At 47.0% G+C, this 72,089-nt stretch overlaps 1 pseudogene; it reads right to left on the bottom strand.

Moving 5' to 3' along the window:
- Positions 1 to 6,959: 6,959 nt before the first annotated feature.
- LOC138293970 (ribonucleoside-diphosphate reductase subunit M2-like) lies at positions 6,960 to 36,684 on the bottom strand (annotated as a pseudogene).
- Positions 36,685 to 72,089: the final 35,405 nt, after the last annotated feature.

Raw genomic sequence — 72,089 nt, forward strand, 5'->3', positions numbered from 1 at the left:
ATCCCACTGTCCGTCAGAAACTGTCCCTCTGTCAAATTGACCTGTTTGCCCCACCCCCCCTCCAGTTCATCAGTCCCATCATAGCGCCTCAGCCAAAAAGCCTACAGTGCCAGTGGTGCGTGTTCCAGGTTTTTGGAGTGCACCGTCCACCAGGGCAGGCAGTAGGACCCGGAGCCAAGGCACTGGCAGCCCACCCCCTGTAAAGGCTCTGAAATTGGAGAGTGGACGACGGGACCGTGTCAAGACTCCTGGTGGGACAACAACTGAAATGGGATTGAAGGCGATTGGGGAGTCAGCTGTAACTCCAAAGAAGGTGGGGAAGGTCCCGAGGAAGTCTGCCCAGCCTGTTGTGAGTGTCACGGCGGAGAAGTGCGCCATCATTTCCGGTGGTCGAGACACAACCGCCAACACCGTCGTTACTGGTCAGGAGACCACCGCCAGAGTCACAGCCCAGGAGGGCCCAAGTATCATTACTGGTCAGGAGACCACCGCCAGAGTCACAGCCCAGGAGGGCCCAAGTATTGTTACTGGTCAGGAGACCACCGCCAGAGTCACAGCCCAGGAGGGCCCAAGTATCGTTACTGGTCAGGAGACCACGCCAGAGTCACAGCCCAGGAGGGCCCAAGTATCGTTACTGGTCAGGAGACCACCGCCAGAGTCACAGCCCAGGAGGGACCAGGATCCCACAGCCCCGCTGGGCAATGATGGAACGTCAAGCCACACACCAATGTCCAGTGTGGAGATCGTCATGCCACACACCAATGTCCAGTCTGGAGTTCGTCATGCCACACACCAATGTCCAGTGTAGAGATCGTCATGCCACACACGAATGTCCAGTGTAGAGATCGTCATGCCACACACCAATGTCCAGTGTGGAGTTCGTCATGCCACACACCAATGTCCAGTGTAGAGATCGTCATGCCACACACGAATGTCCAGTGTAGAGATCGTCATGCCACACACCAATGTCCAGTGTGGAGATCGTCATGCCACACACCAATGTCAGTATCCGAACCGCCATGTCAGAGCACCGCTGAACAGGGCAAAGACCGCCATGGTGAAGACCGCTGAACAGGGCAAAGACCGCCATGGTGAAGACCGCTGAACAGGGCAAAGACCGCCATGGCTAAGCACCGCTGAACAGGGCCAAGACCGCCATGGCTAAGCACCGCTGAACAGGGCAAAGACCGCCATGGTGAAGAGCGCTGAACAGGGCAAAGACTGCCATGGTGAAGACCGCTGAACAAGGCAAACACCGTGTGGGTAAGAATAGGCCGCCACATCAGGCATCCGTATCCCATGTGCAGCTGGGACAGTGACAGGACATGAACTTTTACGGGGAGACTCATCCTGTCTGGGCACCAGTCCCACCCAGTACCAGTAGAGACCTGCAGATACTAGCGAAAATGTGGGTTTGCACTCCCCAGGATGTAACAGTGGGCAACCCACCCACTGTAGAGACTTGTGAGACTGTGGCTTTGCACTCCCCAGGATGTAACAGTGGGCAAACCACCCACTGTAAAGACTTGTGAGACTGTGGCTTTGCACTCCCCAGGATACATCAATGGGCATGGAGCCCCGTCGTGGATCTAGCTTCGCATTCATCTGGCTGAGGTGCCCCCCCTTCCCTTCCCCCTGAGGTGCCTGTAGTGTTTCTATCTGATTCCCCGGCAGTGTTCTCTCCGATTTTGGTCAGGTATCTATTGTGGGCCTCGCCCATGCATTTTTGGACTGTTGGTGCACGGACATTGATGTGTACATATCTGCACTACTTCTTGTATTGTACATATAATTATGACAGATTTCGAGATATATATCAGTATGTTTTTGTATGACATGTATATTGGCACATTACAATGTTTGACCGCAATTCGCTTTGTCTTTGCATTCTTCCGGGGGGATTGTGGGTTGTTCATGTGATATTTTTTACTGCATTGGTGTGTATGTTGTGATATGCGAGGGTGGGGGTGTTTGGTGGGTGTCCCCCTAACTTTTGCCTCCCCCCTCCCCCGTGCCGTAGATGCAGTACTCACTGGTATCTTCTGTGCCTACGTCGCTGTTGGTCGTAGAGGAGCAGAAAGACAAAGGCAGGTAGGATTTGGAGTTCCAGCTCCATGGAGTCGTCGTTCCTCGTGGAGTGTGTTAGGGTGAGCGTTTTCCCATAGCAAAAGCTGTTTCCGCCGTGTTTTTATCCACGGAGAATCCGCACCGGAAAAGGTGGCGGATTGGCCTGTCATAATAGTGTGGGCGGTACATTGTCTCCCGCCTGTCTGTTGGTGGTGACCGCCGCACTGTTTGTCTGTACCGCCGTGGCGGGCGATGTGTTAAAGTGGCTGTCTTTGTTGGCGGTTTCCGCCAGGGTCGTAATTCCCTTTTTTTGTCCGCCGGCCCGTTTGCGGTATTTCCGCAGCCTTAACACCGTCCGCCAGGGTTGTAATGGCCACCTATGTTCCTTTAATTTCGTCCACATAAAAGCACACAAATAAAAAATAAAGCTAAATAATACATCTATGTCACTAATAAATGAATTGCTGTTTATACTCAATAACAATCATTAGCATGAATAATAAGGTAATTTTCCTACTGCAACGCCTTTCAAAAATCTAAAAAAGATAATCACCGCCACGTGAAGTGAAAGTGATTTTTTTTTCTGCACCATTGTCAGGAATTTGTGCTTGGTTCAGATATATAATATCATCACCGTTCACAAATACCTATTTAATCGTAAGTCGTAGGTAACAAACTTGACAACATGTATACAAGCTATCCCTTTGACCTTTTACCTGTTAAGGAAAAAGGTCACGTTAGTCAAAACAATACATTATATTACATCATTTCACATTTACTAAACCTGTCTTGATCTGTGTCCTCTCCTCCCCATTCGCCTTTCAGGTCCTGCAGTGAAGAGAAAAGAGAGACAACAGGTTAGTAGTTAGTCCAGGGTCCCCGAAGGGGGGGGGCCTTCAGGTTTCATCGTCGCTGTTGTCGTCTGATCCATCCAGTGCTGCGTCATCACGAAGGAGGCTGTGGATCATAATCCGGCAGCCCAGGGTCAATGTCTCCTTCTTCCCTACTACCAGGTGGCTTTTGGAAAATAGAAGAACATCATTAAAACAGCACAGGAGCCTCCAGTAGCCCTGGAGGTCTCTGAGTGCGTGTGAACCGGGGAACCAACCATACATTACAGAGTCTGCGGTGATGCATGATGTTCGTATCCAGGCCACAAGCTCCATGCTTAGGGCCTTCAGCAGGTCTTCGGTGTAGGTACATTCCCAGTAGAGATGGTAGGACGCCTCATCTGCAGTGCATCCTCTCGGGCAGGACTTGTATCAGATGAGCCCTCTTGTGTGCATGAAAGCTCTCACTGGCAGGCCTCCCTGGATGGCCATCCACACAATGTCTGGTTGGGCAGGTACTTGGAGGTGATGTTTTTCCATACATTGTCGGCTGCGGTGGAGGAGAGTGTGCTGATCGGTTCGCTGATATCCCTCGCAAGGATTTGGCATTGGATGGTCTTTGGAGTCCACTGGGTCAGGGCGGTAGCCACCAGACCAAACTCCTTGATGAACTTCTTTACTTCCTTGTAAAGCCATGGGGTTTCCCATTTGTAGAGGATGGCCCTCTCCCATTCTGCCCATCCAAGGTATCTCCATGTTGGCATCAGGAAGAAGCGTGCCATCAGGAAGCCGACATGGTTTTCGTCTTCTGTCCTCAGAGTGTTCCTCATGCAGTAGCATATGAAGGTTTCCCTCAGGATGATGGTAATGTCCAGCAGTGCTTTGCCTCCCTTGTCGTCGGTCTTGAACATCACCTCTCTCTTCACTCTATCCATCTTGGAGTTCCAGATGAAGTAGAAGATCATTCTTCTGATGGCTTTGGCTGTTCGAGGCTGCACTGGCCACACTTGTGCAACATACTGGAGCACTTGCAGGGTCTTGTTCCACAGGACCAATGACTTCCCTTTGATTGTCAGCTTCCTGAGGCTCCAGAGTTCAAGCTTCTGCTTCGTATTTGCCAGTCTTTCTTCCCATGACTTCTCCGCAGCGCCTTCTCTGCCAAACCAGACTCCAAGGATCTTCAGGAAGTCCTGCTTGATGAAGAATGGCAGTTGGTCTCTGGTGGGGGTCCACTGGCCGAGAAGTAAGGTTTCTGACTTTGTGCTGTTGATCTTTGTTCCTGACACCTTTCCAAACTCAATACAAGTCTTCTCCAGTTCTTTTATGGAGCGCCCGTCCGCACAGAATACTGAGACGTTGACCATGTAGAGGGAGCACTTCACTTTGCCCTTCCCTTTGCTTCCTGGCACTGTCACTCCTGTGATGACCCTGTTCTGTCTGATGCATTCGACAAGGAGCTCTATAACACAAATGAACAGAAGGGGTGAGAGTGGATAGCCCTGCCTAACCCCTCACAGGATGGGGAAGAGGTTGGTTTTCCATCCATTGACCAACGCTGTGCTAGAGGTGTCTCTATACATTGTGGTCACCACATCAGAGAAGAAGTCGCCCATTCCCAGCGCTCGGAGTGTCCAGGCCATGAACTCATGGGAGATGTAGTCAAACGCCTTTTCCAGGTCTAGACTAACCACGGCCACCTGAACCTTTCTGCTCTTGACGTACTCGATTGTGTCCCAAACCAGGGGCAGGCTGGTCAACCCAGTATCCCACAGGTCTGGTCAGGGTGGCCTATCTTCGCTATTACTTTCTTTAGGTGGTTGACCATTGCCTTCTCTAGGATTTTGTAGTCCACATTGAGGAGAGAGATGGGCCTCCAGTTCTTGAGGTCCTCCTTCTCTCCCTTCTGCTTGTACAAAAGCACTATCATGCCTTCCCACAGGGCTTGTGGCATGCTGTCCTTGCCCACCATTTCCTCGTAGAGGTCCAGCAAGTCTGGCCCGATCAGGTCCCACAGTTCGACATAAAGTTCCACTGGGAGACCAACACTTCTGGGGGTCTTGCCTCTCTTGGAGGTCATAGAGGCCAAGTGCAGCTCTTGGAGGGTGAGGGGGGCATTTAGGCTCTCTCTCTCTTCCAGACTCAGGGGCATATTTATACTTGTTTTGCGCCAAATTTGCATCATTGTTTTTACACACATTCGGTGCAAAAGTAACTCCATATTTATACTTTGGCGCTAGACCCGTCTAGCACCAAATTTATGAAGTTTAAGTCATTTTTTGGAGGTGGGAACCTACTTTGCGTCAATGAGATGCAAAGTAGGTGTTCCAGTGGAAAAAAAGACTCTATGGCCTATTTATCCCCTGTGCTAAAATCATGCACGGGAGGGAGGAGGGGTCAAAAAATTGTGCAAAGCTTGCTATGCGCCATTTTTAACGCTTGGGTCAGGACAGGCGTTAGGGGACATGTGGGCCTATTTTCATGGTGGAACACCATGGAATAAGCCCACAGATGCCCTCCTCAAGCCCCAGGGACACCCCCACCCACACCAGAGGGACAGTGGAGGATGGTGGACCCCATCCCAGGTAAGTATAGGTAAGTACAGGTAAGTATTTTTTTTTTTTGTAAAGTGCCATTGGTTGCCCTGAAATGGGACCCCTACATGGCACTGGGTGCAATGGCCATTGGGGTGGTGGGCATGACTGTCTTTTCTAAGACCGGAGTCCTGTGGTATGGATGGTTTTGCGTCAGAAAATGACTCTAGGCAGGTTAGAGTAATTTTTTTGTACTCTAACCTGCCTAAAGTCATATTTTGGTGCAAAACTCCCTTTTTCCATACTGCCAGCCCCAACCGACTAACGTCATTTTTTACACTAGCTTACCCTTTGCACCAGCTTGCACCATTCCATAATATGGTGCCCGGCTGGTACACAGAAATGGTGCAAGCCGGTGCTAAAGGTTTTGGTGCAAAACTGCGTTAGTGCAGTTTTGCACCAAAGAGTATAAATCAGGGCCTCAGTGTCTTCAAGATGCCCTTTAGGAAACTGTCCGCCTGGGATCTCTCTGTCGACTTCAGTGAGTAAAGCTCGCCATAAAAGTTGGTAACGACTCTCATGACGTGCTCGGCAGACCCTGAAGCAGAGATCTGTCTCAAGACCAGGGTTCAAGTCCCGCTTCGGCAGGTCTTGGGCTCAATTCCCCTTGACCAGATAATTCTCGCCTCGGTGCCTAATCTAATTCATGGGTCCCACTCTGCAACTCCGGGCAATAGCTTGCTTAATCTCCACAACGGCCCCAACAGCGCTTGGATGCCTGGCTTCACCCTGGGGGTGCTCAGGAGTGGGCGCCTCACAGGGAAAAGCCAGGAGGGGTTCCATAGCGGTATGAGTACAGCGCCTTGAGACCCTAACGGGTGAGTAGTGCGCTATACAAGTGCTAATTTACATTTTACATTTACTCAGGAGGTTGCCCTCCGAGTCCCGAAGCTCTACCAGCAAGGTGTGGGCAGAGTGAAGTTTCTTGAAGAAGAACGACTTGCATTTCTCGTCCTTCTCGAGGTTCTCGGTTCTGGTCCGGAAGATGATTTTTCTGGATTCCTCCCTGAAGTGCTCTGTGAGCCCTTTTTGGGTTTCCCCCAGTTGGTCATCCATGTCCCATCCCCTGATCTTGAGTTTGAACAGGTACTGCAGTTTGCTTTGCAGCCGCCTGAACTCACTCTTCTTTTCCTGTGCAGCAGTTCTGCCTGCATCCTGGAAGAAGATCCGGAACCTGTCTTTCACCCATTCCCACCACTCACCGGCAGAGTGAAAGATGTCCCTCATGTTCCTCCACTCTACATACGCGACTCTGAGGTTCACCACTAACTCCTCATTTTCCAGCAACTAGCAGTTCAGTTGTGATATCCCAATTAGAAAGATGGAAAACTACATTGGTGAATATTATGATGACAGCATCAAGGGAATGCCTAACATACCAAAAATTATAAAGACCTACTAATATTAGTGCAAGTTCTTCAATGTGTACCGGGATAAAAACACTTAAGAAGCATTATTACACACCAAACTTTCAAAGAATTTTTAATTCCTATGAGATTGAAAAAGAAATGTCGATAACGGACTGTATGCAGATATTTCTCAAAATATTGTGGAGAAGCTGATGTAGGTTCTGCGTCGCCGTTGTCACGTTTTTGGCCGAGATGTACTAAATTCTCAACAGTGTAGTGTAGCAACCAAACATTTTGCTGCGTTGTGTAACAGGGAGAGAGCTGGACAGCACCATATTTACAGAAATATGGCACTTTTCTCCCCTCTCCCTAGCGCCGGAGCAGAATTTTGCTGCTACGTGCTATGCACACACCATTGCACCATATAGCTAGGGTGTGTGTGTAAGTTTAGCATAGGTTTTGTACGGGAAGTGTAACCTTCATGTACAAAATGCCATGCCTAGATGAGTGGAAATGCTTTTTCTAATTTATATGTGTGCTGTACGGTGCAGCACCCATGCATCATCGGAAAAGCAGGGAGAAATGAAAACAGTTCTCTGTTTAACACCTGCTTTTCAGCAGCGTTAATTTTTGGCACTAAACCCTTTCTACTGATGTTTCAGAATATGGTTTAGCACCAAAAACCATGGGTGTAGTACGGGTACGCCCATGTACCACCCATGTAAAGCTCCCTTAAAGCAAAGTAATGCAAACCAGTGCCTCACGCTGCTTTGCATTACTTTGCCACATAAACCAACGCAAATACCAATTTGCGTTAGGTTGTGAATACCCAAAAAAGTTTAGCATTGGTTTGGCGTTAGACAAGTAATGCTAACCTGAAGCTAAACCTTTGAAAATCTGAGCCTGGGGCCCACATTTATGGGCTTTTGGCACATGGCAGCACAGCAATTCACCCTGCTGTGCTGCCCTGTGTCATGGGGAAAGGGCGGGAATGTGCTATATCTATGGCATGCAGCACATTCATATCCGTTCCCACTGCGCTGGAGCCGTTTTGGCAGCCTAGCGCCAATGTAGGCACCCTTACACCATGGAATAAGGATACCTGTGTTGCAGGCAGAATTGTTTCTGTATAGGAAGGGGCGCCTTCCTGCATAGAAACAATCCATAGAGGTGTTTTCCTCTTTCTATGTGTGCTGCAAGGAAAAGGTGGAAAAAACGAGGAGAAATAAAGATAATTTTAGGTTTTGGCGCATCCCCAAGTTTACAAGATCTTGTAACTCTGGAGATGCGTCAGAATAGCTGGGAGTTGTTTGGGAACACCTACTGCAACGCCCATGGAATGCCTACTACTTGCATCACGCATGTGCCACTTTGTGTGGTGCAAACATGATGCACGGCCCTCACAAATATGCCCCTTAATGTCCCTAAGCATGTCCAACATCTATTCTAAATGGCTCTCCTAGGGCAAAGAGGGGGGTGGCTTTTGTGTGGGATAGGAGCCAGGTGTGGTGTCCCGCAGCCCCCAGGATTATTAAATAAACACACTGAAGCGAAGCTGTAGAGCTGTGAGTTAGAAATGATGGAACCCTTTTGGTTCCCGATGGACTCCGTAGGACTGTGATGTATGTGTGTTAGCACCGAATTATGCAGTTGCACGTAGCTAAATAAAGACATGCATTAACCAGTTTGGAAGGAGGCTACAACTGGTAATGAAATAGGGGAAAAGTAGCCTGAAGATTAACAGTGCTGTCCCAGAGAGTTTGCTGCGGTCCAAGCAGACTGCTGGTGCATGCCACATGTGCCTTCGTCGAAGTACTGAGTCGATGGAAGCCTCTTACCTGGCAGTACAGATGCAATGCTTTACCCAATGGCTGCGGAGCAGGCTTGACCGGATGCCAGAGACAGGGTCATTGTTCCCAAGCTCCCGCTGTTATACAATCTGCTTGTGGTCCTCCGACACCGTACTGGAGAGTGTCTGGAGGAATTTAAAGTACTAAAGCACTACTGGCAGAGATCTCCCCAAAAAGCCCACACCCAGTGCCCTTATTCTCTGGAGGTGTTGGTATAGGTCTTAAAAGGATGACAATCTGCACACATGAAGGCATATTTAAGAAGCCCGCAGTGCCACCTTGCGTCACACTTGCATAATTTTTTGATGCATTGATGCGAATGTGGCGTTAAGGTGGGATTTCCCCATGCTATATTTAAAAAGTGGCGCAATGCTTGCATTGCGCCTCTTTGTAAACCTTTGTGCCACATTATGTCTGCCCCAAGGATAATATATGCAAGGGGGCATTCTAGCGCTAGGAGGCCTTAACAAAATGGCACAGTGAAATTTAACAGATTTACTGCCCCATTTTTTCAGTCATTTTCAACGTTTGATCTGAGAAGGCGTTAAAATGATGCACCTATTAAAATCAATGGGCCTCCTTGCACTCTGTTACACTAGTATGAAAGGTTTTGACGCTAGTGTGGCAAAACGCCACAATAGCATAAAAAATGTTGATGCTATTGTTCTAACTGCCGCTATGGTGCGCAATATGTTTAATACGGAGCAACCATGGTTTCGTTAGGTGCTGGTAAGGGGTGCAGAAAAATGTGCGCATCAGAGCTGATGCACCACTTTTTCATAAATCTGGACCACGGTCTCTTGAAGCCACAACAGTATCTAGGAGAACAGTTTGGGCTGTAGGCGAAGCTCAAGTTGCTGAGTTATTGACTGGGCAGTTTTAACATGGTATGCAACACCCCTGCCTAGTTGAGACAATCCACCGTTGTGCTAATACGTCAAGGAGGAAATTTTGGGCATATTCTTTGCAGGTGCTCTGATTTGATGAAAGAGAGAAAATGACCTTTATTAGAAAAGGAATACACGTGTCCAAGGAGACAGCCTTGTGCTTATTGAGAAATTCTTGAAATTCATGTGATTAGCAGAAAGAAAACTGTAAATGCAAAATCTATAGTAATAGTGAAAAATCTACATTGGACTAAGTATCGTGATTGCCCAATGACCACTTTATGCTCGTTTACCATAAAGTTGATTGTTTAAATGGTTAATTTGCAGTTTTAGCTTTTTAAGTTGCTGCTGTGAATCCTTATTAAGATGGTAGAGGCACTCATCATTCTTGAGGTAGTATTAAAACTAAATATGCTTGTGTGGACTACTGGGGACATGGATAATGGCCCAATGATTTGAGGCTAGATGGTCTTTATTGTGGGCACAACAGATGAGGTGGGTAAAGTTGCTTTAGCAGCTAGTATCTTGTTTGCGCAGTAAACACTTAGGGGGTCATTCTGACCCCGGCGGGTGGCGGGAGCCGCCCGCCTGGAGGGAACCGCCAGAATACCGCTGCGCGGTCAAAAGACCGCCACGGGTATTCTGGGTTTCCCACTGGGCTGGCGGGCGACCACCAAAAGGCCGCCCGCCAGCCCAGTGGGAAACACCCCTCCATGAGGATGCCGGCTCCGAATGGAGCCGGCGGAGTGGAGGATGTGCGATTCGCGAATTTCAGTGTCTGCTCAGCAGACACTGAAATTCAGGGTGGGGCCCTCTTACGGGGGCCCCTGCAGTGCCCATGCCATTAGCATGGGCACTGCAGGGGCCCCCAGGGGCCCCACGACACCCCATACCACCATCCTGTTCCTGGCGGCCGAAGCCGCCAGGAACAGGATGGCGGTATGGGGGTCAGAATCCCCATGGCGGCGCAGCAAGCTGCGCCGCCATGGAGGATTCTACAGGGCAGCGGAAAACCGGCGGGAGACCGCCGGTTTTCCCTTTCTGGCTGCGGCTGAACCGCCGCGGTCAGAATACCCTGGGGAGCACCGCCAGCCTGTTGGCGGTGCTCCCGCCGACCCCGGCCCCGGCGGTCCTTGACCGCCGGGGTCGGAATGACCCCCTTAATTTGGCAACCTTTATAGCCTATGGTTTATAAGGCTAATTTTCAATACATGTTTACAACTTGACGGCCTGGCTCTTTAATTCGCTGTATCCTTTTTTTAGGGGGCGAGGGGAGTATCTATACTTGAAGCAGTACCAGTATGAAATGGCTCACGTGGATGGCAGTGGAAGTGGACAATGGGCTTGATGATGCAATGATGAATTTTACTGTGGTTTTAATTGATAAGGTGGTTGACCATTCTGTTTTTTAATTGTAAGTTTTTATTAACTGATCAATAACATATTCATCCTCTCATTCATTCATGTATTCATTTGTTTGTTCATTCATTCAATCTTAGAAGTGCTGCCCTATGGAGGAGTTGGAGATGGCTTACAGCATGGGTGAAGACTGGCATCACCAGGATGGGAGCCTTGTTCTGAGGAGAGGTATTGATTTTATTTGAAGAACTGCAAGAGGAGTTTGTTATCCCTCAGGGATACTTTCTATTACAAAGATAAGTGATGGAGCCTTGAGGAAGCACTGGAAGGGCGTGTCTGTCATGACCAACCACATACAAGAGCTGTCATCTTATCTGTATGACATCTGGGGGCAGATTCATAGAAAGTGGCGCTGCACTGAGTGCAGTACCACTTTCCCTGCGCCCCTTAGCACTCCCCTACCGCTACCATGTGTGCGCCATATTTAAAATATGGCGCACCATGGCGCAGGGTAGGGGGAAATTGTGTCGTTATTCATGACACTACTGATGTACTCTGCAGGAGTAGCGTCAAAATGTTGGCACTACTCCTGCAGAGTACATAGGGGCCCATTCTAAAGAATGGAAGCCCCTTATAATGCCTGCTCTTGAGCAGGCGTTAAAAGTGCCGAAAAAGATGGCATAAGGAAATCTCATTGATTTCCTTATGCCATTTTTTCTGGCTCCCCTAACAGGGGAATGTCCCATATGCATACATTATGCCTGGTGCCAGCATAATGTAGCGGAAAGGATTACAGGGTGGCGCAATGCATGCATTGCATCACCCTATAAATAAGACCCTGGGATTTTGGTCTCTTTGGCCCACATTAACTTCAAAAACAATTACATTAATGTGGTGCAAGGTGGTGCTAGGGCACTATAAATATGCCCCCTGGTGTGTTTAAGGTGGTCTTCTGCTTCTACAGGCCCCTCTGCACCGATACAATGAAGTCCCTGGATAGGCTTTGTGAGCAGTGGGAAGAGGACTGAGAGCTCCAGATTCCAGAGAGTGACTGGGAGAAGATCCTGGAACATATCCTGAAGGTAACAAATTCTTCCCTGCAGGCAGCGGGACCAGCTAGCCCTAGGTGTGTATTAGTGGAAGCAGATGTCCACCATATGTTGTTGTCCTGCCCCTGCCCTGAATACTGGGTACAAACTATGTGGCCGACATCACTCAGAGGGAGGTCCTGTGCTCGTCTGGACTTGTCTGTTGCACTGGTTACCACACCCAGCCAAAACTAAAGTTAGTAATGGGTTCATTGATCTGGCCATGGTTCTGTTCCAGGAAACCAGGAGGGTCTGTGACTCCATAGAAGTGGCTCAAGCATGAAAGAGTTTGGTGGAATGTATGAGGGAGCCTGAACCTGATGAAACAGTGGCATCTCTGGAGGTGGGAAGTTAGGGTTGTGGAAGTCTGGGGATCTGAGGAGTCCTGAATGGGCAGGGATGCTCAACCCTGATGTTTCTGTGAGAGTGGGGGGTGTGTTCCCCTTCAGAAAACCCCTGAAGACCTGCCAGCCCTCACTCCCCAGACCAATCGAATACCCTACTGAATCATGAGATCAGTCCACAAGGCAGCTCAGGGAGGGTGAAGGGGGAAATATTAGGTTGTTGATGGTACCTCTATGTAATTAAATTGACTCAGCTGGTGTACTCTCTGCAATGTACTAGAAGAAGCAAACATTCTTCATCCTCGTTCCTTAGGAATTGAGAAATCCAATCCATTACCATGTTTGTCTTCCCTGGGATGTAGTCCGCTATCACCGGCATTTTGTGTTGGAGACAAAAATGATTGGCAATCTCCGCCAGGAGCGGGACCAGGTACCCCCCAATTTGTTGATGCATCTCACCAAGGGGACGTTGTCCATTTGCAGGAGAATACAACATTGAGACTTGTGAGGCTCTAACATCTTGAAAGTAAACAACCCCAGTGCCAGACCGTTGATATGTAGTTACAGTTCCATCAGTGACCAAGACCTTCTGCGGAAACCAATCTACATCTCGATTCCTAGCACCACCTGCTGGCTTTGGATTCCACAATAACATCCGTAATGCCAAACATGGCCCTGCCGTTCCAAGCATCCATCTGATCCAGCCACCAAGTCATCTCTACTTTGGCTTCCTCTGAAAGAGAGATCTGTTCCAAATATGCTAAGCCCCTTTGCAGATGGAAGCTTTTCAGACAGTGAAGGGACCAGTAAAAGAGGAGACCCGATGAGATCACCTGAACAAATGACGCTAAAAGCCCCACAATCCTGGCCAGAACCCTCAAACAGACCATCAAAGATGAGAGACATTGCCCCAGCTCCTTCTTGATCTATAAAATGCTATGGACAGGGAGTCTCAGAAGGGCTTCAACTGAATCTATCTGGAATCCCAGAAAGTCCAAAGGCTGGAAAGGGATCAGACATGATTTTAGAGCATTGATGATGAACCCTAAGTTTTGTGATAACTGAATCTTCCACTTTAAATGGAGCAGAACCTCTTCCTAATCTTAGACCATTATGATCAGATCGTCTAGATAAATTATCAGTCTTAATCCTTTGGGTCTGAGTGATGTCACAGCCACTCTCATCAATTTTGAGAAGCACCCAAGGGCCAAAGAGAGCCCAAAAGGAGAAGTGGCAAATCTGTACCAGTGAAGGTCCCAGTAGAATTGGAGAAAACACCTGTGCGGTGGAAGAATAGGTATCGTCAGATACGTATCTTTTAGGTTAAGCCTGACTAGCCAATCATTTTTTGAAGGAGGTCCGTAAATAAGTGAATGGCTTCCATTTTGAAGTGACTATAGATCACCCAAGCATTGAACTGTTTGAGGTTGAGAACCAATTTGCAACCACCCCTTTTCTTCTTCACCAGAAAGACTGTAATGACAAAGCCCCTGGGATGAGTCAATGCGCAAAAGTTCCAGGATCTCTGTGTCTACAGAGCACATTTCTTGCTGGGAAAAAGTTAGGTGTAGGGTGTCTTGCTGCCGTGATGTTCCATAGAACTCCAGTCTGATCCCTGCTCTGTCTCCAATACCCACAGGTCATATGTAATTTGTCACCAACAGGAGAGGAAATAACTAATCTTGCCCCCTGGATGGCCTTCAAAGAAGAAATAATGGGTACCTGAATATGCGGAGTCTGCATTCCCAGCTGCCCCACCTCAATAGTTAGCTCCGTGGAAAACGTCCTTGTCCCTGATGGTATCTGGAGAGATTGAAGTTGCCTTGGTTTGGGCTATTATTCTAACTTCTACTGCCTCTGGGATGGGAACCTCTGTATGAGGCCTTGCCGAATCCCGAGCCTGACGCTCGGCCTTTATAGAGTCTGGCCCTGGTAAAAAGGCTACTGTTGAAGTCCTTTTTAAGTGAGGACTGTGTCTTGTCTAGAGTTGAAAAAGTGGCCATATATTTATCCAAATCGTAACCATATAATTTCTAAACAACTGCCCATTAGCCAATGGGCCCGCTTCCGATGTCACTGGCTCTGCTAATTTGGGATCAATACGCATTAGAGTGGATCAACGTCTCTCTCATGAGATTGCGCAGTTGGTATTGCACAGCAAGCATATCGCTTGCTGAAATACATTGGAATTAAAGAAGAACCTGTCTCCTTAGTCTGAACCACCATCCCTAGGACCTTGGTTAGCCAGCTGGATAAACCAAGTACATTGTTTGGACAGCTGCGCCAGGCACGGTCAATGCCTTTTTTGGGATCCTTGGATCTCAGGCGTGTCATCAACCTTCCTAGGAAGGCAGGGATTAGGGCACTCCAAAAGCAGGTTCACTCTGACCCCTTTCTCAAAACCCTTGTGTAACCTGGAATGGACATAGTCCGCCACATCTGAAGAAGGACACCACTCCGTTGACCTCGGTGTATAACTTCCTCTGGGTTGAAATCCAGGAGTTTGTCCAGGTGGCCCTGTGGCTCAATGAAGTGGATTTTGCGCTTACATTTCTGCATTTGCAGGGGAGACTTATTCTGTGAGAGGTCTGATTTAGAGGATAGAGATAAAGCATCATCTTGAGGAGCATCAGAAAGTGCCAAAGTGCTAGAAGAACCCTGAGGGCCCAAGAGCCCATAGCCATGACCAAGCAAAGCGTCCTTTGCAATCTTGTTTAGGGCCTTGTTGTGTGGCTAAGATGGGTCAGCCATGTTAAAAGAGATGAGCTGGGTGAATTACTGAGATCCAAGGATCCTCACTCATTTCTCAGAGCTCATAGAGCTTTAAAAGATGTCTGACTGGTTGCGAAGTGAAAGCCAAAGCCTTAGTGACAGACTCCTGAACAGAGTTATCTGTTGCCTCCACAAGCTGCTCTTCCAGGTGGTATTCATTTGTGTCATCTCATCATACTGATCATAGCCCTCATATTCTCTTTGGAAATAACCTGCCATGACAGGAATATACTAGCACCAAACCGTGTGTCACTCAGGCAAACAGAGGAAGTAAGATGGGGCAGCCCCACACAGGCTTCAGTGCAGTACAAGTCTAGAGTGCATGCAGGCACTATAAACCATCCTTTTACAATTGGAAGGAGCAGCTTGTGACCCTTAGAGCCCAGCTCTAATTGTTTATTTCAGCCCCAGTAGGGTGTATGAGGAGACTGCAATCATGCGCTGGGTCGTTGCATCGCTTTACACTGAGCCGCGCTGCTTGAAAAGACACGGGTACTAGGCGTCCGCAATAGAATGAGAACTCTACACACTTAGGGCCAGCTTTATGAAAAGTGGCGCTACATTACATGTAGCACCACTTTTCTTGCAGCCTCTTGCGCCCTCTTACCACCACCATGTGTGCGCTGTATTTAATAGACGGCGCACCATGGTGCAGGGTAGGGGCAATAATGCTATTGTTGTACTGTTAAGGATTAGTACCAGCTAATTTGCCAGGTAAATGGAGGCACAATTTAGATTATGTGTGCCTCATAGATTCCACTGCACCATTTTTGCAGGACCCTAATGGGGGAACGCCCCCCTTGCATACATACTTTTAACAGATTAGGTCCCCAGCTTTGAGTAGTGACTCTGTGGGGGGTCCCGCATTTCAATAATGATTCAGTGGGGGTTCCTGGGTTCCAGTATTGATATAGTGGGGGTCCACAGAAGTTAAAAGGTTGGGAACCACTGACGTAGAAGTTTGAATCGAACATGAACAAATTTGGTATTCGGTATTTGGTATTCGCCCACTCGTTTCTCAAAAAAGTTAGTTTTTCCTTCAAGGGATTTATTCTCTATAAAGTGAAATCGATTTTCCGCTTTGAAGTCCTTGATAAAGCCTAGCTCTAACAGCAGTCGATCTGCTACAGATTCAGGCCCTCATTCTGACCTTGGCGGGCGGCGGAGGCCGCCCGCCAAAGTCCCGCCGTCAGGTTACCGTTCCGCGGTCGAAAGACCGCGGCGGTAATTCTGACTTTCCCGCTGGGCTGGCGGGCGGTCGCCTTCAGACCGCCAGCCAGCCCAGCGGGAAAGAGGCTTCCACGAGGAAGCCGGCTCGGAATCGAGCCGGCGGAGTGGAAGCTGTGCGACGGGTGCAGTTGCACCCGTCGCGTATTTCACTGTCTGCGCAGCAGACAGTGAAATACTTGTAGGGGCCCTCTTACGGGGGCCCCTGCAATGCCCATGCCAGTGGCATGGGCACTGCAGGGGCCCCCAGGGGCCCCGCGACCCCCCCTACCGCCATCCGGATCTCGGCGGTCCGACCGCCGGGATCTGGATGGCGGTAGGGGGGGTCGGAATCCCCGCGGCGGTGCAGCAAGGTGCGCCGCCGCGGATGATTCAATGGGGCCGCGGTACACTGGCGGGACCCCGCCAGTGGTGCCGGTCCGACCGCGGCTTTACCGCCGCGGTCGGAATCCCCATTGGAGCACCGCCGGCCTGTCGGCGGTGCTCCCGCGGTCCTCCGCCCTGGCGGTCAAAGACCGCCAGGGTCAGAATGACCACCTCAATGTATTGCTTCATGAAAGTGCAATTCATGAATCAGGTTTACAGACCAGGCCTCCGTCAAAAACTCCCGTTCTGTCCTGACAGCATTGGTGATGAGCTCCATCACTCGTATCTCCGATGGCTTCTTTAACAGGTGTTTGAATATGAGACATGCAAAATCAGTGCAAATCCTCATTTCTGCTGATCAGCTTGTTCGAAAATTTAACTCTTGAAATCAATCGCGTTTCTTGAGCCAGAATATAGGTGCAAATGAGCCGGAGAGGAATATTCCCTCTACTGCCGCGAATGCCACCACACTCTCACCATATGTAGCTGGTCTGTCTCCAATCCAGTGCATAGCCAGTCAGCCTTCTTTCTAACACAAGGTAGGGTTTCAATGGAATTGAAGAGAAACTCCCTTTCTTTGGAATTCTTAATGTATGTAACAATAAGGAGACTGTACATTTCGGAGTGAATCTTCTCCATGGCAATTTGGAAACCATAAAAGCATCAGCAAAGCCAATAAGACGTGCCTACACAAGAGCTATTGGCTTTGGCAATATGTTTTGCCATGTTGTACACCAGTGTAGCTGCTGTTCAGCATTGATAAAAGTTAGAGGCATGGAGTGTCAGAGTGGAGTGGAGGAGTAGAGTAGATTTGTTGGCATGTTATAAAGTGGAGTAGGAGGAGCATAGAGTCGAGTAGAGGGGAGAAGAGTTCAGTGGTTCAGTGGCAGAGATTGTTGTAGAGTGGAGTGGAATAGGGTGGAATGGTTGGAGTGGATTGAGGTAGTGGGTTGGATTGGATTGGGTTGGAGTAGAGTGGGGTAGATTGGATTGGGGATGAGTGGGGTGGATTGAGTAGGGTAGATTGATGTGTGGTGGATTGGATTGGAGTGTGGTGGATTGAAATGGGATGAGGTGGATGGGATTGGGGTGGATTGGAGTGGGGTGAATAGGAGCGGGGTGGGTGGATGGATGGAGTGGATTGGATTGGGTTTGAGGTGGACTGGATTAGAGTGGGGTGGGGTGGATTGGATTGGACCGGGTGGATTTGATTCAATGGACTGGAGTGGGTTGGATTGGACTGGAATGGGGTGGATAGAATTGGAGTGAGGTGGGTGGGGTGGATTGGAGGAGGGTGGGCTGGGTAAATTGGAGTGGGGTGGGATTGGATAGAGTGGATGGATTGGAGTAGAGTGTAGTAGACTGGAGTGAGTGGGGTAGATTGAAATGGGGTGGGGTGGGTTGGAGTGGGGTGTATTGAAATGAGGTGTGGTGTGTTGGATTTGATGTGGTGGATTGGAGTGGGGTGGTTTGCATTGGGGTGGGATCGATTGGAGTGCAGTGAGGTGGATGGAATGGATTGGAGTGGGGTGGAATGAACTGGGATGTGATGGGGTGGATTGGATTTGGGTGGGCTGGATTAGAGTAGGGTGGACTGGAGTGGAGTGGATTGGAGTGAGGTGGATTGGAATGGGGTAGGCTGGTTGCATTGGATTGGAGTGTGATGGATTAAACTGGGATGGAGTGGGCTAGATTAGAGTGCAGTAGGGTGCAACAGAGTGGGGTGGATTGGATTGGGTGGGTTGGATTGGGGTAAAGTTGATTGGACTTGGGTGGATTGCATTGAGGTGAGATGGATTCGATTGGTGTGGGGTGACTGGAGTGGTGTGGACCAGAGTGGGGAGGACTGGATTGGGGTAGACCAGATTGGGGAGGATCAGATTGGGGTATATCTGATTGGGGTGATGTGGAGTGGAGTGGAGTGAAGTGAGATGGATTGGATTGAGTGGGGTGGATTGGTTTGAATGTGGTGGATAGGTGTGGAATTAATAGGGTTTTGGTCTGGATTGCATTGGGGTGGGGTGGGGTGGATTGGATTGGATGAATTGGGGTAGGTGGATTGGGTTGTGGTGGATTGAAATGGAGTGGGTGGATTGGAGTGGATTGTGATGGATTGGACTAAAATGGAGTAGATAGGATTAGAGTTGGTTAGATTGGATTGGAGTCTGATGGATTGGATTGGGATAGTGTGGGGTGGGATGGACTGTAGTGTGGTGGGTTGGATTAGAGTGGGTTAGACTGGAGCAGGGTGGGTTGGATTGGGGTGGGATGGACTGGAGTGGAGTGGGGTGGGGTGGGATGGACTGGAGGAGGGTGGATTGGACTGGAGTGGGGTGAAGTGGACTGGATTGCGGTGAATTGGACTGGAGTGGGTGTAATGGACTGCAGTGGTTTGAAATGGATTGGACTGGAGTGGATGGGGATGGATTGGATTTTAATGGGGTGGATTGGATTGGATTGGGGTGAGGTGTGTTGGATTGGAGTGGGTGGATTGTGGTGGATTAGAGTGGGGTGAATTGGGTTTGAGTGTGGTGGACTGGATTGGGGTAAGGTGAGGTGGATTGGATTTGAGTGGGGCAGGTTGTTTTGGATTGGAGTGGGTTGTTTGGGATTGGGACAGGGGGAGAGGTGCAGGTTGGGGTGGCACAGGCTGTTTTGAATTAAAGTGGGGCAAATTGGACTGGGGCAGATTGAAATGGATTGGAGTGGGGCAGGTTGTTTTGGATTGAAGTGGGGTAGATTGATTGGAATTGGAGTGGGGCAGATTGGAGCGGGCAGATTGGAGCAGGACAGAGTGCTTTGGATTGAAATAGGGTGGATTGGAGTTGGACAGATTGTTTTGGAGTATAGTGGGACAGAATGGATTTGGGAGGATTCGAGTGTGGCCAGTTGGAGTGAAACAGATTGAGTGGGGCAGATTTGAGTAGGACAAATTGTTTTGGATTGAAGTGGGATAGATGGGAATGGGGCAGATGGGAGTGGGGCAGATTGTTTTGGATTAAAGTGGGCCAGATTGGAGTGAGGTGGACTAGAGTGGGGCGTATTGTTTGGATTGAAGTGGGGCAGATTTATTTGGGTTGCAGTGGGACAGATTGGAGTGGGTCAGATTGTTTTGTATTGGAGTGAGGCAGATTGTTTTGTATTGGAGTGGGGCATATTGAAGTGAGATGGTGCAGATTGCTTTAGATTAGAGTAGGGCGAATTGGAGTGGGGTAGATTAGACTGGAGTGGTTTGAAAGGATTTGACTGGGGTTGGTGGACTGGATTGGGGTTAGTGGTTTGGATTGGAGAGAGGTGGATTGGTGTGAGGTGAAGTGGGTGGATTTTGGTAGATTGTAGTGGGGTAGATTGGGGTCCACAGCACAATTATGTGTTAAAGAATCATTTCATAAATAACACATAATAAAAAAACAACATCGGATTGCAATATTTTGAGAAGAGCGCCCCACAAGCAAAAACAAAATAAAACATGAGTGGAACATGAGAAAAGACGAGTTGGCAAAATAAAAGAAAGTTAGGGAAAACTTTGCTGTTGTGTTTGTCCTGCTGGGAATGTTTTTGCCAGTCACAAGCTTCTGTTTTCAGGACACTAGAAGTTAAACAGAACAAAATAGTACCTTGATTACTTTGGGAGCAGTGGACAGGCACCGATTAAGTTAAATCAATCAGTGATTGTTGCCTATGCGACACAGAGGAACGGAAATGATGCTAGGCCTGAAGTGGATGCAGTGTGAGGTTGTAAAGAAGAGTGCCATGCAAGACAACAAATGGTAAGTGACAGGCTGGCTCCAAGCCCTTTATTGTACACAACAGAATCTCACAAGCGAGACACATACGTTAGTGCATGCACTCTGGTTTTTGGGCTGAAACTTTTTTTAGTTGGGCTGAATTTGAGCTTGAACTTGGACAGAATTGGACTTGAGATGGGTCTCAAAGGCCCATATTTATATGTTTTTTGCATCACATTTGCGTCATTTGTGTACTCAAAAGTGGCGCAAGCTCACAATATACAATTAAGCCCCTGATTTATACTTTTTGACGCAAAACTGCGCTATTGCAGTTTTACGTCAAAAAGGTTAGCACTGACTAGTGACATTTTTTAACGCCAATCGGGTGTCAAATTTATACTTTGATGCTGGGTGGCACAAAAAAATGTTTAGAGTGATTTTTTTACCACATTAACCATTGCGCCTTGTTCTAAGGCAAAATGACCATTAACAGAGGAAAAATGACTCTAACACAGTTGACGACATGTAAATATGTCGCAAAACGGAAATGCACCATTTTTGCCTGCAATAGCTTCAAAAAAAGACGCTAACAGAGCAAACAGTGCAAAGGAGCCCCAAAATGGACCCCACGAGCCTGAAGAGACCCCAGAAAGACCCCATTCAATCAGGAACCAGCCAGCAGGAAACAGACAAGACCCAGGGGAGGGAGAAGAAAAAGAGGAAGCGTCGTTTCAGCGCAGAGGAGCATGAAATACTGGCGAGAGAGGTGATGGAGCATCAATATCAACTCTTCGTCACCTCTAAATTGCCAATTGGAAGGAGAGAGGAAATCTGGCAGCAGATTGTGGATAACATCAACAGTGTGGCAGAGGTCAGGAGAACTGTGACTGAGTGCAAGAAACACTGGCATGATTGCAAGAGAAGGACCAAGGAAAAAATGGCATGGAACAGGAAGGCAGCACTACAAACAGGAGGTGGGAGTCCAGCACCGCAAGAGGACATGGATGAGATGGAGGAGATGGTTGCAGCGGTAATCCTGGAGGAAATCATCACAGGGATACAAGGATAGGACAGCGCAGAATACCAGAAGACACCACAAATGCAAGATGGGGGAAATATATGCTTAAATGTCAAGTGCAAGAAGGGGGAGGCATATAGGACTCACACAATGTATGTCAAAGGAGCACAGAGGGATACAATGCACATTAAGCAAGTTGCACCCTGCCAACGTAAGCTTACCCATGTACCTATGCTTTGGGAGTGCCATGCACCATTGACACATACACAACCTGGACATATTAAGAACACCAGGCCTAAATACCTACATACATAAATGCAGCACATGGGATGGATGGCATGTATAATCACTGTGCCACTGGTTGGGACATCACAAAATCCCTTGCATGTAGTCACATCAACATCACTAACTCGACCAAGACCTCAGAGACCAGGTAGTCAGTCAACACAATTCCAGGGGTTACTACATAGTGTTGTCCCTTGCTGTAACATTTTGCAACAGCCTTGCCTCATTGCCCGAAAGCATGTGTGTTGCATCTCACAGCATACTAGTCATTGCAACTGTACCAACAGTACCCAGGCATGTGGCCGTAGCACCACCACACCACACTTAGACAAGACATCCACATGAGGCAGCCATCCCTACATCACGCAGGCAGGGTGTCCCCTGGGTGCATGGAACTATTAACTCAACATGTGCTGGGGGAATAGCAGGCTGGAATGGTATCATTGGTAACATGCCACTACCATGACCAACTAAACTGAAGTTGTGTTCAACCACACATATTGATGCTGAACTGAAATGTGCCACTTCAGAAAATATGTACCATAAATAGCAAACAATAGGTCACAACAGTCAGAAGCTGAGCCAACAACTTTGTGGACACAACCATGTCAGACACATGGGACTGGGGAAATAAACACACACATACAACACATGGGATATGGCTGTCACATAATGGCGGTTAATTCCACATCAAAAGGTGGGGGATGGTACATGGGCAAGCCCGGTGTTGGAAAGCCTGCCAGTGCAGTGTATCCTTTGCATTTGGCAGTATGAGTCTCATGTTGGGATGGTGGCTGGTAATACGGCTGCACATGGTAGCTCTATGGGGCACTTACTAGACATTATAATTGGATCAAATAGAGACAGTGCCAGTTGTGGCCTGCATTGGGTGCAACAGGACACGCTGCACTCAGCCCTGCAAATCAGGCAGTGGAAAGGGTAAAGGGCCAAGGTATGGGACACCCTGCACTGCCCATGCCAAGTGCTAGGATGTGCAGGGGCCCCCAGGGGCCTACCACACCACTTCACCAACAACCATTTCATGGGGGTTACCCCGCCATGCAAAGGCTGGAGGAAAGGTGAAATCATACCTGGAGGGTAGTGTTGAACGTATCACTAGTCTGGTGTCACAAGACAGATGCCATAGCCAGTCTGAAAGCTGCTGGTAACATGCCGTGTCCAGGCCATTGGGCCATGGGGCATTACACATTGACAACAGTTGCCACGACCACCTGTGCTGCAGGGGGTGAACAATTACACAGTGGCAGTCAATTGCCCCTTGGACTGATGCACATGAAATATGAACTTGCCTCAGGCCCTGACCTGAGTACAACTCATGTGAATTGGCAATGTCCATAGACACATTTATCATCAGGCACTGTCACATACAGTATGATGTACACAGCAGAAATGTTATACACATATTGCCCATCTCTGGGTTCAACCCAGTGTTTTTGTCACATGAGCTGTACTGTCACCATGCTGCACTCATGTATCATTGTGCAAGGAGGGCTGCAATGATGGGGAGGACATAGGTGTTTAGTAAGATACACAACCTACACAGACAGGAGTTGAAACAGTACTCTGCCAGGGCCATGAGTGCAATGCAAAGTAGCACACAAACACAAATGACAACATGAGGAGACATCAATGGCAACAAGAGCACAGTGTCCTGACTATGGCACCCCTGGGGTGGTGCAAGGTCTCAGCACAGCATGGGTTTATGTGAAACATGTAAGACTGGGACATGTGAAAATTGGCATGTGTGGTGCTGTGGCATGAGCACAGCAACACACATTGCACGGCCTCACCATGCAAATTGATGCAAAGGGAGGATCGGACAAGATAGGAGGGCTTCAAGACACAATAACGATAGACAGTACACTTAGAAATATGACACAGCCAATAGTGGCAACTGGGCTTCCATTCATGCAACATGCAGGTGGGGCATAGGGCTGTAGACTGCAGCTATGATATACTAGAACAATCCTTTGGAACTAACGGGTGCATCATAGTTTCCTAGTGCCACTGGAGCGTCACTTTCAGTGATGCTCCTGTGGCGCTAAGCACTGCGCTGTATTGACATGGTAGCGTTAAGCCACTTTTTGTGACATTATTTCACCTTGTAAATACGTAGCCTCCTGATCATGACTGTGCGTGGAAGGTAGTGCAATGGGTGTTGCTGTGGGAGTGCCACAGCAACACACATTAAATTTAGATGCTACCTCAGATAAATGGAATATTGTAAACTTGAGGTAGGGCCAAACCTATTACGCCAGCCCTAGGGGTGGCATTAGCAGGGTGCAACGAGGAGGAATATATGAATACCTCCTTCATTTCTGATTTTACAATGTGTGCTGCATTCTGCAGCATGCATAGGAAGAGCAAAATGCCAGAAATGATTGTTTATGAGCGTGAAGGTGTTCCTTCATGCACTTAAACAATCATATGTAAATGACGATTTGGTTCTTCTGAGAGTGCTGCATTCCACAGCTCACACAGAAGTGCCAAAGCGCCATTGGTGATTCTTAATGCGCAGGAAGGGACACGTTCACGCACATAAACAGTCACACCCCTCAATCCTTGCACGATGATGCTGGCAGCTGAATTTTGCACCAGCATGGGGGAAAACACAGGCGTGGCCCGTATTCACTTACATACAGTGCATCCTTGTGTCACCAAAGTGAAGCTGTGCGGTGCTAAATATTTTTGCACAGAACAGTGCTGCACCACATTTACATCAACCTGGGCCTATTATGACAATGAGCCTGACTTGTCAACTGCCACAAAACAGATAGACTGATTTTACACCATCTCATTGCAGAGGGTGATGGCTTTCCTGCAGATCTGCCTGTCCTGGAGTACCCTGATGACATGGATGACTAGCTGGCAACTATCACCCAAGAGACCCTCCAAGAAGTGCTTGTGAACCTGCAGACACCACCTCTAGTCGCAAGGAGTATTGAAGTAGCAGACATCCCACAGACCCCAGTCAGCACCCCAATAGTACAACCTGCCAGCACCGACACAGCAGTGGACTCTGAGAACCTAGTCACCAGCTTTGAGAGGACAGTGGTAGGAGTCCAGCATGAGCTGGCCAAGGAGGTGTGGGTGGGGATGTAAACGATGGCAGCAACCCTTGAGGGGATGCGGACATGCATGGTCACAGCAACAGAACAGACTGCAGCCAACCGACGCACACAATCCCCAATGTGTGGAGTCCAGGAGTGTCTGAGGGACATAGCTGCTGCAATAAGGGGGAGGCCACAACAACTGCCCTCCCAAACTGGCAGCAGTGTGCCTGAGGCCAGTAAGGACTCCATGCACTGGGAAATGGTCTCCCTCAGGGCAGACTTGGCTGCCTACCACAGGGATGTTGCAGCATACTTAAAAGCCAGCAGCTTCTTCTTGCTGCAGTGATGCCATATATAGTGCCACAGATGGCAGCTGCCGGGAATTGGGAGTCCACATCTGCAACCATTGAGGTGTGTGTGGTCCCCTCTACCTCACCACTACCACCATCAAGGGTAGAGGAGGCACCACACACATCGGAGGATGAAGATATGGAACAGATCATCTTCACCCATAGGAGTTCCCGGTAGCACCAGCCCATGCCACATGGGCAGTGTTTTCCTTAGTCCTGTGCTTTACATCATGCCAGTGTTAGCACTCTGACAGATATGCACTCCTCCTCAACACATTGTTGAGGTTTCTGCTATTGACTGCTATTGTCCCTAACTTTCAATTTGGCAATTTATGTTCTCCTGCACTGAAAGACATTTTATCCAAACATGCCCCATGACATGTCCATCAGTCCTGGATTTGTGTTGTGTCCGAATTGGATGGATTTCACGAATGGGGTCACAGACCTTGTCATTGTATATACTTAGTATTGTTACACTTGTAAATAAACACCACCTACACAACCAGAATGTTTATGTGAGTTGTGACAATTCTACTATGCCTAGTGTTTGTGAAGTGTGTAACATGTCTTAAGTCACAGAGTGTCAGTACAAGAGTGCATGAATATGTGCACACATATCTATGCACCTGGTACCTACATGTTGTACATCGATATTGTCCTCATCCCCTACAAGCAATTAACTGAATATGTGATACAGGTTGAACACATGTATGCTACACCCACTACATACTGCAAGAATGGGTGTGAAACAGTAATCATGCAATATCGTCAGCTGGGAGTACCATAGAACACACTGGTGTGAAACAGAGGGACTCAGACTCAGCCATTATTGCCACTGGTCAGTTTAGCAAGATAGGAATGATATGTAGGCTGTTGAAAAATGTCACATAGTGCCCAACATTCCAAAACAAACTCATACAATGTCAGCTGAATTCCCACACCCATCCTGTCCTATACATGGTCAACATAGTCAGCTTGAATGGGGGGAACACTGGATGGCAGCTGCACATGTAAGTATATGTGATGTAGCTGCCAATGTGACAGCTCAGTCATAAGGAGATGTTGAACATGTCAAGAGAGGGATTTGGATGCAGGACAGAGTCCCCAGGACAATACACAATTTGCACTGTATACCTGTGGGAAGACCCTGAGACCCAAGCATATGACATATGAAGTAAGGGAGTACCCAATAATATTTATTATGATAGTGAAATAAGTAAAGAAAATACTTATTAACACCTATCCTAATCTAACCTATCCTAACTGTACATAACCCACAACAGACCCTAACTACTCTATGCTACACTTACCTAACACATTTATCGACACACTCTAAACATTCCACCCACCCTTTTTATATCACAGGACACATGCAGGACAACATACACTAAACTACACATTTACTAACTATGACTAAACAAATATATATTTTTGGGGTATTTTATTTTTTTATAAATTGTTTGTATTTTTATTTGTTCATAAACATATAATAGCCCCAACATCACAAGCCCCACCAACCCACCTTCATAGTAAAACATTAGAAGTAGAAAACCCACTCCCATACCTACTTATCCTAACTAACCCACTAACCTATTCTAACCTACAACTACCCCCCTAATACCCACAACAAAAGAGGAGGGAGGAGAGTTAACTTGGGAGGAGTCACATAATGCCATTCAGAGGTTGGCACTTTCAATCTTTTCTTAATGTTCTTAAGGGCCTTGATATTCTTGGCCACCTCCTTTTCAACGGAGTCCAACCTTTGGAGGACCTGTTGTACATCGCTCTGTATATCTGTTATGGCACTCATGTCCATGGCAGCAGATGTGGTTGGCTGTGTGATGGTACAAGAGAGTGCAGTAGCTGGAGCAATATTTATATTGGCAGCTGTGGGCCCCTGCACAGCTGTGGTTCTTGGTCCAGCCTGTGTGGGTCCCCCCTGGCTGAATGCACACCACTCACCAGTGGATCGCTCTGAGCGATAGCTGCGTGCCATCCTCCTGAACCCAGATTCCACTGCCAATATGTGCTTACAGCGCACTGCCCTCTTCTGAAAGGCACTGGGTTGGTCGTTATTCATGTTGGTAGCTGTTGAAATGAGACAAGGAACGATCAGTGTCAGCATTGTGTGGGGTATGTACAGTAAATTAGCTTACTCTCTACATCGAATTGCACATGCACTCCTACTCACAATCCGGATGATACAATGGACCTGATGGATGAAACGACAACGCTGCCTTAGCATAATTTCCTTTACACCATAGCCCCCCACAACAAGATTAGGTAACAAACAAAATTAGATCTGCTTAGACTTTGTACCATGTGAGACAATGCTAAGGCAGTGCCAAATTCACATTGATCAGGATAGCTATTCCTCTTCATATGTGTCAAACTTTCTAACAACCATCACATGCCAGCGTGATCAATATGACTGTCACCTACAGTGTGAGCATCACACCTACCTACAAAGTTATTGTTCCCATCCCCTGTGCCTCAGGGGGTCTGGCCATGCAGATCAACATCTCAACTGTCCAATCATTCACCAATGCATGCCCACTCATACATGGAATCAGGGAGTGGACCATAAGTTAGGTGATGACAAAATATGAAGCTGGTATCCATAAGTCTATCATTTCTACATTCATGTGTCCAGGTGTAGACACCCATCAATACTTGATCAGCCAACACCATTCCTCACACACCCATAACCATGCCAGCACACGATTGGATTTGACCTGCATGCGCGCCTATTACATTCCATATAAGTGTCACGTAAGTGGAATACTAAATTAGTGGCACCATGCTGGGGGACAAATGCCCATGCAAACCTACATGTACATTACAATACCTGGATGCACCAATTTGTCTACAAAATGGTTCATCACTGTGTTGTGGGAATGACGGTGTGTTCCAATGCCATTATATATACACACAGGGGTGCATATCTAAGTCACATATGGAGCTACATGGGGCTTGTCATCACCCTGTTTACACAATGCTGGCCATTGAGCGCCAGAAGCCTCACAAGATATGACTCTCTGCACGTGCATGGGGAACCACTTAAATGTGGCACAGTGTCACCATCCAGCCTACTTTGATTTCTGATCATTTTACAGCGTATCACTTCTAGCATTGGGTGCAAAACTCATGACTCACTCACACAAAACACTTCAGCACTACACAGGACAGACAAAATCCCACTTACTGGATACATCTGGATCCTCAAATCTTGCCACTTTGCCTATGGTGTGGGGGGAGGTCCACCTGAAATATATGGATGTAAAACCACGGTTAGTATCACATCACCTAGTAGACAACATATGGCAGTATGTACTATTTCAGAAGAGTGAGGCAATTATCCAGGTTGTGGACAGTGCAAAAGACACACCACGACAAACTCACAATGAGACTGACACTCTGCGAATGAGAGCCATACATCTGCCCTCTTACACTGCACCTGAGACTCATGTAGTGCTACACCCTGCAACAACCATGTGTGGCCAATATATAGAAGATGGAACTCCATGGAATGAGGGGGAGTTGTGTGACAGATAAATGACACAACCCTCGTGCTCTGCAAGACAACTGATTCAGGTATTCTGGCTTGTCCTGCAAGGCACACAGAGGCACTTTGTGGAGGACAAGCAGCTAAACAGTTAGTCTGCAATTTTCATGCATTGAATAATCCATGACTGATGTGTCACAGTTGAGTGATGGCATCAAATGGCTAAGTGCACCATAAGGTGGGTACGCGCTCTTTGTAAACATAATGGCAGGGATGATGTATGTGAAAATCTGACAACATTGCACCATAAATGGATTGCCGTACTTTGTTATCACAATCCACTTACATATGGTATGCTGGCAGTGTCTTGGCTTATCATACATGACACAATGCTGGGGCACAGATGTTGCCATGGCCCCTGAAATATGTGACTTAGTGATGGGTGTGCATGACTCTCCTAACATCTGACTTGCATTGGTAAAACGGTAGGATATGTGAAGCACATGTCTCTGCTGAGACAGTGACACTTCATTTTGGTTGCATGCAACCTGTCCACAAGCATTGCATGCAGCACGCCAATACATCTGCTTCTGTCATTGAAGTGCATTGAACAGTAATTAGCTTGCCAATGGGGTACACACCAACAGGGCCACCAATCACCACACCAATATGGTCCAGAAGATCCTGCTCCCTGGCTGCAAGATCAGCCAAGCGATGCCTAAGCTGATGGTCGTTGCGACTGCTGTGGTACACCCTCTTCAGGTGTTGGAGCACCTTGCCCCAGCGCAGCCGCCTCGCCTCTGTACAGTAGCCCTGGATCACACAGCCACCCATCTCTAGCATCAGTGGGAGGTAGTGGGCTACCAGCCAAAGAAAGCCTCCCAGCTCCTCCTCCTCCATGCTGGTCTGCCTCCCCCTGCCAGACATTGCACTGGGGTACAGGTTGAAAAATTTTTAAAAGGTAGTATTAAGAAACAAAAATAATGAAAGGAAACGTAACACCCAAAAATTCACTAACCCAACTAACCCACCTATTTGAACTAACCCACACAGACACCCCACAGCACAGGTACAAGGTAAAATACACTAGACACACAAATTCAAAGACACTGGGACTAATAACAATTAAATACAACAGAAAACACAACAGGAGGGACACCACAAGATACAAGAATAGCAAGAAGACACCACCAACTGCAAAACACAACCACACAGTCAAAAGAGGCACAGACTGTAAAGAGAAAGTGAAAGTACACCCACTGTACTGTGACTGTAAACAAGATTTCCTATTACATCACTTCCTGTGCCCTTGCGTCACGTTTTCTGTTATGCGTATATTTTTTTGCGCATCTGATATTTTCGTGAGTATTTCTGACGTATTACATGCGTCTATTTAAATTGATGCATCAAATTAACAGTAAATCAGCACTGCGATGAGTACGAAGGTGGAAAATACGCTAAGGGCCCATTGGTCATGTACTTTGCGTTTACGGATATTTTCTACGCATTTGCGTAATTATTTTTTACTCTATTCCTGATTGTGTGTTTTTGACATTTGTTAATGTTTGCACCCTATATTAACATACATATTGTATGTGCTGGGCTTCAATATGGCATATTGTGTATGGCCGCATGTGGTAGTCCATTGTACAATGTGATTTGTGTGTGATTGGTTTGTTACACCATGTGTGTGTTACAGAATCAACAGCATGCAAATGTATATACATCATGCATATGTCTATATGTGTGACAACAGTGTATCCACATATGTATGGCAGTCAGTACTATGCAAGAGTCATGGTATGTGATTGTGAATTGTGTTCACTTATGTGCTGTGTGTAGTTGTCTTACAGAGCATCACATTTCATACAACATTCACAGCTAAGGCATTGTTGATGATGGCTGATGAATGCAATCTGGCAAATGTACCCCGACAAATGTCTCCCTATGTTGATCTTGAGTATATGGATGACTTGTGTGTGGACTACACATATGTTTGACATGTGTACATTTTTGCTATATACTGTGATTGACACACTCTGCCTACATTCCAACCATATCAGGTATTGAACACAATAGACAGTTGGAAATCATAACATTTTGCTTTGTAATTACAATTACTTGAGGTGGACCTGTAGCCCTAACTGCATATGTTGTCATCCATGCTGATGTGCATTCCATAGACATGTCTGTGCAAAGTGTGAGGTCTTGTGTACCCTGTGACAGGATTGAGCCACATGGCAGTGGCAGGAGTGATTTCCAGGGGTGCATGTTCCATATCTCCTATTGCTTGTCAGACTTGGGCTAATCATGTTGAGCATTGTCACCAATGATGTCCACACCTAGTCACACATGCTCCATGCAGCCATTGCAACTTCCACACTGAGTTATGTTTGTGGTCTGTTCAAACATTACAGTCTCACCATATTTTGACATCCACTGCCTCATGTGTGGGACCCTTATTTAGCTCATTTTAGACATGTTGTTGTTGTGTATGATGAGCTATTGTTATACAAGTTGGCAACGTGGATGTAATTAATATGTTGTGGTCCATAAACTGTGCCCTTCAGTTGTCACATTCAAGTGATGGGGCTAATTGTGATGTGATGTGTGATGGTAGCAGTTCACTCTTACGCTTCACATGTGATGTTGCTACAGTACTCAGATTTGTATTTGTGACATGCTTCATGTTTAAGAGACTGAAAACACCAAAGCCAGATAGTGTGAATAAGTGAGATGTTTAATGACAAAATGTACAAGTTGAGTTACGTGATGATTATGCGAAGAAGTTCTGTACAATGTGCAGTCTGCGTCGTATCCCAGCAGCTATGCTGTGGTCTTCCCCCTCATTTTCTTCTCCACCATCCTCCTCAGGCAGGTCCTCAACCTGCTCATATAATGGTACGTTCATCCATACACACATGTTGTGCAGGATAGCACAAGTCAATATGATCTTGCAGACCATTTATGGGGCATATAGGAGACTGCCTCCTGTGATGTCCAGGCACCTGAATCCGTCCTCTCCAAAATGGTCCGTGTCCTCTGATGTCCCTCATTATATGCACGCTCTGCTGCTGTGCTAGGGTTGTGAAATGGGGTCATTATCGACCTGCAGCAAGAAACTTTGCACACCCCTTCCATGCTACATACAGCATGGGAGAATGGACAATTTACAATGTGGCTTCAAGTAATGATGAAGTGGTCATCTGCCAAGACATACATACAGTGCAGGCCCTGACTATGGAACTGTGGGCTATTACATTGTTCCCTTGGTGATCCCGAGTGGCAGCTAATGTTTGTGTCAGCCATGAGGTGTCCAAGGGTGTGTATCCCATTGTCACAGGATGATCAACATTATTAGCAGTGTATCTCCTATCTTCCAAAACATTAATGTGCATTTCTACTGTTGATAGATACACAGTGCAGGCTATGGGATGTAGCTCAGCTACTTAGAAAATGTGTCCCTTGACACAGTGCATGTGAGATCAGCCATGTCCTGTTGTCTCCTACTGGGTCCCACCATGGCATCCATAATCTGCACTGTCTGACTGTGTCTCTGCCCCCTGTTAGGCCATGTCTTGTATCTGGTACATACATGATGGTGTTGTGAGTCAGTGAGTGTTGCATGTGAGGTTGCACTACAGTAACTGTGGTTCCACTTCTCACACATCTGGCACATGGTATGTGATGGGCATTGATCTTGTATTCCTATATATGTGAAGCAATGTGTCAGGCAGATGCCTGTGCACACTACAGGTAAGCTAGGTATGTGTTGATGAGATGCAGTTGATATAGGCCCAAGTTGTGTGGTGTTTGATATTTGTTCTTGAAGTGATTTGCATGACATTATTTGCGACATCTGTGCCTATTTGGAAGTTACATGACCTGAGCATTGTGTATGCCTTTGACATGTCTGTGCTATTTCTTTGGTGTAGGTTGTGTGATGTGTACGTAGTGGGCAACCTGAGGGCACTTGTGGTGGACTGTTTAGTTCTGCCGTTTTCAAAGGGTACATGTCTGCATCTGTCCTTCCTGTGGTGTGCCTGTCAAGTTATGGGTGTGTTACGTACAAGTGGGTGTATGTATTAGTGTTGTGCACTGATTGTGCTGTACTGCAGCAAGGTGCATATGTGTTATCAGCTGCACATGTGTGTAACCCTGGCCATATGTTACTGTAGTGGTGTATGTCTTGTGTGTCCGACAGGGTTGAAGTGTTGTGTGTACATTTACTGGATTTGTAGACTTACCCACAAGTAGGCCATTTCCATATTGTCCATCCTGGAATTGTTCATTGATCGTATTGTGCCGTAATATGTAGGTGTCATGGACACTCCCAGGATTCTTGGCCAAAATGTTTATGAATAATCTGCGGTGGTCCACTATGGCCTGCACATTAATAGAATGTGTGTGCTTGCAATTCCAGTACAGGTGCTCTGTTGCTGCAGGTGGTACAAGCCAGACATGGTGCAGTCAATTGCACCTAGCACATGCGGGAAGCAATGGATCTGATATAACCCCTGTTTGTTCTCCTGCTTTTGCTGGGTGTTGGGGAATCTGATCTGGCGGGGTATCAGGGAGCTGATGGCATCTAACACCTTCGGCAGGAATGCAGAGAACGACAGCTGTGAGACACCAGCAACCAGTCCACCCGTTGTTTGGAATGAGTCACTTGACAGCATGTGCAGGACAGTGAGCAGCTTTGTAATAGGTGGTATGTTGTGTGGGGTCTGCAGGCTAGCTGCAATTTGTGGCGCAATGTGGTGCATCAGGTGTAGTATGGCTTGCCGTTTGAGTCTATAAGTCCAAATTATGACCAGGTCCCTGAGCCAAGGAGGTTTGTCCTGGTTCTGAAGACCCTCTCCTGCCTTCTGCTTTGCCTTTGTGAGCCGCGTTGTCGTGATTGCTGGAGTTGGTGCTGTCCTCTGCGCCGTCTTGCAAGATGTATCAATATCACCTCCATCTTCTCCTGTGGGTTGTGATGTTGCTTCTGTGTTTTTTCCTTAAGTAGTGGTGTGTTTGCCTCATTTTAAGGCCTGCCCTAACACAGGCGTTAAATTTTGACGTAAATCAGTGTTAACGTAATTTTTTGGGTCCGCCTCTCACCCGTGCATCTTTTTTGCCCGGGTGGTTAAATATGGCGCTAAGGTGTTTGAGTCATTTTTTGGACGGGAACGCCTACCCTGCATCTCATTGACGCAAGTAAGTTTCACGCATCTGAAAAATGATGTTAACACCAATATTTTGACGCTAGACGGGTCTAGCGTCAAAATATAAATATGGCGTTGGGTTGGTGCTGAATTAGCGTTTAAGAAGAATGACGCTAATTGAGCGCAAACAGGGTATAAATATGCCCCTATATTTTATACGTTTGCACCGCTTTTGTATCAAAAAATGACGCAAATAAGGCACAAAAAGTTTAATAAACATGGGCCTATATTTTGAAAGTTTTCGCCACTTTTGCGTCAGAAAATGGATGCAAATGGGGTGCAAAAAAAGTATAAATATAGGCCAAAATCTGTCAACACTGGCTGCAGTACCACGAGTCAGCACTAGGCGTCCCTAATGAAGTCAGTCTACCAGCTACCACACTAGCTACACCGGGGTGCAGTATCCCAGGCACTAAACAATTGAGTCAGGCATCACACTGGTTATACGGTGGGGTGTGCAGTGCCATGGGTCTCTAATCAAATCAGCCGGACACCACACTCTAGGTGCACCGGAGGGTGCTGTACTACGGATCTTCACTGGAAGACCCTCTCCACTCAAACTCCGTACTGTACACGGAGAACTAAAGAGTCCTCGTAAATGAAAACCGTAACATGAACGCGCCTGTTTTCTTTTCAGGGAGTAGCATTATTAAGCTAGTACTTCCCGGGCTACAAGCCAAACTTTTAACGCACTTCCGATTGCCCAAAATGCACTGCAAAAATGTCAATTTCCGCCATCTACATAAAACAAATTGCACTTTGCATTTATTAGACTTTAATTTAGTAGCGTTCTCTACTTATATACAAACGTTTTATTACATTTATTGGTGCGAAGTTGCCATATGTTGTCGCCCTAATATTCAAAGAATGCGGTAATTTTAATACAACCAAATAGGGAAATCTCTTTTGAAAGAGATTGGAGGACTGAAATAACTGTCGGCTCTTGAATTCAGTTGTACCCTGTGTGACTGCTGATGAAAAGATACTGCAATTTTTGGAAGGTTTTCGTTCCCTGCGAAAATCTATTTTCGTGTATTAAAGAAGTCGCATTCATGATTTGTTTAATAGAAAGTTGGATATTGTTGTTAGTTAACAAATAACATTTATGAATTTTTTTGTTTTTATCTGTGATTCTAAACTGATACACTCCATCCCAGACAACCTCTACTATTAGCTGGAGTGAGTGATGATTGGCTTTCCAGCTATTTGTAAATAGGTCTTCTGTGCGAAGCCCAAATTAGAAAAAAAAAGAATTAATATATGTATTAAAAAATTGAAAAGTGTGTATTCGAGATAACATTGTGTGTCTTTTCAAAGCTTATAACCTGACGTTTGTAGAAAAATGGTTGGATTTCCAAAATATGCTTAATATATTTAAATCTGCCACTGAGTAATAAATCACTGGGTAGACTTATTAGGAATATTATTGTCTTTGTGCCAGGGGTATTGCAGCGATGGCTGTCATGTATTACCCATTTAGGAGGCAGTCCGAATCAATAAAATCTTTTTCACATTATAGATGGCAGCCCTGCCTGATGCGCTGAGGTGATCACTGGGGTAATCTTGCATGGAGTTCCACTATTACAATCGCCCTGAGGTTGATCACTATTACCACACTTCGGCCCATATTTATACTTTTTGTGCCGCATTTGTGTCACTTTTTGGTGCAAAAGCGGCGCAAACTTACAAAATGCAATGATATTTTGTAAGTTTGCACCGCTTTGGCATCAAACATTGACGCACATGCTGCGCAAAAAAAGTATAAATAGGGGCCTAAAAATATTAGTAGCACTTCCCACCCAGTACAACCTTGCATCCACCGTTATAGAACATTCCCTGTTAACAGAAAAAGGCTTTAAAGTTGCTGCTCCCACAATTTCAGATTCTAAGCCAAAAGGCATCCTCCTGAATGAAAAATCTCCCAGCTCGCGAGAAGGAATGTTTCAATTCTATTAAGGACACGGAGGCGAGGATTATGTATGGTCTTCTCACAGCAGTTTGAAAGAACATACGTAAATGCCAAACAAGCAAAAAAAATGTTGATATTACATGTCCCATAAGTCCAAAGGTCACCATAGTAACCACAGTCCAATCACAAAATCATCTGCTATATATCTTGGTGTGATATCCATTCCTCTTCCTTCTTTTTCGTTGGAAGAAGTTAAGCACTGGCGTCCACAGTATGGCCATTATTGACCGTTATCTGAAATATAGGACTATATATGATGAACCCCTTAATAGGTAACATTTATCCATAACATGAATTCAGTTTTATTAATGAAGCAGTCGCATACAAAAAATACATACCTTCAAACACAATTAGGCGACTCTTATAAATCACTGTGAAATTACATTTCTCATTTACTCTTCGATATGTGTATATCTTTACATATCCTTGCATATTAAGCATTAACTTTACCGAAACAGGTACTTACTCTAACGTAGTTCCAGGGAGGGAGAAGATGGTACCCAGCTCCTAGGAAGGATAATTCTCACCTCGGTGACCTTAATAGAGTTGGAAACTTTCCTTCTTGTTAGCTATGAAATTTCCATTCTATGTCAGGACCGGAGGACAAGGATTATGCATGTTCAAAGCTTACTCACCACTAAGGTTGCAGCATCATGGATTGGTTTGAATTGTAATTTTTTGAAAGTCAATTCTGATGACCAATCTGCTGCATTCATTATATCTTCCAGTCATCCTCCTACCTGAATGGCTTTGGACATCATGGCTTCTCTAGCTGAATGAGCACCAAACCGCTTCACATCAATACCTGCTTCCGCCATTACCCATCCTACCCACCTTGCAATGGAGGGAGAAGATACTGCCTTAAGGAGCTTTTTAATTGGAATCAATACTTTCTCCTGCTGGTCTATACTCACCTGTCATCTTTTCATACGCTTTGATACATCGTACTACACAAAACTTAGGATTGTCTACAAAGGAAGGATAAGTTACAGAACTAGCATTAGTTTTTGTCCTCCTGGATATTGTAAAGGTTATCCCTTTCGTAGTGAAGACTCTGGCCGATACGTCCAATGCCCGCACTTCGGAAACCCTTTTGCATGAAACAAGGCAAAGGAGAATGGCCAACTTTGCAGGTAGTTCTTTACAAGAGAGATATTGGTTATCCTGCCAACCCATCAGAAATCTTTGGTGCGAAGAACCTCCACTATCGAAAGCAGTAGGTTGGTAAAGCACGACAGGGCTGACGAGTGCCCGAAAGAAAGGGCTTGGAACTCAAATGTTTGCTCCCGCCAGAGTAATTGTAGGAACCTCCTGTGTGGAGGGAAGATGGGAGCCGTTAAGATAGGCATCCTTGAGGTCCAGTCTGACCATCCAGTCACCTCTCTGTAGCATATCCCTCAATAGATGGAGACCTTCCATTTTCAAGTGGCAGTATACCAGCCACTCGTTGAACTCTCTCAAATTTATGCCGGTTCTGATCCCTTTGTCCTTCTTTTGGACTAAGAAGATATTGCTTATGAATCCTTCTGGATGTCATGTTATTTTGCAAATTGCCCCTTTTGCAATCAGCTGTCTTACCTCAGAGTCTATTATCAGTGATTCCTCATGTGAAAAAAACAAGAGATGTGGAGGTGCTCTCTGACTGGGGGACTGATAGAATTCTGTATGAGAAACCCTGACCATCTGAAGTACCCATGGGTCCGTTGTAATCCTTTCCCAATTGTGTACAAACAGCTTTAACTCCCCCTCCCCTCACAGTTTGTCGTGAGAGAAAAAAAGAGTATTGCTTACCCAGCTGTCTTTTCTGGAAGGAACTGGAGCTCCTTCCTCCCCGGAAAGAGTTTCCTCTTGTGGACCCTCTGGTTGGGTAGAAGGGTGCCTGTATCTGTCGTTCCGGCCACTGTTACGTTTGGCCTGTCCTTTAAGTGAACTTGGGAGGTTTTATAGCCGGAAGACCGTCCCCTGCCTCTTCCAGCCCCCATGAAAACCTTCCCCAGGAAGGTATTTTTTATCGATGACTTAGCATTGTCAAGGGCCGAAAAGGTAGAGACAAATTTTCCAAGCTCCTTAACAAAGGGTTGACTGAAGAGTTGTCCCTTTGCTACTGCGCCTGCTTCAGACATTGCAAGCTCCCCCTGTTTAGGGTCGATCTTTATGAGCAGCAATCTCCTCCCCTCCACTGCCAGTGCAGAATTGGTGTTGCCCAGAAGGCAAACCACCCTCTGGGCCCAGTGAGCTACCATGTCTGTAGACATTGGCTTCCCCGTTTGCTTGGCCTGCTCTGCCATTTCAATAATCTTTGTGATGGGACCAAGGATGTCCATCAGTTTGCCCTGGCATGCTCTCCAGGACAGGTCTATGCCTTTCTTCGGGTCCCGCATATACTTGGCAAAGAAGGAACACATTTTGGGGTCAATATCTGGTATGGCTGCCACCTTCCAGACTAAATTAGGTATAGGGCATTCCGCTCTGAATCGTGAAAGGACCTCCTTTTCTAGGGGTTGGCGAATCTTGCTCTCCACGTACTGTGCCATCTTAGGCCCATATTTATACTTTTTTAGCGTCGCATTTGCGCCACTTATTGACGCAAAAACGGCGCAAACTTACAAAATACAATTGTATTTTGCAAGTGTGCGCCATTTTTGCATAAAAAAATGACGCAAATGCGGCGCTAAAAAAATATAAATATGGGCTTTAGTGTCTGGGGTCCGTTCAGAGGATCTCAGGTAGTAGATCCTCTTCTGATCAAACATGCCCATCTGTAGAGTCTCCCCATCTGGGGAGTCTGAGGCCAAAGACCCCTGACACCATGGTCTGCCCAAATCACCTTCCTCATCTGAGGATGTGTCCTTCTCACCATTCCCTCTGTCAGAACCTCTGGTGTCAGGGTTCAAATTTGTGGTGATCAAATCGCCGATTTCCCTGGGACTGTCAGCCTCTGGTAGGGTACTTTTTTAAGCCTGCATGCACTCATTTGGAAGGTTTTATTGAGTCTGTTGAAACCTTCAAGGTGCCCCGCGTCACGCTTCTTGACCCTCTTGCCCCCTGCCTGCTCCTCACTAGTCCCTGCACGTTGGGAAATGGAGTCAGAAAACACCCCCGGAATGGTTTTGGCCAGTCTGTCGACCTGCCCCTGCAGAGGGGCCAAAGCTCTGGATATAGCCTGGGATAATGCCCTATTTACTTCTACAGGCAGACGGTGCAGCGGAGCATCATGAATCTCCTGTGAGGAGAAGTATTCATGATCCCCATTGGATTCCATTTTTAAGGGGAGAGTACCTGGTGAGAGAGACAGAAAATTCTATATAATTATGCCCAAAGGGAACACCCTATTTATACTGGGCACCCCCCACAGTGCTACATTTTTTACTGCGCGAAAAAAACTCGCTGCAAATGCACACTGAGATCAGCTTGCCAAACCCCATAGGGCTAATATGTACAGCGCTCATGCAATGTCTTCAGGGGTTTGCAGGAAAGCGCTGAGGGAATCCTCCAGGGAATCCCTCTCAGTGCTTTCCTCATGTGAGTACGATGCTGTCAGAGCTCTCAGTGGGCTGCTGTGACAGCGTGCGCTCGCTTCACGGGTCTCTAACAACACGAAAGACGTCCTCTGGTGGACCCACTACGCATAAAAAAGCACTCGGGGTAAAGCCTGCCGCGCTGTCAGCGGTAGTTTATCTCGCTGCTTAGCATCTACCTGAAAGGGAATAATCGGTGACTCAACACATAAAATAATAATAATGCAATCAGTTAGTTTTTTCCCAACTAACTTGAAAGAAAGAAGAGCCGTGACTTAACTAACTCGCAAGTAGTGAAGAAGAAGGAAGAGGAAGGGACGTTACGGCAAGATATTCAGCAGATGATTATGTAATTGGACTGTGGTAATTTTGGTTACCTTTGGACTCATGGGACATGTAGTATTCACATTTTTTTTGCTTGTTTGGTGTTTATGTATGTTCTTTCAAACAAACTGCTGTGACATTAAAGTGGAGAAGAGCATGCATAATCCTCGCCTCCGGTCCTGACATAGAACTGAAATAGGCTTTACGGTGTGATGAATGCAATCAAGCACTTAGTGCCAGATTTACAAGAAAGTGGCGCATCAGCTGTGCTGTGCCACCCTTCTTGCGCCCCCTTGCAGGCACCTACCGACACCATGGTAGTGTCGTATTTACAATATGGTTCACCATGGCGCATGTTAGGACAGTAACATCTTAATTTATGATGCTATTGTGGCACTTTTTAGAATTAGCACCATAAATAATTATGCGCTAAACCCCCAAAGTAAAGGGAGGTCCATTGAAAGTAATGGGTGCGTCATTTTTCACACCTAATCTGAGCAGGAGTTAAAAACTACTCTAAAAATGTTGCAGTTAATTAATTTTGTAAATTTCACTGTGCCATTTTTACAGGCCTCCCACTACCGGAATGCCCCCCTCACATACATTATGCCTGGTGCAGGCATAATGTGGTGTAAGGAGGCACAAGTGACGAATGATAATGCCCTCCTTAATGCCAAAATAGCATTACAAAATGGCACTAGTGTGGTACTAAGAGGCTCTAGGCTATTGTAAATCTGGCCCGTAGAATCTTTGGTCAATATGATTTGATGATAGGTTGACTGTAGGTCAAGTGTGGAAATCATTCTTGCACCCTCCAACATAGTAACCACCTCATTGATTTTGGGCAACAGATGACAGTCAACCATAATATTGGCAATTACGGCCAGATTTATAAGAAAGTGGTGCATCAGCTGTGGTGCACTACTTTTCTAGCACCCCCTTACCGGCACCTAACGGCACCATGTTCGTTAGTATTCTAAGATCTATGCATAATCTCAAGGTCTTATCCGCCTTGTGAGCTAAAACTGTGAGCGATACCCATTCAGAGTATTCAGCTTCTTCGAAGATGCCCTCACTCAGCATCTCATCCAGCCTACCCTTAAGATGATCCTCCACATTTATAGGTACTCTGCTTAATTACTGTTTTACTGGTCTTGCCACTTGCTTAAATTTGATTCTGTGAGAGTAGCCCTCCAATTTACCTACCCTCCCAGAGAATACATTGGATAACTAAGAGATGAACCATGTAGAAGTCTCTAGTTCATTCACAATTAAAACAAGTTTTTTGCTGCACAGGCTCAACAAGATGCCCAATTTCCACTCATCTCTGCAGCCAAAAACATTTAAGGGCATACTTACAAGTTCTCTAGCACCTCCTTGTGCAACATTAGCATTATTCGTTTATGCTAATGTGGCATTAGGAAGGCATTTTTGAGGCACCATATGTACAAAGAGGCACAATGGATGCATTGCACTACTTTGCCCCCTTGCACCACAATATGCCTGTGCCAGGCCCTAGGAGGCCCGCAAAAATGGTGCAGTGAAATTTTACAACATTTTACTGTGCCATTTATGGTGCCATTTTTAAAGCCTGTTCAGAGCAGGCATTAAAATGATGCACCCATAGTAACCTACGGGCCTCATTGCACTTTGATGCACCAGCGTCAATATTTTTAACGTCAGTGCAGCAAAGTGCCACATTAGCATAAAAAATACTAACGCTATTGGCCTAACAACCGCATTGTTAAGTGCTGGTGGGGGGGGGGGGGGGGGCAAGAAAACTGGCATATCTGTGCTGATGCGCCATTTTCTTGTAAATATGCCCCTCGTCCCTTAACCACCACATACAATTTAATCTGGGCTTCTCTTCTTTTGAATTTTATGACCACTTCCATGTAACCCAACAAATCGATAGCAGATCCATCAAGCATCTCAGCCACAAAATCTGATTCTCTTAACTCATCTAACATCAAAACATCACTAAACCTTTCGGCAAAATACTGTTGTTTGATTAATGTCCATGGGGATCCAGAATCTGCCATCTGTTCTAATTCCTTTCCAAGTATACCAATTTTGCATTTAGGAGATTTTCTAGCCTCCCCTTACTCCTCATATTTCTTGTGAGTATTGATGGATAATACTACAGTATCCCTTTATCCTTGTCGCTATTTTCTTCCTTGCCCATATGCACCACACAAATGCTACTTCACTCATACTGGCAGTCCTGCCCCATGATGTACTGGTAATCTTCTCATTATCCTTAAACATGTGTGCAAAATGTCTCACACATTCACATTTGTTGCATTCTTTCCCAGTGACAGGACATTGGGATAATGAAGCCAAGTGGTTAAAACTTCTACAACTATAATAACATCATTTTGTCATACTTCCTACATGTTTGAACATTTGCGAAAGTAGAGCTATCAGTTACAACCACACTTCTTCTTCTACATTCACACTATTTGCATTACTATCCTGTATAGATTTCATCCACTTCTCAGACTGCTCAAGAGCTTTAGTTGTAGTGATAGCATCCTGCAAATTTTGATCTCCCATTACTCACAATTGCACTTTTTAAAAACTGTTAACATTCACAATTATCTGGTCCCTGATTATCTCATCGTCATATTTCCAAAGTTATATTTCATGCAATCACACCTAAAGCTGTGGGGAATTCACCAAATGACTCTCCCTCTTGTTTAGCCCTGGTATAAAATTTAAACCTGGTTATGGCTGTGCCGGAAGTAGAATTAAATCTGTGCTTCATTCTTAACAAAGTCACCTCAAATGCATTAAGGTCTCTTTATCCTTCTTGAGGAGCAACCTGTGACAATGTCCTAAAAATCACATGCCCTTCCGAGCCCAAACAATGAAGTAAAGTAATTTTATTCCTCTTGGCACCAATTCTATACACATCTATTGCTTTCGTGTATGTTACAAATTTGCTCTTTCCATCGGGTCCATGGAATGGGGGGTCACCTCAACTTTTCATGAATTTAGCTGGTGGATCAAACTGCATGGCAATACAATATACTAAAAAATAAAAGTCACCATAAACAAATAGTTTGTGGGATTCTAGTCAGAATTGACTCTCTTGACACTAAACATTCAGGGCAACCATGTGCAGTGGCGTAGTTTAAAATTAAGAGGTAATACACTGCCGTGCTCACTTGCTCCTGGTTAACTAAACATAATGCATTGCAGCTGTGCACATTGGTGTTGATATTGGTTATTAGGATTAATACGCCGGTAGTCGTGGTTACCAGAGTAACATTAACTGTGTTTTTCCCAATATAGCACTGCCGTGTGTATCTCCCTGCATGATGATATTTGATGCCATGTGCCGCTTCAATGACAAATGTGCCTTTCAGCAAAATGGCTCTGCCTTGCCCATTGCCCAACGTGATGACATGAAGAGCTGTGGGAGAACCGCGTGTTAAACACCTGAGCTGTAATGAATGCTGTACAACAAATTATGCCTCCTCACAAAGCCTCCATCTGCTGCACAGGACTTCAATGCTCTAAAAGAAACAGAATTCAAATGATACTTCGGGGCATATGGCGGTAAGTCCAAAATACAAATGCCATACAAAGTATCTGATGATTTAGATAACGCTAACGTTGTTGGAAATGCGGCATTGATGGAGATGCTAGCAGTCTTTCTACCTCATCAATGGTTATCTGGTCACAAACCCTAGTATCCATAGAAATAAACCAAAAAGATCATTCTACTCCTGTGGTGTATTTGATAGAAGGTACCTCTTCTTCCTCATTGCCAGTGTTAAACTCATCAAACTGGTAACATAGCAGTTTTTCAGAGGTTTATTGTAGAGCAGCACAGTACCTGCCTATTGTCCAGGCAATACACCACCCCCTCATTCCAGAGCCCAAACCCCTAAACAAAAGGCTGGTGTGAGAGCAGAATTAGAAAGTAAACAATAAAATATTTAAAGTAACACTTCACAAAATATAACATCACTGTTTTTCTGGCAGGCCTTATTGTTTGTAGGCGGTGCATCAAACTCTGCATGCAAAATTAACCATCAACTGCCTGCAGCCAGTCTCTTTGGAAAAATATCATTGGTCATTTGTTGTTTGACAGAAGCAATGTGATTAGTCGGTGAGTCCATCTTGTCAGAAGCAACGTTACTGGTTGGTTGCCTTCTGTTTAAGGTGACCATCTTTGGTGAGGCGTGTGTTCAACACTGTTAATCGTTTAGTGTGCCCAATGCATTTGTACTGCGTATTCTCACAAGCTGCCATTTTTTAATCGACTTATTACTATCATTTGGTCATGAAAACAATCCTCTTAATAGCTAAATTTCTTCAGCTGTCACAGAGTTATACACATCAACAACGTACAGTTCTTCAGTATTTGCCTCATTCATTGATTTGATATTTGGATTCAAGGTCGGATTTACAGCTCACTGTACTTTTAACTTATTTTCTTTATTGGTGTCTTGCTTGCACACCACTTTGCGATGCAAGTATACTAGTGACAAATGTCCTTGACTGTGAGAAATGTCCATATTTTTGGCACACAGAATGGCTTCTGTGCACCATTTAGTGAGTATTCCACCATTCTCACAATAACCTATAAACCACTTACGCAGCGGAAATATTAGTTGAGGTAATTTGAATACTATTTGATGACAATTGACACAGCAGACTTAATGACACACAAGACATTACACTTAAGAGCAAAACCGTTTTACTGTTTAGTCACTTAGGTTAGGAGGGCCAACACATTTTTGATGGCTTACCAGAAATGGATCCACCACCTAATCACTTCAGTGTTTAAAAGGAGTTCATAGAAGCTGTTGCCAAATTGGAAAACAAATTTTCAGAGGAGACAAGTACACTTTTTAAATAATGTAATTTCTTTAAAAGGAAGCAAAAGTATGAGGAATCAGTTTAAGAATGCATTTCTGCTTTGGGATTACTTGCATCCACTGATAGTTTTGGAGGTACCCTTGAAGTGTACATAAGAGATCAGTTTATGTGCAGTTGGTTCTTCAGGAAAATTCCGGAAAGATTCCTTATGTGTAGAGACCCAAAATTACAAGAAGGTATTAACTTGGCGTAAGGCATAGAGGGGGTTATTCTAACTTTGGAGGAGGTGTTAATCCGTCCCAAAAGTGACGGAAAAGTGACGGATTTACCACCAGCCGTATTACGAGTCCATTATATCCTATGGAACTCGTAATACGGCTGGTGGTATATCCGTCACTTTACCGTCACTTTTGGGACGGATTAACACTCCTCCAAAGTTAGAATAACCCCCAGAATGTTCAATTATGTCATCTAGATTGATGAGTGGAGAATCTAGTGTCCATTTAAATTCAAATGTGAATTCTATCACAGATCTTGATATGGGTAGTGCTGTGTCATTGAAGGACAATTCATACAAACCTGGTATTCAGAAGTTTGTTGGGCTCTGCTATTGGTGTGACTCTAAAAACATTTAGGCAATGACCCTACCTGTCCTTCACACAGAAACCAGTGCATAAAATGCAGGACTTTGGGTAACTTTCAAAGTGTATGTAATTGTAACAAAATATTGTTAAGGCTTATAGTGTCAATGATGATGATTGCACTTATGATTTGTCCAAAGGGTGCTTACAGTTGACACAATTGTACAATCTACCAACAAAACCAAAGGACTCTGGTGTGAGGTCACACTGGCATCAGATCTGACTTTGAAAATGATGGTAGTTCAGAAGCTTTTGTTACTATGATATCTGTTTCCTTATTTTTATAAGTACTGGGGTAAAGAAAAAGTTTCAACTGCTAATTTCCATCCTAAAGTGTACAGAGATCAGGATATAGGTCTGATTTGATACGTTTTGGGTAGAAAGGTTTTTACAAAGATCTATGTAGTTGTAAAAGGCAGAAAGATTGTGGGATGGCTAGATCTTGAAAAATGGTGATTCATGTTAGTTCCTGGCTCTGGCACACCAGTTATGATTGCAAATATTCATGTCTCATTAGCTAAAAATAATTTCTAATGAATCTGCTATACAAATTCTTGATTTGTTTACAGACCTTTTTTGATGAGAAAATAGGTAATATTACTAAATTTGAACACAAAATCAGACTAAAGATGATGCTGTCCCTATCACTCACATGGTGAGACTCACATGGTAAGCATGCTGCTTAAAGATGATATTCAGAAACTATTACACAAATTGGTTGTTAAAGGTATAATTCAGGAGACAAATTCTGTGGAGTGGGTCTGTCCTGTGGTAATAGTTCGTAAAAAGTCTGCAGAAATTCACTTATGTTTTGATTTGTATTCCCTCAGTTAAAACATTATTCTGGACAGCCACCCTTTTCCAAAAGTTCACAAATTAATTGCTAATCTGGGACAATAAACGTTATTGTCTTTACTGAATATGTGATACGTTTATCACCAGATTCCGTTTTGTGCAGATTCTCAGGAGTTCACTGCATTTGTTACACCGTTTTGTGCATACAAACTCCTCCAAGCTACCATTTGGTTCAGCCTTTGTGTCCAGTGCTTTTCAGAAGTTGGCAGATTTGACTTCCAGTGAAATTCCTGGGGGGCAGTCTTACCAAGGCGATGTTCTCATTCTTGCCAATACATTCCATGCTCACAAATAGACTTTAGCGAGAGCGCTTTCTCTTTTTAGGGACATTGGCATTATTCCCAGACATGAAAAATGTGAAATTTGTAACAACAACTAGATTATTTAGGACATAATATCAGTTCTGAAGGCACCCCACCATCTCATATTTTATGTTCCTGTATTCAAGAATGACTAAGCGCACTGCCTTCAAAAGAATTCTGTAGTTCCCACTTTCCTTTCCTGTGTGCTTTTTTGAGGATTCATTGTCCCCCACCAGACTCGCCTCAGCATGAATTCTGTCAGCACGGTAGTAGTACCCGACCATGACGCTTTGATTGCCAACATATCTTGTTTCACACTCTTTACCAACCTCAGTCCTTTTAACTATACTAAATCATTTTCTCCTTGATGCAAGAGCAGAACATCCAAGCAGGGTCTGGCCCTTGTCATTGAATTTAGCCCAGGCAACAACTCGTACCACTGCATGCCCCTTTTGCCAAACTATTTTAGTTGCACCATGGTATCAGGTAGTCCCAATTGTTGTCCTCCTCACCTGGTTTCAGCATGCCTCGCAGCATACTTTAGGAACGAGTGCCCACAGATCCAAACCTTAATATATCCTCTGCCAGGGTCCATGTTGAAGCCTCAGAGAAAAAAGAGTCATGTTAATGCAGTTCATGAAAAATCTCATCCCAGTCGCAAATAACGCTGATAGCAATATGATCATCAGTGTCCCACATTTCTGATCTCATCCGCCATCCAGCCCCTGTGCTCTGCCTCCATTGCCATTTCAATCCGAAATGAGTGTGTCCTTAAGTCCCAAGTTCCATACCCAACACGTCCAGCACTTTGCACAAACCCCACAAACCATGCGACATCGGGAAACGCGTTCTGTCTGCACTCTGACACATTTCCCCGACTCTCCCTCCTTGCTGGCTCAATTCTGCCCACAAGGTTCTAGTGCAGACTTGTGCATATGGATACGCTATTATCATCACTCAAGTGCCCCTACCCTGCTGGTCTGTTTTTGATCTAGGTATCCACACCAGCACTGCAACAAGAAGAATCCAGACATCCTGCCAGCAAATCCCCAGTTGCACCTTATAGCTGACCACCTCTGTGACCCAGAACATGCTGAAAAAACAGACAAACCATAATCACAGAGAATCAAAGCACTTCCCAATCATCCCTACAAACGTGCAGCAACAATCACCTGTTTCAATATATCCAGCGTGATGGGGAGGCACACCTTTGCCGGGGTGCACCTTTCTCTTGACCAGCCATCCAGGATATGCTTACCCATTTGGCCCGCCAACGGCTCATCCTCCCATTGAAATTTCCTATAGAATGCCACTCCTGCCAAATGACTAATTATAGTGACGTTGACTGCCGACAAACCCATATCCACCAGAGACATAATGAAATGTACCACATCATTCCTCCGAGTCTGGCTTCTATCCTCGTTGCTACGTCTCACAGCTGCTGACTGTGAAAACTCTTCCCATGCCAGCCCATACACCTTGCGGATAGACACCGACAACGAGCCATGGGTAAACTGCATCATACGCTTTGGCCTACGGACCACAGATGATTGGGCATCGCTGCCTTAGTCTTGTCAGCCAATTGTGCAAGCCCACTGAACCTCATCCACTAGAAAAGAGAAAGAGCATCCTAGTTAACACCAGTGATAAGACAAGCTTTGTAGGTGACATTCACATGTGAGCCCTTCAACACAAAAACCTACAACAACTGCCAAACCTTTGGGTCCTGAGTCGATTGCCGGTTGACAATGCTTACCACTGCCAAGTTGTCTACATTGAACATGACCGTTCAGTTTGCAAATTGGCGCCCCCAGAGATAGACTGCCACCACCAGTGGGAGAAACTCCAGGAAGGCAATGATCCGACGCCCATGCTTACATGCTTACATCCATTCTTCCACACACCACCACTGCTGCCAGAAAAGGCTGAAACCATGGTCATCTGCTGCACCTGAAAACATTTTGAAAGACCACTCCATCTTCTCCCTCACTCCTGCCATATGCTTTAAGGCAAACCCTGTGAAGAGGGAGAGACGTTTTTGCCAGAGCCCAACCCAGCCTCCTACAGAATATCCAGCCTGCCCTTACAGTCCGGCATGCAAACTTCAAATGACCTTGCAGGACCTAAATGTTCTTCACTTTCACCTTGGCTTTGTCCATCATCCTATCCAAGAGCTGTAAACAACACTTCTTCTCTTCTGGCAGTCTGATCGCCATCCTGCACGTATCCACCTCAATGCCCAAAAAAGTGAGCACCTGTACCAGCCCCACTGGCTTCTCTGGCACCAAAGGAACACCTATGTCTAGCATCAAATCCTGAAACAACGACATGCTATCTTGGCATTCCAATGACTGTGGGCGCCAACAATGAAATAGTCATCCAAGTAGTGTCTCATAACCATGATAGATGATGACTCAGATTGAACTCCAATGCCATTCCAGAGCCAGCCTCAAAGACACAAGCTCTGTTTTCGGACAGGGGTTGCCCTCCCAGCTGACTAGATGCTGCTGCTGTTGCAGTATCTTCCTGAAACCCCTGGCTGGCTGATAACTGACCCTGGCATGGGGGCTGTCGTGGCACCATACCCACCTCCAAGAACCACTATCTTGCAATAGAATACCTCCCCACCCATCCATACCAAGAAGCATACAGCAGTCACAGGGGACAGAAACCTTCCCCCTGTGTATTGCTACATGCACTACGTGCATGCGGCAGCACCACGTGCAAGGTAAACAGTGGTGCAGAGTGTGGACCATTGGCCTCTGCTTTCATGGGCCTTCGCTTCCATTTTGGTTCACGACTCCATTTTGTCGAGTCTGGTCCGGTGCGTAAGGCACTGTTCTGTGTTTTTCCACAAGCTTCGGCAAGCTGAAGGGTGGGGTGTTTTTCTGCTCAACTTCGCTCCATCTGCCTGGTACGAAGGGCGCTATTTACATTCCACGAGCTATCAGTTAGAACAACAGGGGGATGCGCCTGTACACAAGGAGGAATGCAAGCTTCACCTTGGAGTCCTCTCCTGGGAACTTGGCCCGTTCTGAGGAGACGTCTCGAAGGGTGAACAAGGTACCGCCGATTGCACAATTTGTAAAGGAGGGGGTCTTTTTCTAGAAAAGACTCCTGGGCGTTAGTAAATACTATAAAAGTTGGGGGCCTGGATGGGCTGGTTTAGGAACTCTCTCCTGGGTTGGACGCAACGCCAGGAGGACTGATTGTCCCGAACAGAGGCTCCCTGTGTCAGCTGATTTGGGTTCCCCAGCTTTGTGTACGGCGGAGGGATGCAGACGCTCTTTTCGGTGAAGCTTTTCAATTTATTAAGTGTATTGTGTGTGCGCGCGTAATGTGTACTTATTCTTGCAGTCATTTTCATGCTATTGAGCATTGAAGTATATTGTGTGTGCGCGCGTAATATGCACTTACTCTTACAGTCATTTTCATGCTATTGAGCATTGAGGTATATTGTGTGTGCTCGTATTATATGCACTTACTCTTGCAATTATTCACAGAGTGCTTATATCTTTATCATTATTCTCATGTTATTCTCCTGATGTATATATATATATATTAGTGTGGTTTAGTTTTGCTAGCTGAGAACTTGCCCCTTAAATAAACTTGATTATTCTACTTACGAAGGTGTTTGAGAGTGATTGCTTTACATTGTGCCTTAAAATATCCTGAAGTGCATAGTTTTGATATTCTGAAGAGTAAAGCAGCACAAATTGGCGTAGTCGTTTGCAGGATTCGAAAAAAAAAAAAAGGGGAAAATGCTTAATAAGATCAAAGCGAGCTCAAAAGCAGGTTCTCAGGTAGCAAATCCAGACATAGAAATACCGGGATGGGAAACTGCCCCGTATAAACTTTTAGCTCAGGAATGGTCACGTTGTGCTGGTTTGTGTGAAAATTGGAATGCGTGTATGTTAAATGTGGAACCTGAAGATCTTCTCATTTGTTTACGGAAAGTTTCGATTGACAAGGGAAGGGAGGTTTGTGCGTTGGGGAGGCGAGGCTGGATCTTGCTTTCTGCGTACCGAAAGTTGTATGAAAAATGTTTACAGTTACAAAAAGATCACGAGCAGGTGGAGAAGGAGTTAGTGGAAGCCCGAAATTCCTCTACCATGCTAGCTTGTCAAAATAAATTATTAAGTGATAAGTTGGAAATGTACCAACTGGTTGCAGAGAGAACGGCTGTTAGCGTAGCTAAATATAAACACAAGAAACGAAGAGGGAAAGTTAATAAAAAGAAGGTGCATTTAGCTATCTCTCAGGCAGGATTAGCCTTTGACCCTGAATTTTGGGATGGAAACATCTGGGATACATCTGATTTTTCAGATGGGTCCGGGGGCGATGACTGCCAAGATGTTAGACAGGAGAAGACAGAGCGCAGGAATGTTGTCCGTGCGCAGCCCATATATCGGCGAAAGTTACAGCATAGCCCAGCTAATCCTGGAGGGGTGATGTTGGATGCCCTGGAGGATTATACACAGCAAGAACTAAGTGATGTGATAGACAGATTTCGACAGAGGTCTGGGGAAACATTGCTTACGTGGTTGGTGCGGGTGCACGATATGGGGGGCCAGGGGGTCCAATTGGATCACGGCGACGCCCCGAGGCTTTGTATGTTAAGTACAGACCTGGTTATTCAAAATGAGTTTAGAACCTATCCAGGGAATGGTCCCATGACCAATTTGTTAGAGCTAGCGGCGCAAGGGTGTGCTCAGAAGTATCCGACAGAGTCAGACTGGCCGCCTAATGATAAACCTTGGTATACTTTGAGAGATGCAGTACAGAGATTGAAGGAAGAAGGGATGAAAACAGCTATCTTTATGGGTAATGCCCATGATTTGATGAATGGAATTTTAAGTGTGTCTGTGCGAAACCGGCTGATTAGGGCCGCTCCTCCTGCATATAAGCATGTCATCATGACTTTGTTAATTAATCAGACGGGTAACCCATTGTCTCAGGTGGTAGAAGCGGTGCGTGAGTTAAGTGATTTAGGAGAATGGGCTAAGCCAGAGAGGAATTCACGGTCTGAGAATCGTACTGATAACAACAGGGTGACAAGGCGAGACATGTTTCAGGCCTTGATGCGAGATGGGGTGACCAGGAATGAAATTGATGGGATAAGCACCAAGGACATGTGGGAAATGTACCGCAAACGCGGTTTGGATAAAAAGGAGGGGAGTAGGAAAGGGAACAAGAAGGATAACAAAGTGGTGAACCAGAGAAAGGCAGGAGGGGAGGAGCGTGAGGGTGAAAAGAGAGAGAGAGGGAGAAAACCCCACAGTAGAGAGAGATCCCCAGAGGACGGAAATTGGGAGGAAGAGCACCGAAGCGCAGAGGGAACCCGGAGCAGGGAGAGAGACCGGGAACTGACAGGTTCTGGGAAAACTCGAGGAAGAGAGTGGGAGAGGGAGCTGGTAAGCTCAGAGAGGTTGCGAAGCAGAGACAGGGAGGAGGAGTTCCCTGAGAATTACCGCAAACTGTATCCAGATTTGACTTGGGCAGACTCTGATGTGCGCAGAGTGAAAATAGATTAGGAAACAGGCCAAACTCCGGTGCAGGGATGGGCTCGCAAAGATAACAGACCTCATGTCAAAGTAGAAATTTATTGGAAACGTGGAAATGTTCAAAAAGTTCGAGCCCTCGTTGACACCGGAGCGGAGGCCACTTTGATTCATGGCAATTCGAGAAAATTCAGGGGACAGTACTTCACCATTACGGGATTGGGCGGAAAAGAAACCCCGGCAGTGCAGATAGTGGTTCCCATGAAAATAGGGGGGCTTCCAAAGAGAGAATACACTGTCCTGATTGTGCCCATTCCCGAATACATTATTGGAATTGACATTTTGAAAGGGATGACCCTACATTTGGAAGATGGATGTTATCAATTTGGTTCCAAAAGATTTATATCAATAGCCGCCGCAAGGGTGGGGCTGTTGAAGATTCCTCCGGTAACACTTCCCCAAGCTACTAAAGTGATTCAAATGAAACAGTACAGAATACCGGGAGGACATGAGGAGATTAGCCAGACTATACATGATTTACTAGAGGCCGGGGTAATAGTTCCCATCACCACTGCGTGGAATAATGCCCTCTGGCCTGTTCGTAAAAGTGATAACAGTTGGAGGATTTGCATTGATTATCGCCAATTGAATAAACATACACCTCCTCTGACTGCAGCGGTCCCAGACACCATTACCTTGATTGAGAACATACAGAAACACAGTGGGACTTGGTATGCAACCATTGACATTGCCAATGCCTTCTTTACGATACCAATAGCTACTGAGAGCCAGCCTCAGCTGGCATTCCAATGGGCGGGGCGTCAGTACACCTTCTGTAGATTACCCATGGGGTATTTACATAGCCCCACTATCTGCCACCGGCTGGTGGCAGAGCATTTGGATGAAGTACCAGTGGTTCCTGGAGTGCAAATTTCCCACTATATAGATGACGTGATGATGCAGGGAGAGACGCAAGAACAGGTGCAAATTCAGCTAGACAGGGTGGTGGAACATTTGCAGAATCAAGGGTGGGAGATTAACCCCGAGAAAGTGCAGGGACCGTCTCAGAGCGTGAAATTTTTGGGCATTCAGTGGAATCAGGGACACAGAGAAGTGTTGCCAAAAGTGAAACAAAAGATTAAGGAATTCGCAGTACCGCGAAATCGGAAGGAAGCCCAGAGTTTTATTGGACTATTCGGGTATTGGAGACAACATATACCCCATTTGTCTCAGATTTTGGCCCCATTGTACAAAGTTACACGAAAGAAAAATGCGTTTGAATGGGGAGAGCAGGAGCAGCGCGCGTTTGAATTGGCGAAAGACGCCATTCAGCATGCTTTGGATTTGTGGCCGATTCGAGAGGGAGACATTGAATTGAATGTGACAGTCCAGGGGCAGTATGCCAATTGGAGTTTATGGCAAAAACAAGGAAGAAAGAGGGTGCCCCTGGGATTTTGGACAAAGAAGTTACCTGAGGCAGGAGAGCGGTATACTCCCTTTGAGAAGCAGCTGCTGGCCTGCTATTGGGCCCTGGTTGATACTGAGCAAATTACACTGGGACACAATGTGATTTTAAGGCCTGAAATTCCCATCATGCAGTGGGTGATGAGTTCCCCAAAAACTCATAGAATTGGACATGCGCAAGAAGCCAGCATTATAAAATGGAAATGGAAATGGTATGTCCAGGACAGGGCACGAGCGGGTCCAAAAGGGACCGCCGTTTTGCATGAGCAGGTAGCGCAGGCTCCAGTGGAGAATTCCGAAATGTTGCATGATGTACCTTCAGTGTGTGAATCCCCAGTAGGGTGGGGCCAGCCGTTCGCAGACTTGTCTGCAGATGACAAAAAACATGTGTGGTTCACAGATGGTTCAGCAAAATATGTTGGAGCGAAAAGGCACTGGAAGGCAGTGTCCTATAATCCTGTTACCAAGAAGCTTTTGACAACTACAGGACAGGGAAAAAGTAGCCAGTATGCAGAGCTTTATGCCGTGTATCAGGCTTTAAAACAGGAGCTACCCGGAAAATGTCACATTTATACAGATTCCTGGTCTACCGCCAATGGGTTAGCCACTTGGCTTCCCACGTGGCATGCACATCAGTACAAAATCCATAACAAAGAGGTATGGGGGAAGGAGTTATGGCAGGAGATCTGGGAAATGTTACCTCAAAGCACCGTGACTGTCTATCATGTGGACGCTCACTGTCCAACTGATTCATTAGACCGATGGTTCAATTGTCTTGCAGACGATCGAGCCAAGATTCAAGAGGCTGAAGTGGAGGCGCAGAGTTCTGATTTGGTGGGAATGGCTAAATGGGCACACCAGAAATGCGGACATCTTGGAGAAAAGGCTACTCACAGGTGGGCTGAGATTAGAGGGATGCATCTTCCCCTAGATTTGATTAAAACAGCGATCATTGAATGTCCCATTTGTCAGCATGCACAGCACAGACCAGTCCCACAGGTGGTGAGAGGCCAGCTAGGTAGAGGTAAGTTGCCAGGACAGATTTGGCAGATTGATTACATTGGACCAATGCCCGTGAGCAGAGGGTGTCAGTATGCCTGCACCGTGGTAGACACTTACTCTGGTTATCTCATAGCCTTTCCCTGCAAGCGCGCAACTCAGCAGAGCACCCTGAAAACACTAGATCTGTTGATTCTGTACTATGGAGTGCCACTCCAGATTCAAAGTGATAACGCCAGCCACTTCAAGGGCAGACTAGTGCAGGACTATTGTGCACAACGCAATATTGAGTGGATTTTTCACATACCTTACTACCCACAAGCAGCGGGACTGATTGAGAGAATGAATGGGTTGCTGAAAGAACAATTGCGTAAACTGAATGATGGGACACTGAAGGGGTGGAGGGATAATTTGTATGATGCTTTGCAAATTTTGAACAACCGACCCCTTACGAATGCTGAGACACCTCTCATGAGAATGCTCACACCTGCTTTACAGATTAATCCGTTTACAACGAGCAATACCATTGTGTATTGGGAAACAGCTCCAGGAGCTTTGGCCCCATATCGAGCTACACCAGAATCTGCAGGACTTGACTTACATGCTTTACACATGCATCGATTGAAACCTAGAGACATCACTCTGATTGAAACTGGGGTGGGAATTCAGATTCCCCCTGAACATTACGGTCTGATCGCCCCTCGATCTGGGCTTGCCTTGAGGGGCATCCAAGTTTTAGGAGGCGTGATAGATGCAGACTACCAAGGCGAGTTGAAAGTCATTCTCTTGAACAGTGGTGACACAGACCTAGTGGTGCAACCTGGTGATCGCGTTGCCCAAATTGTCATCATGCCGGTTTATGGAGGTGTTGTTAAGAAGGGGAGCGCCCCAGCTCTTCTCACTGTGAGAGGCAAAGGAGGGTTCGGATCTACTGACAAGAACCCAGGGGCCAAAGTGTGGATTGAATCCCCAAATAACCCTCCTCAACCCGCTGATGTCATCGCCACTGGACCAGACAATGTCCTGGTAGTTATGCGACCTGGTCAAGACAAATGGGAACATGTTCCCGCTGACAAATGCTATCTGCGAGAATGATAATACGTGTTTTGTCCTTTGTTCTTTTCAGATCATCCTGTGGAGTGCCTGTGCCATGAGTGTGGTGTATGGAGCCCGTTCGGGAGACTCCACCGGGGAGCGGGAGGGGCTCATAGCCCAAAAATTCAACCGTCAGCCGCAGATGCCAACGCTGCTGCATCAACCGAACAATGTTTGGATTCATCTAGCGCAGGAAGTGCTGAATATATCTCACTTCTGTATGAGTAACATGCAAAGCGTTCAAGATTTGATTACCACTTGTCTAGTGGCAGTGCCCACTCCTGCTGCTGTATTATTACACATCTTTAACAATACAAACCAGGATGGAATGGTAGATGTGAGTGACGTTCGCTCCCATCTGTCACTCTATGAGTACTGCCGTCATTGCCCGGAGGTGGGCAGGCGGTTGTGGAGGAACATGACATCTATACTCACGTTTAACATCTCAAGTGGGGATGTGTGCTATTCATTGACCTGTGATCCTATGAAAATAGGTAAATGTGCTCAGCTCAAATTGGAGAAAAGAGACAAAAACTTAACTGCTGCACAACGGACGTTGTGCCACTCACGGACTGACCTAACCTGTTTGAATGTAAATAATTCAATGTTTTGCCAACATGTGGTGCCTGCTGCCAGCCACATTCAAAATGTTAAGTTGCCTAAAGGTTGGCTCTTTTCTTGTGGTAATCTTTCTTTTACTTATATTCCAGCCAATCTAACCGGAGGGCCTTGTGCCTGGTCACGCTTAGGCTTTCTCATGTTTCCTATGGATACTGCTCTACACCCTCGCTATACCAGAGACACTATTCAATTACCTACGGACTGTGATTCTGAAATTTCATTGCTGTCCAAAACAGAATATGTTAGTTTAGCTAGTTCTATCGTAGGGGTGCCAGGACTTGCAGTATATAATACCAGAGTTATTAATAAACTTGCATGTTTAGTAGTCAAGAATATTAACTATACATCAGCTGCCTTAGCTGAGCTGTTATTAGATGTACAGGGAATTAGAAGAGCTGCTTTGCAGAATCGCGCTGCTATTGATTATTTACTGCTTAAACACAACCATGGCTGCAGTGATTTTGAAGGATTATGTTGCTTCAATTTATCCGACCACTCCATATCAATCAACTCCCACATAGAGGCCCTGCATAAGTTGGTGAAGGGGGTGCAGCAGGATGTTGACAAGGGGTGGTGGGATTGGGCTTTTGGATGGCTGCCTAATTTAGGCCAACTGCGTTATATCTTTGGTGTAATCATTATCATAACAGTTATTTTGATTTCATTATGTTGTTGTATTCAGTGTGTGCCTAATCTTCTATCTCAGTTTCGCCCAAGAGCATTGCCATTTCAGCTTATAGGATATACTTAGTTGTAAGTTGGCCAAATGGTCCAAGGGTGGAAATGTATTGCTACATGCACTACGTGCATGCGGCAGCACCACGTGCAAGGTAAACAGTGGTGCAGAGTGTGGACCATTGGCCTCTGCTTTCATGGGCCTTCGCTTCCATTTTGGTTCACGACTCCATTTTGTCGAGTCTGGTCCGGTGCGTAAGGCACTGTTCTGTGTTTTTCCACAAGCTTCGGCAAGCTGAAGGGTGGGGTGTTTTTCTGCTCAACTTCGCTCCATCTGCCTGGTACGAAGGGCGCTATTTACATTCCACGAGCTATCAGTTAGAACAACAGGGGGATGCGCCTGTACACAAGGAGGAATGCAAGCTTCACCTTGGAGTCCTCTCCTGGGAACTTGGCCCGTTCTGAGGAGACGTCTCGAAGGGTGAACAAGGTACCGCCGATTGCACAATTTGTAAAGGAGGGGGTCTTTTTCTAGAAAAGACTCCTGGGCGTTAGTAAATACTATAAAAGTTGGGGGCCTGGATGGGCTGGTTTAGGAACTCTCTCCTGGGTTGGACGCAACGCCAGGAGGACTGATTGTCCCGAACAGAGGCTCCCTGTGTCAGCTGATTTGGGTTCCCCAGCTTTGTGTACGGCGGAGGGATGCAGACGCTCTTTTCGGTGAAGCTTTTCAATTTATTAAGTGTATTGTGTGTGCGCGCGTAATGTGTACTTATTCTTGCAGTCATTTTCATGCTATTGAGCATTGAAGTATATTGTGTGTGCGCGCGTAATATGCACTTACTCTTACAGTCATTTTCATGCTATTGAGCATTGAGGTATATTGTGTGTGCTCGTATTATATGCACTTACTCTTGCAATTATTCACAGAGTGCTTATATCTTTATCATTATTCTCATGTTATTCTCCTGATGTATATATATATATATTAGTGTGGTTTAGTTTTGCTAGCTGAGAACTTGCCCCTTAAATAAACTTGATTATTCTACTTACGAAGGTGTTTGAGAGTGATTGCTTTACATTGTGCCTTAAAATATCCTGAAGTGCATAGTTTTGATATTCTGAAGAGTAAAGCAGCACACCCTGTGACCTGTGAAAACTCCCTGACTGGGGGCACCAAACGCCCCTCCCAATCCTTGTGCACTATAGTGCGCTCGTGTGCCATCCAAAGTGCTTCCCCATGAACCTCCCCTTTCCGTGTGTGACCTCCGCAGCTGTAAACCCTGTCCTCCCATCTCTGGGGCAACACCCTTAAATCATTGCCACTCCCCCTGCTTACACCCCTGGCAGGCTGAAAATTCAAATATGCTCTTTTGCTGTCAACCTGTTGCCCCTCCCTCACCTCTGTCCTCGGCTGGGCTTGCCTGTGTGGACTTGAGAGGTCCAGCGGCAGGTCCTGGGAAATGTAGGCTATCCCCACCCTCTCACTGACACCCAGCCCACCTCCATCATGCGGTCGAGAGACATCACTGCACTCTCGGGCCTGACGCTACCTTACCCATCCGTCGAGCACATCAGCGCTGGCATGTACTCTGGCCCAGGGGTCCTAAGCCCTTCACCTTGCATGGCCACTTCATCCCCAATTAAGCCACATTTGTTAAAGTGTGTGCCTCCAAGTGCTGTGTGCCCCCTGACAGGGCAGGCCGCGCTCTCACTTTACGGCCACTATGGCAGCTGTCCTGTAGCCTCAACGCACTCCGGTAAGCCTCGCCTGTGCAGCAGCCCTCACCCACACATCTGCCATTGCCTTCATGGCTGCGCCCGAGGCTTGAAGCGTGACACATGCATTCACTGCATTTTGCCCTCTCGCCTATTGCAGCACAGCATGGCAACACAGCCCGAAACAGCTTGGCTGCTGCACTGCCCCTCAACCCACCCATCCTTGTTTCAGTTTGTGGGTTGGCGATACACAGGCTAATACGGCCACCGCTACTCCCCCGGCTGGCCTTCATTTCAGCCTGTCCACATGGGGAACACCTTCTTGTTGAAGGGCACCCTCTGCCAAGAGCTTAATTCTGCCTGCCTCACAAAGGGTCTGTAATGTCTGCCTCATACTGTCGCTCATCGCCATAATTCCAGCAAATACCCAGAGTAATAGCCACTAGGCCCACAAAGGAAAGTTTGAAAACCTCTAAACTATCCCAGGCAACTGAGGTGTACTCAAACTAAAATGGCATCCAAAACTAAATAACGTGCCCCAGGCCAATCATCCCGTCCCTTGCTTTTGGATTCTACCACCCACCCAAAGGTTCCAGGGGAGTAGGGCATTCTGCCCACTCCCCCAAAACCATCATTTTCCAGGCATATGGCACACTCCGCAGTTAATGGTTTACAGAGCAGCTTCAGCCCGGATTCTATTTTTTCTCAACTTGACAAGTGGCGCTTCGTGCTCCCATGGTATTCAGAAGGGGCTAAGCCCGGTACCATCACCTTAAAAAACATTGCCGCTTGTTGTGTCAGAGCCCCAGGATCGTGTCAGTGCTCAGGCATGATTGTGGTGAGAGTGCTGTTGTGTGTGTGCTGCACTTCATAGGCCCAGTAATGAAACTCAGACAGCAATATACTTTGAGGGTGGGGGTCTGCGCAGGTGGGTTTCTTTACTTAGCTCCCTCCCCTGACCACACCTGGCAGCCTCCAGTATTACAAGCAACCCACGTGGTTACGGGGTCAATCCATTGCGGGGCATGGTACAGGGGGAGCAACATAATCACCTGCTCTTGGAAAACGTAATTATTAGTCTGGTGCTCCAGTTGCATCACTGGAGCGACACTGCACAGCTCCCTGTGGGCCCACCTGCTGCAGCACCAGCCTGCTGCAATGGGCTCAATGCGCTAGCTGTCTCCTCAGTAACGCTAATTGCGCCATGTCCACGGAGGGGCATCGCTCCTTACTTATGCAATTGGACCCTAAATGAACAGACTTGGCAACTAGTGAAGCAGGGTCCCTAGCGAACAGGATGCTCTTTGGAGATAAATTTGTTAAAGAATTGGGAAAATATGTAGCCACATTCACTGCCCTAGATAAGGCCCAGTCATCCATTAAAAAAAGTCTTCAATAACACTCTTTTTTGAGCGGGCCGGGCGTTTCAGGGGTTAAGCGTATGGTAGAGGTTTTCATACCTCCAGGATTGCACAGCAGAGAGGCAGAGGAGGACAATACGCTTCCTCCAATTTCTACCCCACCCGGTACAGAGGTTGTGACAGGAACCACAGAGGCTCCCGTGGTGGCGGTTCAGGACAGGACTCTAGTACATCAGGCAAGGATTATTCATATTCCAGAAGTGGTATTGGGGGGAAGAATTCAGCTTTTTCCTCTAGCTTGGTGAGAAATCATGCAAGACCCTTGGGTACTGCAGACGGTTCAGGGCTTTCGCCTGGAGTTTTATGCACCTCCGGTCCCAAAAGCTTTACTCCCCCTTTCTGTTTTTCCCGCAAAGAGCAATCTTTTATAGAGAAAGAGCTTATTGCTCTGAAACAGAAAGGAGCAGTGATAGAATCTCTTCCACACCCTCATGGGTTTGTGAGTACAATTCTTCTGGTTCAAAAAAAAGGAGGCGCCTCACAAATGGTTTTGAATCTCAAACAGTTCAACACTTGGATGGTTTATCACCATTTCAGGATTGGGGGGCATTCATCTCCTCAGAGATTTATTGAAAAACTGCGATTGGCTAGTAGACCTCAAAGAAGTGTATCTTTCCATGCCAATTTTCACACCACATCGAAGTTTCCTTCAATTTCAATGGGGTTCCCACTGGTTCGAATTCATCACACTTCCCTTCGGTCTGTCATCAGCACCTTGGTGTTTCACCAAGAATCTATGTCCAGTTTTTAGTATCTGAGAGAAAGAGGGGAGAGTATTATTGTTTACCCTGACGACATCCTGAATATGGCACAGGACAAAGATACAGTCAAGTGTCATCTCAACTGGATGATTCAATTACTTCAGAATCTCAGGTTCATCATCAAAGACGAGAAATCATGCTTGGTGCATCACAGAATATCAAATTCTTAGGTTTCCAAATAGATTCGGTCAAAGCCTTGCTTTTACTTCCCTTAGCCAAATGAATAATGATCAAGAAAGAGTTGAGGAGAGCCCTTGTCTCTCCGACTATATCATTGAAGATGTTGGCGTGTCTTTTGGGACTTTTGGCATCCTGGATCCAGGCCATTATTCAGAACTGGTTCAGATTTCAGAGGAGGCCAAGAACAAGATTTCTTGGTGGCTCGCTCACATGAATGTATAGAATGCACAATATTGTCATCAGGTCCGGGCTTGGTGATAGAGTCTGATGCCAGCCGTCGAGGCTGGGGAGCGCGATGTGGATTGATTCAGACGGGCGGCCGTTGGTCCCCAGGACAATTGAATTACCACATCAATTGCCTGGAGCTGTTGGCGGGGGTATTTGCGATTCAATCCCTTACACATTGTTGTATTTTCCTTAGGATGGACAATGTCTCAGCGGTCCGATATATCAATCACCTCGGAGGGACCAGATCTCTCCTTTTGGCGGGGATAGCAAATGATTTCTGGCATTATTGTCTGGATCATCAGATTTCGGTGATAGCAGAGTGTTAGAAATGGGGTTTTTGGTTGGCAGTCAGGTTACCCTCTGTCCAAGCAAAAGCCCTCACTTTAGTCAGGGTAAGCCACACACTATCCAAGATTATCCTGTGCCCACCCTCTGGTAGCTTGGCACGAGCAGTCAGGCTTAACTTAGAAGGCAATGTGTAAAGTATTTGTGCAATAAATCATACAATACCACCATATAGCACCACAAAAATACACCACACAGTGTTTAGAAAAATATATAATATTTATCAGGATATTTGTAGGTAAAAAAAAAAGAATAAAGTTGCAATGGAAAATTGTAGAAATATCACAGGGAAGTGATATAAAGGGGGTGATTCTCATTGAGGCGGGCGGCGTTAGCCGCCCGCCTCGCGGGAACCGCCATATGGCCGCTTTCGACCGCGGAGGCCATTCAGGCTTTCCCGCTGGGCTGGCGGGCGACCGCCAGGAGGCCGCCCGCCAGCCCAGCGGGAAACCCCAACCCACGAGGAAGCCGGCTCCGAATGGAGCCGGCGGAGTGGGTATGTGCGACGGGTGCAGTTTGCACCCATCGCGTATTTCAGTGTCTGCATTGCAGACACTGAAATACACAGTGGGGCCCTCTTACGGGGGCCCCTGCGGCACCCCCTACCGCCATCCTGTTCCTGGCGGGAGACCCGCCAGGAACAGGATGGCGGTAGGGGGTGTCAGAATCCCATGGCGGCGGAGCGCGCTCCGCCGCCATGAAGGATTCCCCCGAGCACCGGAAAGTCGGCGGGAGACCGCCGACTTTCCGCTTCTGACCGCGGCTGAACCGCCGCGGTCAGAATGCTCGTGGGAGCACCGCCAGCCTGTTGGCGGTGCTCCCGTGGTCGGTGGCCCTGGCGGACACCGGCCGCCAGGGTCAGAATGACCCCCAAAGTGTCTTAAGTCTTTAGAATATAAACAAAGTCTCTTTCAAGCACAAGTACCTGGTTGGGAGTGGAAAAATCTCCTCAGAGGGCCACAAGAGAAGAGGTGCGTGGAAAAAGGGTGTGTGCGTCGATTTCTCCCCAGCACACACAGACTTGCGTCGTTATTTTCCACGCGGGGAAGTCGGCGTCTTTTTCCGGCGCGCGGACAGTCTCTTTCTGTGGATCGCGGGGATTACCAGATGTCCCGGGTCTGTGCGTGGATTTTCCTGCTTGTTCTCCGGCTGCGCGTCGGTCTGCGGGGCTGTGCGTCAAAATTACAATCTCACGGCAGGCGCCGCGTCGATTTCTCCTCTAGACTTCGATCTGCGGGGCTGCGCGTTGAAATTACGATCTCACGGCAGGCGTCGCGTCGATTTCTCCTCTAGAGGTTGGGCGGCGTTGTCCTTGCGAGGCCGTGCGTCGGATCTTCGATCGTCCCAAGAGCGTTGCGTCGATCAGCGTCGGAGTGCGGCGTTTTTGTTGCTGCGAAACAAGCTGTGCGTCAAAATGTTCGGCGCACGGAGCGTCCAAGTAAAAGAGAAAAGTCTTTTTGGTCCTGAGACTTCAAGGAACAGGAGGCAAGCTCTATCCAAGCCCTTGGAGAGCACTTTCACAGCCAGACAAGAGTTCAGCAAAGCAGCAGGGCAACAGCAAGGCAGCAGTCCTTTGTAGAAAGCAGACAGGTGAGTCCTTTGAGCAGCCAGGCAGTTCTTCTTGGCAGGATGTAGTTTCTGGTTCAGGTTTCTTCTCCAGCAAGTGTCTGATTAGGTAGGGCAGAGGCCATGTTTTATACCCAAATGTGCCTTTGAAGTGGGGGAGACTTCAAAGAGTGGCTAAGAAGTGCACCAGGTCCCCTTTCAGTTCAATCCTGTCTGCCAGGGTCCCAGTAGGGGGTGTGGCAGTCCTTTGTGTGAGAGCAGGCCCTCCACCCTCCCAGCCCAGGAAGACCCATTCAAAATGCAGATGTATGCAAGTGAGGCTGAGTACCCTGTGTTTGGGGTGTGTCTGAGTGAATGCACAAGGAGCTGTCAACCAAGCCCAGCCAGACGTGGATTGTAAGGCACAGAAGGATCTAAGTGTAAAGAAATGCTCATTTTCTAAAAGTGGCATTTCTAGAATAGTAATATTAAATCCGACTTCACCAGTCAGTAGGATTTTGTATTACCATTCTGGCCATACTAAATATGACCTTCCTGCTCCTTTCAGATCAGCAGCTGGCACTTCACAGTGTATGAGGGCAGCCCCAATGTTAGCCTATGAAGGGAGCAGGCCTCACAGTAGTGTGAAAACGAATTTAGGAGTTTTACACTACCAGGACATATAACTACCCAGGTACATGTCCTGCCTTTTACCTACACAGCACCCTGCCCTAGGGGTTACCTAGGGCACATATTAAGGGTGAATTATATGTAGAAAAAGGGGAGTTCTAGGCTTGGCAAGAACTTTTAAATGCCAAGTCGATGTGGCAGTGAAACTGCACACACAGGCCTTGCAATGGCAGGCCTGAGACCAGGAGAAGGGGCTACTTAAGTGGGTGGCACAACTAGTGCTGCTGGCCCACTAGTAGCATTTAATTTACCAGCCCTATGCACATAGAGTGCACCTTACTAGGGACTTATAAGTAAATTAATAGTCCAATCAGGTATGATTCCAGGTTACCATGTTTTAGGGGAGAGAGCATATGCACTTTAGCCCTGGTTAGCAGGGGTAAAGTGCACAGAGTCTATAAACCAGCAAAAACAGTGTCCAAAAAGTGGAGGGAGGCAGGCAAAAAGTTAGGGGTGACTACCCTAAGGCTGTCAGGTCTAAAATGTGTCCCCCCCAGCTGAAAGTGGGGAGAGCTACCCGACCTCCTGGGAGCTCTCATCGCTAAGGCGGAAGTACCTGGAGAGACCATCAGCATTGGCGTGGTCAACCCCTGGGCGATGTTCCACCGTAAAGTCCATCCCCTGTAGGGAAATAGACCACCTCAAGAGTTTTGGATTCTCACCCCTCATCTGCATGAGCCATCTGAGGGGCCTGTGGTCTGTCTGAACCCGGAAGTGAGTCCCAAACAGGTAGGGTCTTAGCTTCTTCAGTGCCCAGACCACAGCAAAAGCTTCTCTCTCAATAGCACTCCACCTCTGTTCCCGTGGTAATAGCCTTCTGCTAATAAAGACTACCGGTTGATCTCTACCCTCCTCATTCCGCTGTGCTAGGACTGCCCCTATGCCATGCTCTGAAGCGTCTGTCTGCACGATAAATTCCTGGGAGTAGTCAGGGGCCATGAGCACGGGGGCCGTGCACATGGCTTCCTTCAGGGCGTCAAAGGCTTTCTGACAAGCCTCTGTCCAATTCACCAACCTAGGTTGTTTCTTGGAAGTGAGTTCTGTCAAGGGTGTTACAATGGTGCCATAGCCCTTGACAAATCTACGGTAGTATCCTGTGAGGCCTAGAAACGCTCTCACCTCAGTCTGCGTTCGTGGTGGTTGCCAGGCCTTGATAGTTTCAATCTTGACCTGGAGTGGCTGCACCTTGCCACCACCCACTAGGTGTCCCAAGTACACCACGGAACCCTGCCCAATCTGGCACTTACTAGCCTTGATGGTCAGGCCTGCCTGTTGCAGGGCCTGAAGCACCTCCTTGAGGTGAAGCAGGTGTTCCTCCCAGCTGGAACTGTAGACAGCTATGTCATCCAGGTAGGCTGCACAGAAGGCATCCTTGCCAGCTAGGACCCCGTTAACCAACCGTTGGAAGGTAGCGGGGGCATTCTTCAACCCAAACGGCATCACCCGGAACTGGTAATGGCCATCAGGGGTTGAAAATGCGGATCTTTCCTTGGCCCCCTCAGTCAGGGCGATCTGCCAGTACCCTGAAGTAAGATCAAACGTACTCAGGAACTTGGCAGCGCCTAGCCTGTCCACGAGCTCATCAGCTCGGGGGATGGGGTGAGCATCAGTCCGGGTGACTGAGTTGAGACCCCGGTAGTCCACACAGAACCGGAGTTCTGGCTTCGCACCTGGGGCAGTAGCCTTAGGGACCAACACCACTGGGCTGGCCCAGGGACTACTGGATTTCTCGATAACCCCTAGAGTCAACATCTTGGAGACCTCCTCCTTGATGCTGGCCTTCACCTTATCCGACAACCTGTAAATTTTGTTCTTCACAGGGAGACTGTCACCAGTGTCAATATCATGAACACAGAGGTGGGTCAGTCCAGGAGTAAGGGAGAACAGGGTGGAGAACTGCTCCAACAGCTCATAGCAGTCTCCTTTCTGGTTTAGAGTCAGGGAGTCAGACAGAATGACCCTGCTTACTGACCCATCACCTTCTTGGGCAGAGAGGAGGTCGGGGAGAGGTTCACTCTCCTCTTCCGTTCCTTCATCTGTGACCAGAAGCATGTTGATCTCCGACCTCTCAAAATGAGCTTTTAGTCGGTTCACATGGAGCACCCTTAGGGGATTCCTAGAGGTTTGGAGGTCCACTAGGTAAGTGGCCTCCCCTTTCCGCTCCTTTATTTCAAATGGGCCAGACCAGCGGTCCTGGAGAGCTCTGGGCTCTACTGGCTCCATTACCCACACTTTGTCTCCAGGTTGAAACTCTACCAGGGTGGCCTTCTGGTCATACCAGTGTTTCATCACCTCTTGACTGGCCTCAAGGTTACTTTGGGCCTCTTTCCAGAAGCGGGTCATCTGGTTGCGGAGGGCCAACATATAGCTGACCACATCCTAAGGGGGTGTCTTTGGAATTTTCTCCAATCCCTCCTGGACAATGCTTAAGGGTCCCCTGACAGGGTACCCGTAGAGAAGCTCAAAGGGACTGAACCCTACCCCCCTCTGGGGAACCTCTCTGTAAGCAAAGAGAAGGCATGGTAAGAGGACGTCCCACTTACGCCTCATGGCCTCAGGGAGGCCACCAATCATGCCTTTCAGGGTCTTGTTGAATCTCTCCACAAGACCATTAGACTGGGGGTGATAGGGTGTGGTGAACTTGTAAGTTACACCACACTCATCCCACAGAGACTTCATGTATGCAGACATGAAGTTAGTGCCTCTGTCAGACACTATTTCCTTGGGGAATCCCACACGGGTAAATATCCCCATCAGGGTTCTGGCCACCACCTGTGCAGTTACGGTCCTCAGAGGGATTGCCTCTGGGTAACGGGTGGCATGGTCCACCAAAACCAGGATGAACCTGTTGCCTAAGGCAGTTTTGGGGTCCAAGGGACCAACAATGTCGATGCCCACCCTTTCAAAGGGGGTGCCAATGACAGGAAAGGGAATCAGGGGGGTTTTAACCCTTTTTCCTGCTTTACCACTGGCCTGGCAGATAGGAAAAGATCTGCAGAACTTATCTGAGTGTGTCCTCATTTTGGGCCAATAAAAGTGGGTGACAAGCCTGTTAAAGGTCTTGCCCTGCCCCAAATGTCCTGCCAGGGGAATGTCGTGAGCCAGACCCAGTAGGAAGGTTCGGTAACATTGGGGGACCACCAGCATACGTGCTGCCCCAAAGGCCGGAACCTTAGGCTCACTGTAGAGGAGATCATTCTCCCAATATAGGTGGTGATCGCCAGAGGCGTCGCCTGCTGCCTGGTTTGAGGCTTGCTTCCTCAAACCTTCCAGAGTGGGACATTCTTTCTGCGCCTTGCAGAATTCCTCCCTGGTGGGTCCACCCTCAACTTGCCAGCCAGCAAGCTCAGGTAAGTCACCTAGGGCAGCAATGTCTTCCCCAGTTGGCTCGGGAGCCTCCTCCTCAGGAGCCCCGTCAGCCACTGTGGGAACTTCTGGGGCCGGTTTCCCACGCCCCTGGTCCCTCCTCCTGGCAGCTCTCTGGGCCATCATTCCAGGCTCCAGATGCCCTTGACTTCCCTCTCGGTCAGCCATGGACCGGGTGGTCATGCAGACCCACTCAGGTAACCCTAACATCTCCAGGTGAGACCTGAGCTCCACTTCTTTCCAAGCAGTGTGCTCAAGATCATTGCCTAACAGACAATCTACAGGCATGGCAGGACTCACAGCTACTTTCAGAGTACCAGAGACCCCCCCCCACTCAAAGGGAACCAGAGCCACCGGTAGGTGACTCTCGCGATTGTCAGCGACTCTGACCTGGTGGAATGTATTAGGTACTATCTGCTCTGTTGACACCAGCTGACTCTTGATAGTAGTCATACTGGCTCCTGTGTCACGCAGAGCCTCCACCTTCTGCCCATCAATGGTGACCCACTGCCGGTACTTGGAAGTATTTCTGGGCATGTGGGCCTTGGGCACCATTTCTCCTTCTCCCAGGGACACTAGGGAAATATCTACCTGCTCCCCAAAGCTATTTGGGTCCATCTCCCCCGAGCGCTACACTAGTCAACCCAGGTGCCTGTCCAGTAGTGGACGGTGCCCTCTTGGGGCACTGTGGATCGCCTTTGTAGTGACCATACTGGTAACACTCCATGCATTTGGGGCTAGATTTCCCTGACTTGTCATATGTCCCTGGCTTTTTCCCAAATTTGGAAAGGGAAGGGTTGCCACCCCCTCCCTGGGAATTCTTTTGGGGGCCTTTGGAGAGTTCCTTATCTGCAAGTTTATCTCCCCCTCTTTCTTCTGTTGGGAACCCTGACCACCTTTGTGGGAGTCCCCCCCAGGTACCTTCTTGGACACTCTGGTGCTAACCCAGAGGTCCGCCTCCTCAGCAAGCTTCCTAGGATCAGTCAGCTTACTATCCACTAGGTGCTGGCGCAAATCTGTATAAGTAGTATTAAGCATATGCTCTCTCAGAATCAAGTTATATAAACCTTTATAATCTGCTACTTTGTTGCCCCACACCCATCCATTCAGTGCCTTACTGGAGAAATCAAAGAAATCTACCCATGTTTGTGTGGTTTGTTTGGTGCTGTCCCTGAACCTCTGACTGTATCCCTCAGGGGTCAGCCCAAACTTGGCAAGTAAAGTGGCTTTCTGAAGTGGGTATGTGTTTTGATCAGGTTGATCCAATGTGAGAAGTGTGTCCCTCCCCAATGGCAGCACATAACCCCACATAGCTACCCCCCATTGCCCTTCAGGAACCTCATGAGCCCTTAGTGCAACTTCATAAGCAGCTAACCATTTATCTATGTCATCTCCCACTACAAAACTGGGCACCACATTTTTGGGTATACAAACCTTTTTTTCTCCAGCAGGTCCTGTCTGTATGCTGCCACCATTATTGCTGGATTCAGACTGTCTCGCCTTGATCTCCAGTTCTTTGAGACTCAGTTCATGAGCCAACAATAGTTTCTTTTCAGCCAAAGCTCTTTCAGCTTCCACCTGTTTGGCTGCTCTTTCAGCTTCCTCTTGAATCTGTTTGGCTGTTCTTTCAGCCTCAGCTTGTTTGGCTTCTGTTTCTGCCCTCCTCTCCTCCTGTTGAGCCTCAATTTTCAGTTTTGTCATTTGCAATTGGAACTCCCTTTCCTCTCTCCTTTCCTCTGCGGTCTGGCTTTGCATAGAGACACTGCTCCCTGGTCTGGAAGGGGGCACAATTGCAGTGGTAACACCATCCATAGATAGTGAAAATTCCTCTGAGGGGCCATGTTCTGGCTCCTCTTCCTCATCATCCTCTAAACGGGCTTCTGCCCAGGCCCTCAGCGCCACTTGAAAGTCCTCCTTTCTGGAGGCCCCTTGGGTGGGTACCCTCAATGCCCTGCAGAATCCTCTTAGTTGTTTGACCGTATATGTATCCAACTGGACTAGGTCAAAGTCCCCTGTCTGAGACCCAGTCAGAGACATGTTGAGTGAGGATTTAGTTTTTGAAAATTGTCAGGAAAAAAAATCGGATTTTCAAAAAAGAGATAAAAACCAAGTTGACCTTCAACTGTGGGTAGGTAGTGAAATACTTAGCTACTGTATGTCACTGCACAAATACAAGTCCTATCCTCACCGCTGATCACCAATGTTAGAAATGGGGTTTTTGGTTGGCAGTCAGGTTACCCTCTGTCCAAGCAAAAGCCCTCACTCTAGTCAGGGTAAGCCACACACTATCCAAGATTATCCTGTGCCCACCCTCTGGTAGCTTGGCACGAGCAGTCAGGCTTAACTTAGAAGGCAATGTGTAAAGTATTTGTGCAATAAATCATACAATACCACCATATAGCACCACAAAAATACACCACACAGTGTTTAGAAAAGTATATAATATTTATCAGGATATTTGTAGGTAAAAAAAAAAGAATAAAGTTGCAATGGAAAATTGTAGAAATATCACAGGGAAGTGATATAAAGTGTCTAAAGTCTTTAGAATATAAACAAAGTCTCTTTCAAGCACAAGTACCTGGTTGGGAGTGGAAAAATCTCCTCAGAGGGCCACAAGAGAAGAGGTGCGTGGGAAAAAGGGTGTGTGCGTCGATTTCTCCCCAGCACACACGGACTTGCGTCGTTATTTTCCACGCGGGGAAGTCGGCGTCGTTTTCCGGCGCGCGGACAGTCTCTTTCTGTGGATCACGGGGATTACCAGATGTCCCGGGTCTGTGCGTGGATTTTCCTGCTTGTTCTCCGGCTGCGCGTCGGTCTGCGGGGCTGTGCGTCGAAATTACGATCTCACGGCAGGCGCTGCGTCGATTTCTCCTCTAGACTTCGATCTGCGGGGCTGCACGTTGAAATTACGATCTCACGGCAGGCGTCGTGTCGATTTCTCTTCTAGAGGTCGGGCGGCGTTGTCCTTGCGAGGCCGTGCGTCGGATCTTCGATCGTCCCAAGAGCGTCGCGTCGATCAGCGTCGGAGTGCGGCGTTTTTCTCGCCACGAAACAAGCTGTGCGTCGAAATTTTCGGCGCACGGAGCGTCTAAGTAAAAGAGAGAAGTCTTTTTGGTCCTGAGACTTCAAGGAACAGGAGGCAAGCTCTATCCAAGCCCTTGGAGAGCACTTTCACAGCCAGACAAGAGTTCAGCAAGGCAGCAGGGCAACAGCAAGGCAGCAGTCCTTTGTAGAAAGCAGACAGGTGAGTCCTTTGAGCAGCCAGGCAGTTCTTCTTGGCAGGATGTAGTTTCTGGTTCAGGTTTCTTCTCCAGCAAGTGTCTGATGAGGTAGGGCAGAGGCCCTGTTTTATACCCAAATGTGCCTTTGAAGTGGGGGAGACTTCAAAGAGTGGCTAAGAAGTGCACCAGGTCCCCTTTCAGTTCAATCCTGTCTGCCAGGGTCCCAGTAGGGGGTGTGGCAGTCCTTTGTGTGAGAGCAGGCCCTCCACCCTCCCAGCCCAGGAAGACCCATTCAAAATGCAGATGTATGCAAGTGAGGCTGAGTACCCTGTGTTTGGGGTGTGTCTGAGTGAATTCACAAGGAGCTGTCAACCAAGCCCAGCCAGACGTGGATTGTAAGGCACAGAAGGATCTAAGTGCAAAGAAATGCTCATTTTCTAAAAGTGGCATTTCTAGAATAGTAATATTAAATCCAACTTCACCAGTCAGTAGGATTTTGTATTACCATTCTGGCCATACTAAATATGACCTTCCTGCTCCTTTCAGATCAGCAGCTGGCACTTCACAGTGTATGAGGGCAGCCCCAATGTTAGCCTATGAAGGGAGCAGGCCTCACAGTAGTGTGAAAACGAATTTAGGAGTTTTACACTACCAGGACATATAACTACCCAGGTACATGTCCTGCCTTTTACCTACACAGCACCCTGCCCTAGGGGTTACCTAGGGCACATATTAAGGGTGACTTATATGTAGAAAAAGGGGAGTTCTAGGCTTGGCAAGAACTTTTAAATGCCAAGTCGATGTGGCAGTGAAACTGCACACACAGGCCTTGCAATGGCAGGCCTGAGACCAGGAGAAGGGGCTACTTAAGTGGGTGGCACAACCAGTGCTGCTGGCCCACTAGTAGCATTTAATTTACCAGCCCTATGCACATAGAGTGCACCTTACTAGGGACTTATAAGTAAATTAATAGTCCAATCAGGTATGATTCCAGGTTACCATGTTTTAGGGGAGAGAGCATATGCACTTTAGCCCTGGTTAGCAGGGGTAAAGTGCGCAGAGTCTATAAACCAGCAAAAACAGTGTCCAAAAAGTGGAGGGAGGCAGGCAAAAAGTTAGTGGTGACTACCCTAAGGCTGTCAGGTCTAACACAGAGTATATCCTGGGTCGGTCCAATACAACAGCAGATTGGAACTCTCGCTTCCTCCGAGATTTCAGCGATTGGAAGCTCACTCCGCAGGTATTCCAAGGACTTCAGAAATAGTGGGGGTCTTGTCAAATTGACTTGTTTGCCTCCCGGTTGAACAATCAGCTTCCAGTCTATTACAGTTGGAGACCGGATCCCCTTGCAGCAGGGACTGATGCATACCTTCAACCCTGGCCTCAGGGACTTTTGTATGCCTTCCCACTGTTTGCCATGATTCCGAGGGTGATGGTTCAAATAATTAGGCAATCGGCAGAGATGATCTTGGTGACTCCCTTTTGGAGCACTCAGCCTTGGTCCCCTTTGGCAATGACGCTGTCATGCGTCTTCCCAGTGATCATTCTGTAGAGAGGATCTTCTCTTAGACCCTTCAGACAGAGTTCATCCTCTGATCAGGCAGGGACAACTGTCTCTGATGGCATGGAGACTTTCCGGAGAAGTTGGGAAGTGGCTGGAGCTACCGACTCGGCATTGTTTTTCCTATCCCAATTCTGGGCCCTTCCACTCATAAGAGATATGAGCAAGCCTGGAGGAAGTGGCTATGTTGGTGCGGTGAAAGGAGTATGGATCCCGTGGGATCGGAGATTCATGTCATAGTCAATTTTTTATCGATCTTGACCTAACAAGGTGTGGCGTACCGAGCGATTAACAATTGCCGTTCAGCTATCTCGGCAGGTCATCCTCATATTCAAGGTAAGCCGGTGGGCGAACACCC

The sequence above is a fragment of the Pleurodeles waltl genome, chromosome 4_2, assembly GCF_031143425.1.
Source record: "Pleurodeles waltl isolate 20211129_DDA chromosome 4_2, aPleWal1.hap1.20221129, whole genome shotgun sequence".
Classification (NCBI taxonomy): domain Eukaryota; kingdom Metazoa; phylum Chordata; class Amphibia; order Caudata; family Salamandridae; genus Pleurodeles; species Pleurodeles waltl.